General features: G+C 39.1%; 2 protein-coding genes across 3 annotated transcripts; one reads left to right on the top strand and one right to left on the bottom strand.

The window, feature by feature from the left end:
• Positions 1-41505: 41505 nt before the first annotated feature.
• On the top strand, positions 41506-44305 carry LOC122655378 (subtilisin-like protease SBT1.3). The gene is made up of 2 exons (XM_043849580.1): positions 41506-41701; positions 42873-44305. Exons 1-2 carry the CDS (start codon positions 41506-41508, stop codon positions 44231-44233), a joined length of 1557 nt encoding a protein of 518 aa, XP_043705515.1. The 3' UTR covers positions 44234-44305.
• A 46-nt stretch (positions 44306-44351) lies between these two features.
• LOC122669629 (copper chaperone for superoxide dismutase, chloroplastic-like) lies at positions 44352-67818 on the bottom strand. Of its 2 annotated transcripts, none has more exons than XM_043866432.1 (6): positions 67549-67818; positions 67422-67448; positions 67260-67332; positions 67018-67152; positions 63135-63358; positions 44352-44746 (listed from the first exon to the last, which is right to left on the bottom strand). In XM_043866432.1, the coding sequence occupies exons 1-6, from the start codon at positions 67801-67803 to the stop codon at positions 44483-44485; spliced, it is 978 nt and encodes a 325-aa protein (XP_043722367.1). In that variant the 5' UTR covers positions 67804-67818; the 3' UTR covers positions 44352-44482. The 2 variants fall into 2 exon arrangements, with proteins under 2 accessions (XP_043722367.1, XP_043722376.1); XM_043866441.1 differs by having other exon boundaries at positions 67422-67445.
• Between the last annotated feature and the right edge of the window lie 4271 nt (positions 67819-72089).

The following is a 72089-nucleotide window of genomic DNA, read 5'->3' as shown; positions in this document are numbered from 1 at the left end:
GGCTTATGAGGTCACCATAGGTGAGGGTTTGATAGGGTATTTCCCCATTGTTTTCTCTCTCTCTAATTTTTGTTTAAGTTTTTCGAAAATAAACTGGGTAACCCAAGAAGGAATTTTTCTTTCCAACAGGGGAGATTTGCATCTTCCCTAGTTAGAACCTTGGTCATGAATGTGTCTTTATACCACTTGAAATCGTGTAATTTTTTACATTTGAGGTTTGATAATTGTTCGTAAGACCTATCCTTGAGTCTTGTGGGATCTCCTAAAAAATACTTTGTTATACTAAAGATTAAAGTGTTTACGCATCTTCAACTCGGTTGGTCTTCTATCATAATTGGTAGTCCTTGTTCATTAATTTGAATGGCATTTAGTATGGATTCCTTTTCGCTTGGACCGAGAACATTATCCCACCAACCTTGTTGACTCGTGAACCTTAAATGATTATTTCTCGCTATGGCTTGATCAGTATGTTCTTGATCCGATGAGCATTGCTCACCATGGTCATTTCTTGGAGTTTGTTAGCCAGATTATAATCCGACATACCATCTATGTTCCATTCATATATGGTACCACTTTGGTAATTTGCTTGGGAAAATTCCCTTCTTTGTTCAATTTGAAGGTCTGGGTAAGTAGGTCTTGGATAATAATTATTGTTCATATATGGGCTAGTAATAGCATTTACTTGTTCTTGCTCCTCCTCATCACTGGATGATTCAGAGGAATCCATTTGTTGGATGTTCGCCACATTGGAAGCAGAGCTTCCTTGTGTTTCCTTTTGAGGTGTATCAGGGACAATCAAATTTTGCAATCTTGTGGAAATTTGGCTTACTAGATCTCTGTTTTCTTGAGTATTTAAGTTTTTTAAACTCTTGTTCGAAATCGTGAAAGGTTTGAACAGAGTTGTTGTTGTTGTTGAGGAAGTACTAGCTTGATTTAGAGACGTTGGTTCAATAGGAGTGTCTCTTTTGAACTAAGTTCTCTATTCTAATTAGTTGACTTCCTATGGTTTGTAAATACCGGTTTGTGTAATTTGTTTGTTCAATAATTTTCTTGGACCCATCGTAAACACCTTCAATGGATCTAAAAGGTGTTGCCAAGATTTCCGTGTTGTTAATTTTTAATTTAACATTTGAACCAGGAGGGTGTATTGTCTCTATGGTCTTGTCATCACCAATTTTCGTGTGTGGTACACCTTCTTCCGGGCATTGATGTTTGAAAAGGGATAAGGAATGTTGTTATTACTTGTATAGATGTCTAAATATGTAAAGAACATAACATCTACTTGATGGTTCTCATTTTGTCATACCGTGAGGTTCTTGATTTCTTGTTGTTTTTCTTTCGAGAAGTAGCTAAAAAACCATTCTCTTTTTCATTGCCTCGGGTGAATTGAAATCTATTCTCGAGTTTGGGTTTGTCTATCTCATAGTCTTCATCATATGACATGACAAAGAACTCTTGCTTCGTGTTGCATGTCGTTTGAGTTGGTGAAGCTGGTTCATTTGAAGGAGAAGACTTGTTAGACTCGCTGTTCATAAATTCCTTGGGTGACATTACTGTTAATTTGAGTTTGTAATCCTAGAATATGTAAGGACCTTATTTGTTCTTGTAACCTTTGATTTTCTAAGTGGAGACTTGTTAGAGAACTAGAGGTTGAAGCTCTACTTGGGACTTGGCCGAGTTTTTCAAACTCTTCAGATTTGGTTTTATTTGTTTATCTTTCCTCCTGGAATGTTATAGTAACCATTCCGTCCCCGATCTTGGTTTATAGATTCAACGTCACCGTTGGGTTCAACAAGTGACTTCGGGCAAGGTGCCTGGAGACACCATTTTGTCGAAACTTAATGTCTTTCCACCACTGCTTTAGGGTGAATCGTTTTTGAATGGACAAAGTCCGCTTTCTATGAACGTGGTTTGTCCTTTTGATAGTTCTTCTTAGAGCCTTGGGTCTTAAAGTTCTCATGGCCTTGTACTGGATTCTATGGATTATAGCAATTGGTATAGAACCTTGTTTCATCTTGTAACCACTTGTAAGGATGTTAACTTTTAAGGTATCCGTAAGATTTGCATCATTTAAGGATAAGTTTATGTCTGGTAACAATTGAAATAAACTCGGCCTTTGTGAAGACTTGTTTCTATCATCCCTAGAAGGGAATCATCAAATTGCAGAACCTTTGATCCCCGAGAGCAAGCAGAGGGCTACGTTGAGCCCTTCCCCGTGTGGGGTTTGATGGCTACTTGTATAAGTCCTATATGGATATAATTAAAATCCTTTTTAACTTGTTAAGATTTGAAGGGTCTAAGAGTTGGATCTCTTCCATATCTGGAGAGTAATTGATAGTTTGTTCTACGGTCTTGATAGTTTCAGTGAAACTATACCATTCTTGTTTGTAAACTTCTTTGGTTGGGACCTTAGGTAAGGTCCAGTTTTGAAGGGACTGATCAAGGTCACTTGTTAGAACTTCATTACTAATTATTTGACTTGGCGAACTGAAGTCGCCGACTAGTCTCGAAGACATGGTTCTACTAAGTCTACTCATAGTTATCGGAACATATCCCCCTAACTAAGGTATACTTCCATCCACCAAAGGGTGAAGGAGATCTTAGTTGCTAATTAACCGCAAACTGGGTCTTACCTCTTGCCCAACGGCCCTAAAAGCCAACTAATACTCGCAACGCAACTCCCAGAGGACTGCCGGAAAGTAAAATAGAAAAGGAGAGAAGATCTTAGAACTAAGGGTAGCCTAAATAGAGTTAGGCTCTGATACCAGTAGGTTTCTCAGGATACCAAATAAAATATGCAGTAATGAAATAAATATGCAAGTTCAAACTTGAAAGAGGTCATGGAAATAAAACTTGTGTGTGCTTAGCAAAGTGCCGCATGCCCTTAATTTGGGCCGGTCGTGGCACTCCTGAGGGGTAACCTCGGCGGTCTACCGCTTTGCAGTAGCCTCTGTGCTTGAAGGCGGCCGAGCCGCCAATATTTGAAGATAAAAGATAAAATCTTGAATTTTATATTACTTGGAGAATTTGAATTACACTCTTGATATACGGACTCTTGAAGAAAGCTTGAAGATAACTATTCACTTACGGGTTTACTTGAAGGAAACTTGAAGCCTGAGATAAAGGCTTAAACTTGCGCGACTAAGACTTGACGAACACTTGATGAAACTTAGTTACAATTGAAGAACACTTGATGAAATAAACTTGGAGTTACACTTGAAGAAATAAAATTAAAAATACTTGAAGTAACTTGGTGTAAGAACTTTGAAGAGCCGAGCTACCAGTAGTCGCGTGCTTTCTTTTTCTCTTCGTAGATTCTCCTCCTTCTCTATGGAGAAGAAGAGGGGTCTTATAGAGCTTTGAGGCTTTGATCGCTTACTTTTCCACCGAAAGCAAACCTTATCTTGAAGGCATCTTTGGTAGAGCGTAGAAGCATGTGGGCGTGGGCCCGAGTCTTGACTTTGGAGGCAGAGGCGCCAAAGCGCTTTGGTCCGTAGTGCTACAAGAAAAAGTCAATTTTACTATTCACCACTTTGTTGGTAGAACTTGGAATCTTTGAAAAGCTTCAAAAACCGCACCGAGGCATTCCACGTGTCGAAACACCGTTTTCCTCATTGGTTTGGTTTAGATGGTTCACCGTATTTGAATGGGCCCAGTGGCTTGACTATCTAGGACCGTAGATAGTGACGGGACACGACTTTTGATACAGCCACGTGTCATTTGCTGAGCCATTTTTATGATGTCGCCATGGCGACGATTCTCCAATATCGTGGTTTGGAGACTAACCCATGGGCTTAAAGGCCCACTCTTTTGATGTTTGGCTTACTGACCTTCGTGGACCTTGTTGAAGAGAACTGCGATGAGGTCCAGCCCATCATTTGGATCTTGGGCATATTGACCTTCATGGAGGTGGGGGTCAATGGACCCAACACTTGAACTGGTTTCTTCTTTTTCTTCTTCAAGATCGAGGGCAGCCACCGGGCCTCGATCTCGCCTTGTTTGGCTTTTAGCTTGAGGCGTTCATCAGCATCGGATTTGTCCGATCCTTCAGCTGAGGGCCGCTTGAGTTTTGGCTTTTGTGAGGGATTGAGTAAGGGCCTCAGGGGTACACCTTCTCGATCACACTTGTCCCACCACTTGACTCAAGTTTCTTTGTAGAAAAGGGGTAGAGCAATCGGGGCCTTCGGATTGTCCAATTGCATACTCCCAATAAACGATCCAAGCCGGACGGCAATGGATGAAGAACCTCGTGAGATCCGGTTGTTCGTGAATTTGTTCGGTGTCCGGGCAATAAATGCTTAAAGCATCGAACACTTGATCTGGCAAAATGTCACTAATTGGCCCAAAGGCGGCCCACCAACGAGGGAACCAATTTGGAATTGGGCTGGAGAACTTGAAGTCGAAACAAAAGAACCAGGAATGTTGGTTCTTGCTATTTTGAAACAGGAAAGCATGGTGCCAAGCATCCATGTAGTCAAAATAGTGGTATTCCTGGGGCCGGTAGTTTTGAGAGAACCTCTTTGTAGAGAGGGGATGTGTACCCCAATCTTTTGAACTCGATAATTTGTAAAATGGTTACCAAGTATGGGTAACCGACTAGGATCAATTTTGTCGAATTTTGTTTGATACGTATAGAACTGTATCAACTAGGATGAACTCATAGAATTCTTGACTTTTTGAACTATTTGGGGAATAGAAATCCCAACCTTGGAAAAAGCCCTTCTTGCTACTTCCACAAAGCGTGTTGCGTGCCTTTTAGTGAACTGGTCATCAAGGGCAAAAATGTCTTGATGGGCTTGTTTGAGGATATATCGACTCTTGGGTAAGTTTTGGGAAGAAACTGGTTTGGACACTGTGTGGAGGAGCTTGGTCTAGAGAGTCATTGAGATGACCTTGTGTTAGGAACTATTTGAGTGGACTCGACTAGCCACGACTTGGGTGAAGGGAACACTTTCAACTACTGCTTTGGAAGGGGACATTTTGATTAGTTGATTTGAAGAAGTAGGTTTGGCATAGGAACCCTTTGATTTTATGCTTGGTTTGGGGGCTCTTTGGAGCCATGATAATAGAAATCGCTTTAGGACCCTGCAAGAATTCACGGTCAAGAAATCAGAATAGAATTCATTTCTCCTTTTATGTAAGTTATGTCAAAATCAAAACTCGATAAAAGGGCTTGCCATCTTGCAAAAATCTGCTTTGAAGCAATATTTTGAACATCATTTTTCAAAACTTGTTTTGCGCACCGCAATCAACTCTTACTAAAAATTTCTTGTTTAGAAGATCGCTTGAAATTTTTGGATGCAAAGAACTACTCGAAAGGATTTCTTTTAATGGTACTATAATTTTGTCTTGGGGTTCCAAACTCCTGAAGCAAATCGACTAATTGTTCTTTATCATCTTGACTTGTTTAAGGATACCTCCGCACCCAAGTTCGTAGGCATCAGCCTCAACTATCTTGAAAAGTGCAGATCTCGCAAGTTTTAGACAAGGGATTTCCTTGACTAATTTTTTAATATCTTGAACTCGCTTTTGTATGGTTTGAAGTCCATGGGCTTGGTTTTTTCTTGAGCCTAGAGTAAAGATCTTTACATAATTGGCTAATTTGAGGGATGAAATCTCCCGACGTAATTTAGGCTTCCTAGGAACCTCTCGTAATTGTTTTTTGTCTAGGATTTGATCAGGGAATTTATCTCGCAAAAGCTATAGATCTTTCTATAGGGATGACTTGGTTTTGGTAAATGTAATGCCCTAAGAATCTAACCTTGGTTTGGAATAACTCCATCTTTTTCTGGGAAAGAACTAAACCACTGTTTTTCATGGTGTGGAAGAAACTCCTAAGATGTTTGAAGTGTTGTTCAATGGATTTGGAAAAGACTAGAACATCATCAATATAGACTATTATGAACTGGCCGTATGGGTTTAGGATGTCGCTCATAATGTTTTGGAATTCACTAGGGCATTTTTTAAACCAAAGGGCATTACGCTCCATTCATAATGCCCAAATGGTGTGGTGAAAGCCGTTTTGTAACGGTCTTCTTTGTGGATTTGGATTTGCCAATATCCGCATTTGAGGTCAAACTTTGAGAAGATTGTGGCTTGGTAAAGTCTTTGAAGTAATTCTTTTTTATTTGGTATAGGATATCTAATCCATTGTAATGCTTCATTTAGAGGTTTGTAGTTTATGACAAGTCTGGGTGTTCCTCTTTCTATTTCAGCGCTTATTAACGTAGAAAGCCGCACAGCCTCCAAGGTGACTTGCTTTTACCGATTAGATTTTTATTAAGGAGGTCTTGAATTTCTTTTTACAAACTTCTTGTAGTTCTTGGGTCATTTGAATAGGTCCGGCTTTTGTAGGGATATCCTTATCTCGAAAAGCTTGGTTCATAGGGAAGATGAACAATGTGCCTATGTCTGTGCAAAAGGCATCAGAAACTCAACAGAGTTCCTTCTCAATTTGGGCCTTGGTATTAGAAATTTGTTTTTGAACCGTTCTTTCTTGGAGTTTTTGTTCAATAGTCCTATGGTTGACTTCTTGTTTTAGATATTGTAGATGTTTTTGTTTACTTTGAATTTGACTTATAGTTGTCTCGCTTCCGAAATGGCTACTGCTTTGAGCAGTCTATTTCTTTTGTTCGCTTGTTCAAAGAACTGAAATGGACTTGTTTACCTAGGATAGTTGTTGTAATTCCTTGATCCGAAAACAGTGAAAGGTTTTATGAGTTCTAGGAAAGGTTGTCCTAGAATAACTTCAGTGTTAAGGTCTTTTACTAATATGAAAACTTGTTTTAAGCAAACTCCTTGGTTGCGTATGTGAACGCTGATAATTTATAATTTACGCTTAGTCTTGAGCCATTTGCTCCTGTTAATTTTTGAGTTGTCTTTTCAAAATATTGGGTTGGGACTAACCCTTCTTGTATGCGCTTCATTTGTGCTCCCGAGTCAACCAGGGCTATAGTGTCGATCTTATGGGCTGATGATATGACAATAGTAATATTGACATACCACTGTTGGCATTTGACTTTGTTAATAATATCAACAAAATCTTCATTACTGTTTGGTAAAGTTTGTATACTGTTGTCTTCTTCTTCTTCTAATTCGATTTTTTGCTGAAACTTCTTTAAACTTGCTATGTCTGCTTTTATATTTTTTATTTCAGTCTTTAGATCATTTGTAGTAGCTTCTAAACTGGCAATTTTAACTTGATCCGGATTTTGAGAAGAAGTAGGAGTTTTGTCAAACTTCTTATAAATATTCTTTATGTTATAAGGGGTTGCCTTAGTTTGGGGTTTTGTTGATGAGACCTGTTGTAAGAGTTCTTGGGCATGTTGGAGGTATAAAGTCTTGGTATGTTTATCTTTGATTTGATCAACAAAGTTGAGAAATTCTTCCTGTTTGTTAAAGGTTTTAAGTCCCGAACTTGATTGTATCATGTTTATAGATTTTGATGATTCTCAATCATCACAATTTTTGCAAAAACTCCTTGGCTACAATTACAAGGAGAAGCCTTCATCACTATCAATGCTTGACTCAATTTGGTTTAACTCATTTTCTTGGGTTTCGTTTCACTCTCGAACTGCTTTGACCCAAATCGGCTAAGAGTTGGATTTTGGTATCATCGGCATTATGAGTGAGTTGATCTTTTTGCTAGTCTACAGATTTGGCTATGTGGCCTGGTTTACCACAGCTTGTAACAACCAGTCTTGGTGTTTTGAGTTGGTCTTGATTTTTGGAAAGTTCTTTTGTAAGGTCTCTGCTTTTTTGGGCTAGATTTATTTTCTAAATTTTTATCCTGGTTCTTTTCTTGTCTTGTACTTACTTGAATATCTATTTTTCCTGTTATGCCTATGGCTTTTATGTTTCTTTTGAGCAGGATTTTTGAATCGAAACCAAACTGCTCACGTAATCCCCTAATTCTTGTTTGTAGGATTTTGATTCTTTTCTAATTTGTTTTCTAAGTTTGATATCCGTACATAAGGCTAATCCTTCCTTGTGTACTAGGCTTATGAGATCACCATAGGTGAGGGTTTGATAGGGTATTTCCCATTGTTTTCTTCTCTTAATTTTTGTTTGAGTTTTTCAAAATAAACTGGGTAACCCAAGAAGGAATTTTTCTTTCCAACAGGGGAGATTTGCATCTTCCCTAGTCGACCTTGGTCATGAATGTGTCTTTATACCATTTGAAATCGTGTAATTTTTACATTTGAGGTTTGATAATTGTTCGTAAGACCTATCCTTGAGTCTTGTGGGATCTCCTAAAAATACTTGGTTATACTAAAAATTAGAGTGTTTACAAGATCTTCAATCGGTTGGTCTCCTATCATAATTGGTAGACCTTGTTCATTAGTTTGAATGGCATTTAGTATGGATTCTTTTTCGCTTGGGCTGAGAACATTATCCCACCAACCTTTAAGTTGACTCAGTAAACCCGAAATGATTATTTCGCTATGGCTTGATCGGTATGTTCTTGATCCGATGAGCATTGCTCACCATGGTCATTTCTTGGAGTTTGTTAGCCGATTATAATCCGACATACCATCTATGTTCCATTCATATATGGTACCACTTTGGTAATTTGCTTGGGAAAATTCCTTCTTTGTTCAATTTGAAGAGTCCGGGTAAGTAGGTCTTGGATAATAATTATTGTTCATATATGGGCTAGTAATAGCATTTACTTGTTCTTGCTCCTCCTCATCACTGGATGATTCAGAGGAATCCATTTGTTGGATGTTCGCCACATTGGAAGCGAGCTTCCTTGTGTTTCCTTTTGAGGTGTATCGGGGACAATCAAATTTTGCAATCTTGTGGAAATTTGGCTTACTAGATCTCTGCTTTCTTGAGTATTTAAGTTTTTTAAACTCTTGTTCGAAATCGTGAAAGGTTTGAACAGAGTTGTTGTTGTTGTTGAGGAAGTACTAGCTTGATTTAGAGACGTTGGTTCAATAGGAGTGTCTTTTTGAACTAAGTTCTCTATTCTAATTAGTTGACTTCCTATGGTTTGTAAATACTGGTTTGTGTAATTTGTTTGTTCAATAATTTTCTTGGACCCATCGAAACACCTTCAATGGATCTAAAAGGTGTTGCCAAGATTTCTGTGTTGTTAATTTTTAATTTAACATTTGAACCAGGAGGGTGTATTGTCTCTATGGTCTTGTCATCAGCCAATTTCCGTGTGGTACACCTTCTTGTCGGCATTGATGTTTGAAAAGGGATAAGGAATGTTGTTATTACTTGTATAGATGTCTAAATATGTAAAGAACATAACATCTACCTTGATGGTTCTCATTTTGTCATACCAGAGGTTCTTGATTTCTTGTTGTTTTTCTTTCGAGAAGTAGCTAAAAAACCATTCTCTTTTTTCAGCGTTCCTCGGGTGAATTGAAATCTATTCTGAGTTTGGGTTTGTCTATCTCATAGTCTTCATCATTATGACAAAGAAACTCTTGCTTCGTGTTGCATGTCGGTTGAGTTGGTGAAGCTGGTTCATTTGAAGGAGAAGACTTGTTAGATCGCTGTTCATAAATTCCTTGGGTGACATTACTGTTAATTTGAGTTTGTAATCCTAGAATATGTAAGGACCTTATTTGTTCTTGTAACCTTTGATTTTCTAAGTGGAGACTTGTTAGAGAACTAGAGGTTGAAGCTCTACTTGGGACTTGGCTGAGTTTTTCAAACTCTTCGAGATTTGGTTTTATTTGTTTATCTTTCCTCCGGAATGTTATAGTAACCATTCCGTCCTCGATCTTGGTTTATAGATTCAACGTCATCGTTGGGTTCAACAAGTGACTTCGGCAAGGTGCCTGGAGACACCATTTTGTTGGAAACTTAATGTCTTTCCAGCTCACTTTGTTTTAGGGTGAACTGTTCTTGAATGGACAAAGTCCGTTTCTATGAACGTGGTTTGTCCTTTGATAGTTCTTCTTAGAGCCTTGGGTCTTAAAGTTCTCATGGCCTTGTACTGGATTCTATGGATTATAGCAATTGGTATAGAACCTTGTTTCATCTTGTAACCACTTGTAAGGATGTTAACTTTTAAGGTATCCAGAAGATTTGCATCATTTAAGGATAAGTTTATGTCTGGGTAACAATTGAAATAAACTGGGCCTTTGTGAAGACTTGTTTCTATCATCCCTAGAAGGGAATCATCAAATTGCAGGAACCTTTGATCCCGAGAGCAAGCGGGAGGGCTACGTTGAGCCCTTCCCCGTGCGGGGGTTTGATGGCTACTTGTATAAGTCCTATATGGATATAATTAAAATCCTTTTTAACTTGTTAAGATTTGAAGGGTCTAAGAGTTGGATCTCTTCCATATCTGGAGAGTAATTGATAGTTTGTTCTACGGTCTTGATAGTTTCAAGGAAACTATACCATTCTTGTTTGTAAACTTCTTTGGTTGGGACCTTAGGTAAGGTCCAGTTTTGAAGGGACTGATCAAGGTCACTTGTTAGAACTTCATTACTAATTATTTGACTTGGCGAACTGAAGTCGCCGACTAGTCTCGAAGACATGGTTCTACTAAGTCTACTCATAGTTATCGGAACATATCCCCCTAACTAAGGTATACTTCCATCCACCAAAGGGTGAAGGAGATCTTAGTTGCTAATTAACGCAACGGTCTTACCTCTTGCCCAACGGCCCTAAAGCCAACTAATACTTTCAACGCAACTCCCGGAGGACTGCTGGAAAGTAAAATAGAAAAGGAGAGAAGATCTTAGAACTAAGGGTAGCCTAAATAGAGTTAGGCTGAAGGAACACTTTCAACCTACGCAGCCTCAACTCTATTTAGGCTACCCTTAGTTCTAAGATCTTCTCTCCTTTTCTATTTTACTTTCCGCATCCTCCGGGAGTTGCGTTGCAGTATTAGTTGGCTTTAGGGCCGTTGGGCAAGAGGTAAGACCCGAGTTATGCGATTAATTAGCAACTAAGATCTCCTTCACCCTTTGGTGGATGGAAGTATACCTTAGTTAGGGGATATGTTCGATAACTATGAGTAGACTTAGTAGAACCATGTCTTCGAGACTAGTCGGCGACTTCAGTTCGCCAAGTCAAATAATTAGTAATGAAGTTCTAACAAGTGACCTTGATCAGTCCTTCAAAACTGGACCTTACCTAAGGTCCCAACCAAAGAAGTTTACAAACAAGAATGGTATAGTTTCACCGAAACTATCAAGACCGTAGAACAAACTATCAATTACTCTCGATATGGAAGAGATCCAACTCTTAGACCCTTCAAATCTTAACAAGTTAAAAAAGGATTTTAATTATATCCATATAGGACTTATACAAGTAGCCATCAAACCCTCGCACAGGAAGGGCTCAACGTAGCCCTCCCGCTGCTCTCGTGATCAAAGGTTCTCGCAATTTGATGATTCCCTTCTAGGGATGATAGAAACAAGTCTTCACAAAGGCCCAGTTTATTTCAATTGTTACCTGCATAAACTTATCCTTAAATGATGCAAATCTTCCTGATACCTTAAAAGTTAACATCCTTACAAGTGGTTACAAGATGAAACAAGGTTCTATACCAATTGCTATAATCCATAGAATCCAAGATAAGGCCATGAGAACTTTAAGACCCAAGGCTCTAAGAAGAACTATCAAAGGACAAACCACGTTCATAGAAACGGACTTTGTCCATTCAAGAACAAGTCACCCTAAAACAAGGAGCTGGAAAGACATTAAGTTTCCGACAAAATGGTGTCTCCAGGCACTTGCCCGAGTCACTTGTTGAACCCAACAGACGTTGAATCTATAAACCAAGATCGAGGACGGAATGGTTACTATAACATTCCGGAGGAAAGATAAACAAATAAAACCAAATCCTCAAGAGTTTGAAAACTCACCAAGTCCCAAGTAGAGCTTCAACCTCTAGTTCTCTAACAAGTCTCCACTTAGAAAATCAAAGGTTACAAGAACAAATAAGGTCCTTACATATTCTAGGATTACAAACTCAAATTAAAGAATGTCACCCAAGGAATTTATGAACAAGAGTCTAACAAGTCTTCTCCTTCAAATGAACCACTTCACTAACTCAACCGACATGCAACACGAAGCAAGAGTTGTCATCATAACAAGAAGAAGACTATGAGATAGACAAACCCAAACTCAAAATAGATTTCAATTCACCCAGAACGCTGAAAAAGAGAATGGTTTTTTAGCTACTTCTCGAAAGAAAAACAACAAGAAATCAAGAACCTCCGGTATGACAAAATGAGAACCATCAAGGTAGATGTTATGTTCTTTACATATTTAGACATCTATACAAGTAATAACAACATTCCTTATCCCTTTTCAAACATCAATGCAAGAAGAAGGTGTACCACACACGAAATTGGCTGATGACAAGACCATAGAGACAATACACCCTCCTGGTTCAAATGTTAAATTAAAAATTAACAACACGAAATCTTGGCAACACCTTTTAGATCCATTGAAGGTGTTTCCGATGGGTCCAAGAAAATTATTGAACAAACAAATTACACAAACCAAATTTACAAACCATAGGAAGTCAACTAATTAGAATAGAGAACTTAGTTCAAAAAGACACTCCTATTGAACCAACGTCTCTAAATCAAGCTAGTACTTCCTCAACAACAACAACAACTCTGTTCAAACCTTTCACGATTTCGAACAAGAGTTTAAAAACTTAAATACTCAAGAAAACAGAGATCTAGTAAGCCAAATTTCCACAAGATTGCAAAATTTGATTGTCCCCGATACACCTCAAAAGGAAACACAAGGAAGCTCGCTTCCAATGTGGCAACATCCAACAAATGGATTCCTCTCAATCATCCAAAGGATGAGGAGGAGCAGAACAAGTAAATGCTATTACTAGCCCATATATGAACAATAATTATTATCCAAGACCTACTTACCCGCACCTTCAAATTGAACAAAGAAGGGAATTTTCCAAGCAAATTACCAAAGTGGTACCATATATGAATGGAACATAGATGGTATGTCGGATTATAATCAGCTAACAAACTCCAAGAAATGACCATGGTGAGCAATGCTCATCGGATCAAGAACATACCTGATCAAGCCATAGCGTAAATAATCATTTCTGGTTTACAGTCAACTTAAAGGTTGGTGGGATAATGTTCTCACCAACCGAAAAGAATCCATACTAAATGCCATTCAAACTAATGAACAAGGTCTACCAATTATGATAGGAGACCAACCATTGAAGATGCTGTAAACACTCTAATTTTTAGTATAACCAAGTATTTTTTAGGAGATCCCACAAGACTCAAGGATAGGTCTTCTGAACAATTATCAAACCTCAAATGTAAAAAATTACACGATTTCAAATGGTATAAAGACACATTCATGACCAAGGTCCTGACTAGGGAAGATGCAAATCTCCCCTGTTGGAAAGAAAAATTCCTTACTGGGTTACCCAGTTTATTTTCGGAAAAACTCAAACAAAAATTAAGAGAAGAAAACAATGGGGAAATACCCTATCAAACCCTCACCTATGGTGATCTCATAAGCCTAGTACACAAGGAAGGATTAGCCTTATGTACAGATATCAAACTTAGAAAACAAATTAGAAAAGAATCAAAATCCTACAAACAAGAATTAGGGGGATTCTGTGAACAGTTTGGTTTCGATTCAAAAATCACTGCTCAAAAGAAACATAAAAGCCATAGGCATAACAGGAAAAATAGATATTCAAGTAAGTACAAGACAAGAAAAGAACCAGATAAAAATTTAGAAAATAAATCTAGCCCAAAGAAACAGAGACCTTACAAAAGAACTTTCCAAAAATCAAGACCAACTCAAAACACCAAGACTGGTTGTTACAATCGTGGTAAACCAGGCCACATAGCCAAATATGTAGACTAGCAAAAAGATCAACTCACTCATAATGCCTGATGATACCAAAATCCAACTCTTAGCCGATTTGGGTCAAATTCAGTCGAGAGTGAAACAGAAACCCAAGAAAATGAGTTAAACCAAATTGAGTCAAACAGTGATAGTGATGAAAAGGCTTCTCCTTGTAATTGTAGCCAAGGAGTTTTCTGCAAAAATTGTGATGATTCAGAATCATCAAAATCTATAAACATGATACAATCAAGTTCAGGACTTAAAACCTTTAACAAACCAGAAGAATTTCTCAACTTTGTTGATCAAATCAAAGATAAACATACCAAGACTTTATACCTCCAACATGCCCAAGAACTCTTACAACAGGTCTCATCAACAAAACCCCAAACTAAGGCAACCCCTTATAACATAAAGAATATTTATAAGAAGTTTGACAAAACTCCTACTTCTTCCCAAAATCCGGATCAAGTTAAAATTGCCAGTTTAGAAGCTACTACAAATGATCTAAAGACTGAAATAAAAAATATAAAAGCAGACATAGCAAGTTTAAAGAAGTTTCAGCAAAAAATCGAATTAGAAGAAGAAGAAGACAACAGTATACAAACTTTACCAAACAGTAATGAAGATTTTGTTGATATTATTAACAAAGTCAAATGCCAACAGTGGTATGTCAATATTACTATTGTCATATCATCAGCCCATAAGATCAGCACTATAGCCCTGGTTGACTCAGGAGCACAAATGAACTGCATACAAGAAGGGTTAGTCCCAACCCAATATTTTGAAAAGACAACTCAAAAATTAACAGGAGCAAATGGCTCAAGACTAAACGTAAATTATAAATTATCAGACGTTCACATCTGCAACCAAGGAGTTTGCTTAAAACAAGTTTTCATATTAGTAAAAGACCTTAACACTGAAGTTATTCTAGGACAACCTTTCCTAGAACTCATAAAACCTTTCACTGTTTCGGATCAAGGAATTACAACAACTATCCTAGGTAAACAAGTCCATTTCCAGTTCTTTGAACAAGCCAGAACAAAAGAAATAGACCTGCTCAAAACAGTAGCCATTTCAGAGCAGACAACTATAAGTCAAATTCAAAGTAAACAAAAACATCTACAATATCTAAAACAAGAAGTCAACCATAGGACTATTGAACAAAAACTCCAAGAAAGAACGGTTCAAAAACAAATTTCTAATACCAAGGCCCAAATTGAGAAGGAACTCGTTCGAGTTTCCTGATGCCTTTGGCAGACATAGGCACATTGTTCATCTTCCCTATGAACCAAGCTTTTCAGATAAGGATATCCCTACAAAAGCCAGACCTATTCAAATGACCCAAGAACTACAAGAAGTTTGTAAAAAAGAAATTCAAGACCTCCTTAATAAAAATCTAATCAGTAAAAGCAAGTCACCTTGGAGCTGTGCGGCTTTCTACGTTAATAAAAACGCTGAAATAGAAAGAGGAACACCCAGACTTGTCATAAACTACAAACCTCTAAATGAAGCATTACAATGGATTAGATATCCTATACCAAATAAAAAGAATTACTTCAAAGACTTTACCAAGCCACAATCTTCTCAAAGTTTGACCTCAAATCCGGATATTGGCAAATCCAAATCCACAAAGAAGACCGTTACAAAACGGCTTTCACCACACCATTTGGGCATTATGAATGGAACGTAATGCCTTTTGGTTTAAAAAATGCCCCTAGTGAATTCCAAAACATTATGAACGACATCCTAAACCCATACGGCCAGTTCATAATAGTCTATATTGATGATGTTCTAGTCTTTTCCAAATCCATTGAACAACACTTCAAACATCTTAGGAGTTTCTTCCACACCATGAAAAACAAGTGGTTTAGTTCTTTCCCAGAAAAGATGGAGTTATTCCAAACCAAGGTTAGATTCTTAGGGCATTACATTTACCAAAACCAAGTCATCCCTATAGAAAGATCTATAGCTTTTGCAGATAAATTCCCTGATCAAATCCTAGACAAAAACAATTACAGAGGTTCCTAGGAAGCCTAAATTACGTCGAGATTTCATCCCTCAAATTAGCCAATTATGTAAAGATCTTTACTCTAGGCTCAAGAAAAAACCAAGCCCATGGACTTCAAACCATACAAAAGCAGTTCAAGATATTAAAAAATTAGTCAAGGAAATCCCTTGTCTAAAACTTGCAGATCCTGCACTTTTCAAGATAGTTGAGACTGATGCCTCTGAACTTGGATACGGAGGTATCCTTAAACAAGTCCAAGATGATAAAGAACAATTAGTCCAGTTTGCTTCAGGAGTTTGGAACCCAGCCCAGCAAAATTATAGTACCATTAAAAAAGAAATCCTTTCAGTAGTTCTTTGCATCCAAAAATTTCAAAGCGATCTTCTAAACAAGAAATTTTTAGTAAGAGTTGATTGCGTCAAAAAAACAAGTTTTGAAAAATGATGTTCAAAATATTGCTTCAAAACAGATTTTTGCAAGATGGCAAGCCCTTTTATCGAGTTTTGATTTTGACATAACTTACATAAAAGGAGAAATGAATTCTATTCCTGATTTCTTGACCCGTGAATTCTTGCAGGGTCCTAAAACAGTTTCTATTATCATGGCTCCAAAGGAGCCCCCCAAACCAAGCATAAAATCAAAGGGTTCCTATGCCAAACCTACTTCTTCAAATCAACTAATCAAAATGTCCCCTTCCAAAACAGTAGTTGAAAGTGTTCCCTTCACCCAAGTCGTGGCTAGTCAGTCCACTCAAATAGTTCCTAACACAAGGTCATCTCAACGACTCTCTAGACCAAGCTCCTCCACAACAGTGTCCAAACCAGCTTTCTTCCCAAAACTTACCCAAGAGTCGATATATCCTCAAACAAGCCCATCAAGACATTTTTGCCCTTGATGACCAGTTCACTAAAGGCTGCAACACGCCTGTGGAAGTAGCAAGAAGGGCTTTTTTCCAAGGTTGGGATTTCTATTCCCCAAATAGTTCAAAAAGTCAAGAATTCTATGAGTTCATCCTAGTTGATACGGATTCTATACGTATCAAACAAAATTTCGACAAAATTGATCCTAGTCTGGTTACCCATACTTCAGTAACCATTTTACAAATTATCAGTTCAAAAGATTGGGGTACACATCCCCTCTCTACAAAGAGGTTCTCTCAAAACTACCAGCCCCAGGAATACCACTATTTTGACTACATGGATGCTTGGCACCATGCTTTCCTGTTTCAAAATAGCAAGAACCAACATTCCTGGTTCTTTTGTTTCGACTTCAAGTTCTCCAGCCCAATTCCAAATTGGTTCCCTCGTTGGTGGGCCGCCTTTGGGCCAATTAGTGACATTTTGCCAGATCAAGTGTTCGATGCTTTAAGCATTTATTGCCAGCACACCGAACAAATTCCTGAACAACCAGATCTCCTGAGGTTCTTCATCCATTGCCGTCTGGCTTGGATCGTTTATTGGGAGTATGCAATTGGACAATCCGAAGGCCCCGATTGCTCTACCCCTTTTCTACAAAGAAACTTCGTAGTCAAGTGGTGGGACAAGTGTGATCTCGAGAAGGTGTACCCCGAGGCCCTTACTCAATCCCTCACAAAAGCCAAAACTCAAGCGGCCCTCATCAAGGATCGGACAAATCCAAGTGAGAGACGCTCAAGCTAAAAGCCAAACAAGCCGAGATCGAGGCCCATGGCTGCCCTCGACATCAAGAAGAAAAAGAAGAAACGGTTCAAGTGTTGGGTCCATTGACCCCCACCTCCATGAAGGTCAATATGCCCAAGATCCAAATGATGGGCTGGACCTCATCAGCCAACAGTTCTCTTCAACAAGGTCCACCAGAAGGTCCGTAAGCCAAACATCAAAAAGAGTGGGCCTTTAAGCCCATGGGTTAGTCTCCAAACCCTGATATTGGAGAATCGTCAGCCATGACGACATCATAAAAATGGCTCAGCAAATGACACGTGGCTGTATCAAAAGTCGTGTCCCAGTCACTATCTCTGGTCCTAGATAGTCAAGCCACCACTGGGCCCATTCAAATACAGTGAACCATCTAAACCAAACCAATGAGGAAAACAGTGTTTCGACACGTGGAATGCCTCGGTGCGGTTTTTGAAGTTTTTTTTCAAAGATTCCAAGTTCTACCAACAAAGTGGTGAATAGTAAAATTGACTTTTTACTGTAGCACTACGGACCAAAACTGCTTTCGGCGCCTCTGCCTCCAAAGTCAAGACTCTGGGCCCACGCCCACATGCTTCTACGCTCTACCAAAGATGCCTTCAAGATAAGGTTTGCTTTCGGTGGAAAAGTAAAGCGATCAAAGCCTCCAAAGCTCTATAAGACCCCTCTTCTTCTCCATAGAGAAGGAGGAGAATCTCTGAAGAGAAAAAAGAAAGCACGCAGCACTGCTGTAGCTCAGCTCTTCAAAGTTCTTACACCAAGTTACTTCAAGTATTTTTAATTTTATTTCTTCAAGTGTAACTCCAAGTTTATTTCATCAAGTGTTCTTCAAGCTGTAACTAAGTTTCATCAAGTGTTCGTCAAGTCTCAGAATCGCAAGTTTAAGCCTTTATCTCGGCTTCAAGTTTCCTTCAAGTAAACCCGTAAGTGAATAGTTATCTTCAAGCTTTCTTCAAGAGTCCTGTATATCAAGAGTGTAATTCAAATTCTCCAAGTAATATAAAATTCAAGATTTTATCTTTTATCTTCAAATATTGGCGGCTCAGCCTTCAAGCACGCAATGACTACTGCAAAACGGTAGACCGCCGAGGTTACCCCTCCGAGTGCCACGACCGGCCCAAATTAAGGGCATGCAGACTGCTAAGCACACACAAGTTTTATTTCCACGACCTCTTTCAAGTTTTCACTTGCATATTTATTTCATTATCTGCATATTTTATTTGGTATCCCGAGAAACCTATCGGTATCGAGCCTAACTCTATTTAGGCTACCCTTAGTTCTAAGATCTTCTCTCCTTTTCTATTTTACTTTCCACGTCCTCCGGGAGTTGCGTTGCAGTATTAGTTGGCTTTTAGGGCCGTTGGGCAAGAGGTAAGACCCGCTTATGGTTAATTAGCAACTAAGATCTCCTTCACCCTTTGGTGGATGGAAGTATACCTTAGTTAGGGGGATATGTTCCGATAACTATGAGTAGACTTAGTAGAACCATGTCTTCGAGACTAGTCGGCGACTTCAGTTCGCCAAGTCAAATAATTAGTAATGAAGTTCTAACAAGTGACCTTGATCAGTCCCTTCAAAACTGGACCTTACCTAAGGTCCCAACCAAAGAAGTTTACAAACAAGAATGGTATAGTTTCACTGAAACTATCAAGACCGTAGAACAAACTATCAATTACTCTCCAGATATGGAAGAGATCCAACTCTTAGACCCTTCAAATCTTAACAAGTTAAAAAAGGATTTTAATTATATCCATATAGGACTTATACAAGTAGCCATCAAACCCCTGCACAGGGAAGGGCTCAACGTAGCCCTCCTGCTTGCTCTCAGGGATCAAAGGTTCCTGCAATTTGATGATTCCCTTCTAGGGATGATAGAAACAAGTCTTCACAAAGGCCCAGTTTATTTCAATTGTTACCCAGACATAAACTTATCCTTAAATGATGCAAATCTTCTGGATACCTTAAAAGTTAACATCCTTACAAGTGGTTACAAGATGAAACAAGGTTCTATACCAATTGCTATAATCCATAGAATCCAGTACAAGGCCATGAGAACTTTAAGACCCAAGGCTCTAAGAAGAACTATCAAAGGACAAACCACGTTCATAGAAACGGACTTTGTCCATTCAAGAACAGTTCACCCTAAAACAGTGAGCTGGAAAGACATTAAGTTTCCGACAAAATGGTGTCTCCAGGCACCTTGCCCAGAGTCACTTGTTGAACCCAACAGTGACGTTGAATCTATAAACCAAGATCAGGACGGAATGGTTACTATAACATTCCAGAGGAAAGATAAACAAATAAAACCAAATCCTGAAGAGTTTGAAAAACTCAGCCAAGTCCCAAGTAGAGCTTCAACCTCTAGTTCTCTAACAAGTCTCCACTTAGAAAATCAAAGGTTACAAGAACAAATAAGGTCCTTACATATTCTAGGATTACAAACTCAAATTAACAATAATGTCACCCAAGGAATTTATGAACAAGATCTAACAAGTCTTCTCCTTCAAATGAACCACTTCACCAACTCAAACCGACATGCAACACGAAGCAAGAGTTCTTGTCATAACAAGAGAAGACTATGAGATAGACAAACCCAAACTCAAAATAGATTTCAATTCACCCAGGAACGCTGAAAAAAGAGAATGGTTTTTTAGCTACTTCTCGAAAGAAAAACAACAAGAAATCAAGAACCTCTGGTATGACAAAATGAGAACCATCAAGGTAGATGTTATGTTCTTTACATATTTAGACATCTATACAAGTAATAACAACATTCCTTATCCCTTTTCAAACATCAATGCCGCAGAAGAAGGTGTACCACACCGAAATTGGCGATGACAAGACCATAGAGACAATACACCCTCCTGGTTCAAATGTTAAATTAAAAATTAACAACACGAAATCTTGGCAACACCTTTTAGATCCATTGAAGGTGTTTCGATGGGTCCAAGAAAATTATTGAACAAACAAATTACACAAACCAAGATTTACAAACCATAGGAAGTCAACTAATTAGAATAGAGAACTTAGTTCAAAAAGACACTCCTATTGAACCAACGTCTCTAAATCAAGCTAGTACTTCCTCAACAACAACAACAACTCTGTTCAAACCTTTCACGATTTCGAACAAGAGTTTAAAAAACTTAAATACTCAAGAAAATAGAGATCTAGTAAGCCAAATTTCCACAAGATTGCAAAATTTGATTGTCCCCGATACACCTCAAAAGGAAACACAAGGAAGCTCTGCTTCCAATGTGGCGAACATCCAACAAATGGATTCCTCCGAATCATCCAAGTGATGAGGAGGAGCAGAACAAGTAAATGCTATTACTAGCCCATATATGAACAATAATTATTATCCTAGACCTACTTACCCGACCTTCAAATTGAACAAAGAAGGGAATTTTCCCAAGCAAATTACCAAAGTGGTACCATATATGAATGGAACATAGATGGTATGTCGGATTATAATCTGGCTAACAAACTCCAAGAAATGACCATGGTGAGCAATGCTCATCGGATCAAGAACATACCTGATCAAGCCATAGCAGAAATAATCATTTCGGGTTTACGAGTCAACTTAAAGGTTGGTGGGATAATGTTCTCACCAACCGAAAAAGAATCCATACTAAATGCCATTCAAACTAATGAACAAGGTCTACCAATTATGATAGGAGACCAACCAGATTGAAGATGCTGTAAACACTCTAATTTTTAGTATAACCAAGTATTTTTTAGGAGATCCCACAAGACTCAAGGATAGGTCTTCTGAACAATTATCAAACCTCAAATGTAAAAATTACACGATTTCAAATGGTATAAAGACACATTCATGACCAAGGTCCGACTAGGGAAGATGCAAATCTCCCCTGTTGGAAAGAAAAATTCCTTCTTGGGTTACCCAGTTTATTTTCGAAAAACTCAAACAAAAATTAAGAGAAGAAAACAATGGGGAAATACCCTATCAAACCCTCACCTATGGTGATCTCATAAGCCTAGTACACAAGGAAGGATTAGCCTTATGTACAGATATCAAACTTAGAAAACAAATTAGAAAAGAATCAAAATCCTACAAACAAGAATTAGGGGGATTCTGTGAACAGTTTGGTTTCGATTCAAAAATCACTGCTCAAAAGAAACATAAAAGCCATAGGCATAACAGGAAAAATAGATATTCAAGTAAGTACAAGACAAGAAAAGAACCGAGATAAAAATTTAGAAAATAAATCTAGCCCAAAGAAACAGAGACCTTACAAAAGAACTTTCCAAAAATCAAGACCAACTCAAAACACCAAGATGTTGTTACAATGTGGTAAACCAGGCCACATAGCCAAATCTGTAGACTAGCAAAAAGATCAACTCACTCATAATGCCGATGATACCAAAATCCAACTCTTAGCCGATTTGGGTCAAAACAGCTCGAGAGTGAAACAAACCCAAGAAAATGAGTTAAACCAAATTGAGTCAAACAGTGATAGTGATGAACAGCTTCTCCTTGTAATTGTAGCCAAGGAGTTTTTCAAAAATTGTGATGATTCGAATCATCAAAATCTATAAACATGATACAATCAAGTTCAGGACTTAAAACCTTTAACAAACCAGAAGAATTTCTCAACTTTGTTGATCAAATCAAAGATAAACATACCAAGACTTTATACCTCCAACATGCCCAAGAACTCTTACAACAGGTCTCATCAACAAAACCCCAAACTAAGGCAACCCCTTATAACATAAAGAATATTTATAAGAAGTTTGACAAAACTCCTACTTCTTCCCAAAATCCGGATCAAGTTAAAATTGCCAGTTTAGAAGCTACTACAAATGATCTAAAGACTGAAATAAAAAATATAAAAGCAGACATAGCAAGTTTAAAGAAGTTTCAGCAAAAAATCGAATTAGAAGAAGAAGAAGACAACAGTATACAAACTTTACCAAACAGTAATGAAGATTTTGTTGATATTATTAACAAAGTCAAATGCCAACAATGGTATGTCAATATTACTATTGTCATATCATCAGCCCATAAGATCGAACTATAGCCCTGGTTGACTCGGGAGCACAAATGAACTGCATACAAGAAGGGTTAGTCCCAACCCAATATTTTGAAAAGACAACTCAAAAATTAACAGGAGCAAATGGCTCAAGACTAAACGTAAATTATAAATTATCAGACGTTCACATCTGCAACCAAGGAGTTTGCTTAAAACAAGTTTTCATATTAGTAAAAGACCTTAACACTCAAGTTATTCTAGGACAACCTTTCCTAGAACTCATAAAACCTTTCACCTTTTTCGGATCAAGGAATTACAACAACTATCCTAGGTAAACAAGTCCATTTCCAGTTCTTTGAACAAGCCGAACAAAAGAAATAGACCTGCTCAAAACAGAGCCATTTCGAAGCGGACAACTATAAGTCAAATTCAAAGTAAACAAAAACATCTACAATATCTAAAACAAGAAGTCAACCATAGGACTATTGAACAAAAACTCCAAGAAAGAACGGTTCAAAAACAAATTTCTAATACCAAGGCCCAAATTGAGAAGGAACTCGTTCGAGTTTCCTGATGCCTTTGCACAGACATAGGCACATTGTTCATCTTCCTATGAACCAAGCTTTTCGGATAAGGATATCCCTACAAAAGCCGACCTATTCAAATGACCCAAGAACTACAAGAAGTTTGTAAAAAGAAATTCAAGACCTCCTTAATAAAAATCTAATCGTAAAAGCAAGTCACCTTGGAGTCATGCGGCTTTCTACGTTAATAAAAACGCTGAAATAGAAAGAGGAACACCGACTTGTCATAAACTACAAACCTCTAAATGAAGCATTACAATGGATTAGATATCCTATACCAAATAAAAAAGAATTACTTCAAAGACTTTACCAAGCCACAATCTTCTCAAAGTTTGACCTCAAATCCGGATATTGGCAAATCCAAATCCACAAAGAAGACCGTTACAAAACGGCTTTCACCACACCATTTGGGCATTATGAATGGAACGTAATGCCTTTTGGTTTAAAAAATGCCCCTAGTGAATTCCAAAACATTATGAACGACATCCTAAACCCATACGGCCAGTTCATAATAGTCTATATTGATGATGTTCTAGTCTTTTCCAAATCCATTGAACAACACTTCAAACATCTTAGGAGTTTCTTCCACACCATGAAAAACAGTGGTTTAGTTCTTTCCCGAGAAAAGATGGAGTTATTCCAAACCAAGGTTAGATTCTTAGGGCATTACATTTACCAAAACCAAGTCATCCCTATAGAAAGATCTATAGCTTTTGCAGATAAATTCCCTGATCAAATCCTAGACAAAAAACAATTACAGAGGTTCCTAGGAAGCCTAAATTACGTCAGAGATTTCATCCCTCAAATTAGCCAATTATGTAAAGATCTTTACTCTAGGCTCAAGAAAAAACCAAGCCCATGGACTTCAAACCATACAAAAGCAGTTCAAGATATTAAAAAATTAGTCAAGGAAATCCCTTGTCTAAAACTTGCAGATCCTGCACTTTTCAAGATAGTTGAGACTGATGCCTCTGAACTTGGGTACGGAGGTATCCTTAAACAAGTCCAAGATGATAAAGAACAATTAGTCCAGTTTGCTTCAGGAGTTTGGAACCCACCAAAAAATTATAGTACCATTAAAAAGAAATCCTTTCGGTAGTTCTTTGCATCCAAAAATTTCAAAGCGATCTTCTAAACAAGAAATTTTTAGTAAGAGTTGATTGCGGCGAGCAAAACAAGTTTTGAAAAATGATGTTCAAAATATTGCTTCAAAACAGATTTTTGCAAGATGGCAAGCCCTTTTATCGAGTTTTGATTTTGACATAACTTACATAAAAGGAGAAATGAATTCTATTCCTGATTTCTTGACCCGTGAATTCTTGCAGGGTCCTAAAACAGTTTCTATTATCATGGCTCCAAAGGAGCCCCCCAAACCAAGCATAAAATCAAAGGGTTCCTATGCCAAACCTACTTCTTCAAATCAACTAATCAAAATGTCCCCTTCCAAAACAGTAGTTGAAAGTGTTCCCTTCACCCAAGTCGTGGCTAGTCAGTCCACTCAAATAGTTCCTAACACAAGGTCATCTCAACAGCTCTCTAGACCAAGCTCCTCCACAACAGTGTCCAAACCAGTTTCTTCCCAAAACTTACCCAAGAGTCAGTATATCCTCAAACAAGCCCATCAAGACATTTTTGCCCTTGATGACCAGTTCACTAAAGGCTGCAACACGCCTGTGGAAGTAGCAAGAAGGGCTTTTTTCCAAGGTTGGGATTTCTATTCCCCAAATAGTTCAAAAAGTCAAGAATTCTATGAGTTCATCCTAGTTGATACGGATTCTATACGTATCAAACAAAATTTCGACAAAATTGATCCTAGTCCGGTTACCCATACTTGAGAACCATTTTACAAATTATCGATTCAAAAGATTGGGGTACACATCCCCTCTCTACAAAGAGGTTCTCTCAAAACTACCGCCAGGAATACCACTATTTTGACTACATGGATGCTTGGCACCATGCTTTCTGTTTCAAAATAGCAAGAACCAACATTCCTGGTTCTTTTGTTTCGAACTTCAAGTTCTCCAGCCCAATTCCAAATTGGTTCCCTCGTTGGTGGGCCGCCTTTGGGCCAATTAGTGACATTTTGCCAGATCAAGTGTTCGATGCTTTAAGCATTTATTGCCAGCACACCGAACAAATTCCTGAACAACCAGATCTCCTGAGGTTCTTCATCCATTGCCGTCTGGCTTGGATCGTTTATTGGGAGTATGCAATTGGACAATCCGAAGGCCCCGATTGCTCTACCCCTTTTCTACAAAGAAACTTCAGAGTCAAGTGGTGGGACAAGTGTGATCTGAGAAGGTGTACCCCTGAGGCCCTTACTCAATCCCTCACAAAAGCCAAAACTCAAGCGGCCCTCACTGAAGGATCGGACAAATCCAGTAACAGTAGACGCCTCAAGCTAAAAGCCAAACAAGCTGAGATCGAGGCCCAGCTGGCTGCCCTCGATACTGAAGAAGAAAAAGAAGAAACCAGTTCAAGTGTTGGGTCCATTGACCCCCACCTCCATGAAGGTCAATATGCCCAAGATCCAAATGATGGGCTGGACCTCATCACCAACATTCTCTTCAACAAGGTCCACCGGAAGGTCCGTAAGCCAAACATCAAAAAGAGTGGGCCTTTAAGCCCATGGGTTAGTCTCCAAACCCTGATATTGGAGAATCGTCAGCCATGACGACATCATAAAAATGGCTCAGCAAATGACACGTGGCTGTATCAAAAGTCGTGTCCCAGTCACTATCTCTGGTCCTAGATAGTCAAGCCACCACTGGGCCCATTCAAATACAGTGAACCATCTAAACCAAACCAATGAGGAAAACAGTGTTTCGACACGTGGAATGCCTCGGTGCGGTTTTTGAAGCTTTTTTCAAAGATTCCAAGTTCTACCAACAAAGTGGTGAATAGTAAAATTGACTTTTTACTGTAGCACTACGGACCAAAACTGCTTTCGGCGCCTCTGCCTCCAAAGTCAAGACTCTGGGCCCACGCCCACATGCTTCTACGCTCTACCAAAGATGCCTTCAAGATAAGGTTTGCTTTCGGTGGAAAAGTAAAGCGATCAAAGCCTCCAAAGCTCTATAAGACCCCTCTTCTTCTCCATAGAGAAGGAGGAGAATCTCTGAAGAGAAAAATAGAAAGCACGCAGCACTGCTGTAGCTCAGCTCTTCAAGTTCTTACACCAAGTTACTTCAAGTATTTTTAATTTTATTTCTTCAAGTGTAACTCAAGTTTATTTCATCAAGTGTTCTTCAAGTGTAACTAAGTTTCATCAAGTGTTCGTCAAGTCTGTAACTGCAAGTTTAAGCCTTTATCTCAGGCTTCAAGTTTCCTTCAAGTAAACCCGTAAGTGAATAGTTATCTTCAAGCTTTCTTCAAGAGTCCTGTATATCAAGAGTGTAATTCAAATTCTCCAAGTAATATAAAATTCAAGATTTTATCTTTTATCTTCAAATATTGGCGGCTCAGCCTTCAAGCCAAATGAGAGCTACCTGCAAAACGGTAGACCGCCGAGGTTACCCCTCCGAGTGCCACGACCGGCCCAAATTAAGGGCATGCAGACTGCTAAGCACACACAAGTTTTATTTCCGGACCTCTTTCAAGTTTTCACTTGCATATTTATTTCATTACTGCATATTTTATTTGGTATCCTGAGAAACCTACTGGTATCAGAGCCTAACTCTATTTAGGCTACCCTTAGTTCTAAGATCTTCTCTCCTTTTCTATTTTACTTTCCGGCAGTCCTCTGGGAGTTGCGTTGCGAGTATTAGTTGGCTTTTAGGGCCGTTGGGCAAGAGGTAAGACCCAGTTGCGGTTAATTAGCAACTAAGATCTCCTTCACCCTTTGGTGGATGGAAGTATACCTTAGTTAGGGGGATATGTTCCGATAACTATGAGTAGACTTAGTAGAACCATGTCTTCGAGACTAGTCGGCGACTTCAGTTCGCCAAGTCAAATAATTAGTAATGAAGTTCTAACAAGTGACCTTGATCAGTCCCTTCAAAACTGGACCTTACCTAAGGTCCCAACCAAAGAAGTTTACAAACAAGAATGGTATAGTTTCACTGAAACTATCAAGACCGTAGAACAAACTATCAATTACTCTCCAGATATGGAAGAGATCCAACTCTTAGACCCTTCAAATCTTAACAAGTTAAAAAAGGATTTTAATTATATCCATATAGGACTTATACAAGTAGCCATCAAACCCCCGCACAGGGAAGGGCTCAACGTAGCCCTCCGCTTGCTCTCGGGGATCAAAGGTTCCTGCAATTTGATGATTCCCTTCTAGGGATGATAGAAACAAGTCTTCACAAAGGCCCAGTTTATTTCAATTGTTACCCGGACATAAACTTATCCTTAAATGATGCAAATCTTCTGGATACCTTAAAAGTTAACATCCTTACAAGTGGTTACAAGATGAAACAAGGTTCTATACCAATTGCTATAATCCATAGAATCCAGTACAAGGCCATGAGAACTTTAAGACCCAAGGCTCTAAGAAGAACTATCAAAGGACAAACCACGTTCATAGAAACGGACTTTGTCCATTCAAGAACAGTTCACCCTAAAACAGTGAGCTGGAAAGACATTAAGTTTCCGACAAAATGGTGTCTCCAGGCACCTTGCCCAGAGTCACTTGTTGAACCCAACAGTGACGTTGAATCTATAAACCAAGATCAGGACGGAATGGTTACTATAACATTCCAGAGGAAAGATAAACAAATAAAACCAAATCCTGAAGAGTTTGAAAAACTCAGCCAAGTCCCAAGTAGAGCTTCAACCTCTAGTTCTCTAACAAGTCTCCACTTAGAAAATCAAAGGTTACAAGAACAAATAAGGTCCTTACATATTCTAGGATTACAAACTCAAATTAACATAATGTCACCCAAGGAATTTATGAACAATGATCTAACAAGTCTTCTCCTTCAAATGAACCAGCTTCACCAACTCAAACTGACATGCAACACGAAGCAAGAGTTGCTGTCATAACAGTAGAAGACTATGAGATAGACAAACCCAAACTCAAAATAGATTTCAATTCACCCAGGAACGCTGAAAAAAGAGAATGGTTTTTTAGCTACTTCTCGAAAGAAAAACAACAAGAAATCAAGAACCTCCGGTATGACAAAATGAGAACCATCAAGGTAGATGTTATGTTCTTTACATATTTAGACATCTATACAAGTAATAACAACATTCCTTATCCCTTTTCAAACATCAATGCCAGCAAGAAGGTGTACCACACCTGGAAATTGGCTGATGACAAGACCATAGAGACAATACACCCTCCTGGTTCAAATGTTAAATTAAAAATTAACAACACAGAAATCTTGGCAACACCTTTTAGATCCATTGAAGGTGTTTCTGATGGGTCCAAGAAAATTATTGAACAAACAAATTACACAAACCAGTATTTACAAACCATAGGAAGTCAACTAATTAGAATAGAGAACTTAGTTCAAAAAGACACTCCTATTGAACCAACGTCTCTAAATCAAGCTAGTACTTCCTCAACAACAACAACAACTCTGTTCAAACCTTTCACGATTTCGAACAAGAGTTTAAAAAACTTAAATACTCAAGAAAATAGAGATCTAGTAAGCCAAATTTCCACAAGATTGCAAAATTTGATTGTCCCTGATACACCTCAAAAGGAAACACAAGGAAGCTCTGCTTCCAATGTGGCGAACATCCAACAAATGGATTCCTCTGAATCATCCAGTGATGAGGAGGAGCAGGAACAAGTAAATGCTATTACTAGCCCATATATGAACAATAATTATTATCCTAGACCTACTTACCCAGACCTTCAAATTGAACAAAGAAGGGAATTTTCCCAAGCAAATTACCAAAGTGGTACCATATATGAATGGAACATAGATGGTATGTCGGATTATAATCTGGCTAACAAACTCCAAGAAATGACCATGGTGAGCAATGCTCATCGGATCAAGAACATACCTGATCAAGCCATAGCAGAAATAATCATTTCTGGGTTTACAGGTCAACTTAAAGGTTGGTGGGATAATGTTCTCAGCCCAACTGAAAAAGAATCCATACTAAATGCCATTCAAACTAATGAACAAGGTCTACCAATTATGATAGGAGACCAACCAGTTGAAGATGCTGTAAACACTCTAATTTTTAGTATAACCAAGTATTTTTTAGGAGATCCCACAAGACTCAAGGATAGGTCTTCTGAACAATTATCAAACCTCAAATGTAAAAAATTACACGATTTCAAATGGTATAAAGACACATTCATGACCAAGGTCCTGACTAGGGAAGATGCAAATCTCCCCTGTTGGAAAGAAAAATTCCTTACTGGGTTACCCAGTTTATTTTCGGAAAAACTCAAACAAAAATTAAGAGAAGAAAACAATGGGGAAATACCCTATCAAACCCTCACCTATGGTGATCTCATAAGCCTAGTACACAAGGAAGGATTAGCCTTATGTACAGATATCAAACTTAGAAAACAAATTAGAAAAGAATCAAAATCCTACAAACAAGAATTAGGGGGATTCTGTGAACAGTTTGGTTTCGATTCAAAAATCACTGCTCAAAAGAAACATAAAAGCCATAGGCATAACAGGAAAAATAGATATTCAAGTAAGTACAAGACAAGAAAAGAACCAGATAAAAATTTAGAAAATAAATCTAGCCCAAAGAAACAGAGACCTTACAAAAGAACTTTCCAAAAATCAAGACCAACTCAAAACACCAAGACTGGTTGTTACAACTGTGGTAAACCAGGCCACATAGCCAAATACTGTAGACTAGCAAAAAAGATCAACTCACTCATAATGCCTGATGATACCAAAATCCAACTCTTAGCCGATTTGGGTCAAAACAGTTCCGAGAGTGAAACAGAAACCCAAGAAAATGAGTTAAACCAAATTGAGTCAAACAGTGATAGTGATGAACAGGCTTCTCCTTGTAATTGTAGCCAAGGAGTTTTCTGCAAAAAAAATTGTGATGATTCAGAATCATCAAAATCTATAAACATGATACAATCAAGTTCAGGACTTAAAACCTTTAACAAACCAGAAGAATTTCTCAACTTTGTTGATCAAATCAAAGATAAACATACCAAGACTTTATACCTCCAACATGCCCAAGAACTCTTACAACAGGTCTCATCAACAAAACCCCAAACTAAGGCAACCCCTTATAACATAAAGAATATTTATAAGAAGTTTGACAAAACTCCTACTTCTTCTCAAAATCCGGATCAAGTTAAAATTGCCAGTTTAGAAGCTACTACAAATGATCTAAAGACTGAAATAAAAAATATAAAAGCAGACATAGCAAGTTTAAAGAAGTTTCAGCAAAAAATCGAATTAGAAGAAGAAGAAGACAACAGTATACAAACTTTACCAAACAGTAATGAAGATTTTGTTGATATTATTAACAAAGTCAAATGCCAACAGTGGTATGTCAATATTACTATTGTCATATCATCAGCCCATAAGATCAGCACTATAGCCCTGGTTGACTCAGGAGCACAAATGAACTGCATACAAGAAGGGTTAGTCCCAACCCAATATTTTGAAAAGACAACTCAAAAATTAACAGGAGCAAATGGCTCAAGACTAAACGTAAATTATAAATTATCAGACGTTCACATCTGCAACCAAGGAGTTTGCTTAAAACAAGTTTTCATATTAGTAAAAGACCTTAACACTGAAGTTATTCTAGGACAACCTTTCCTAGAACTCATAAAACCTTTCACTGTTTCGGATCAAGGAATTACAACAACTATCCTAGGTAAACAAGTCCATTTCCAGTTCTTTGAACAAGCCAGAACAAAAGAAATAGACCTGCTCAAAACAGTAGCCATTTCAGAGCAGACAACTATAAGTCAAATTCAAAGTAAACAAAAACATCTACAATATCTAAAACAAGAAGTCAACCATAGGACTATTGAACAAAAACTCCAAGAAAGAACGGTTCAAAAACAAATTTCTAATACCAAGGCCCAAATTGAGAAGGAACTCTGTTCAGAGTTTCCTGATGCCTTTTGGCACAGACATAGGCACATTGTTCATCTTCCCTATGAACCAAGCTTTTCAGATAAGGATATCCCTACAAAAGCCAGACCTATTCAAATGACCCAAGAACTACAAGAAGTTTGTAAAAAAGAAATTCAAGACCTCCTTAATAAAAATCTAATCAGTAAAAGCAAGTCACCTTGGAGCTGTGCGGCTTTCTACGTTAATAAAAACGCTGAAATAGAAAGAGGAACACCCAGACTTGTCATAAACTACAAACCTCTAAATGAAGCATTACAATGGATTAGATATCCTATACCAAATAAAAAAGAATTACTTCAAAGACTTTACCAAGCCACAATCTTCTCAAAGTTTGACCTCAAATCTGGATATTGGCAAATCCAAATCCACAAAGAAGACCGTTACAAAACGGCTTTCACCACACCATTTGGGCATTATGAATGGAACGTAATGCCCTTTGGTTTAAAAAATGCCCCTAGTGAATTCCAAAACATTATGAACGACATCCTAAACCCATACGGCCAGTTCATAATAGTCTATATTGATGATGTTCTAGTCTTTTCCAAATCCATTGAACAACACTTCAAACATCTTAGGAGTTTCTTCCACACCATGAAAAACAGTGGTTTAGTTCTTTCCCAGAAAAAGATGGAGTTATTCCAAACCAAGGTTAGATTCTTAGGGCATTACATTTACCAAAACCAAGTCATCCCTATAGAAAGATCTATAGCTTTTGCAGATAAATTCCCTGATCAAATCCTAGACAAAAAACAATTACAGAGGTTCCTAGGAAGCCTAAATTACGTCAGAGATTTCATCCCTCAAATTAGCCAATTATGTAAAGATCTTTACTCTAGGCTCAAGAAAAAACCAAGCCCATGGACTTCAAACCATACAAAAGCAGTTCAAGATATTAAAAAATTAGTCAAGGAAATCCCTTGTCTAAAACTTGCAGATCCTGCACTTTTCAAGATAGTTGAGACTGATACCTCCGAACTTGGGTACGGAGGTATCCTTAAACAAGTCCAAGATGATAAAGAACAATTAGTCGTTTGCTTAGGAGTTTGGAACCCATTGACAAAATTATAGTACCATTAAAAAGAAATCCTTTCGTAGTTCTTTGCATCCAAAAATTTCAAAGCGATCTTCTAAACAAGAAATTTTTAGTAAGAGTTGATTAGTCGACAAAACAAGTTTTGAAAAATGATGTTCAAAATATTGCTTCAAAACAGATTTTTGCAAGATGGCAAGCCCTTTTATCGAGTTTTGATTTTGACATAACTTACATAAAAGGAGAAATGAATTCTATTCTGATTTCTTGACCCGTGAATTCTTGCGGGGTCCTAAAACGATTTCTATTATCATGGCTCCAAAGGAGCCCCCCAAACCAAGCATAAAATCAAAGGGTTCCTATGCCAAACCTACTTCTTCAAATCAACTAATCAAAATGTCCCCTTCCAAAACAATAGTTGAAAGTGTTCCCTTCACCCAAGTCGTGGCTAGTCAGTCCACTCAAATAGTTCCTAACACAAGGTCATCTCAACGACTCTCTAGACCAAGCTCCTCCACAACAGTGTCCAAACCAGTTTCTTCCCAAAACTTACCCAAGAGTCGATATATCCTCAAACAAGCCCATCAAGACATTTTTGCCCTTGATGACCAGTTCACTAAAGGCTGCAACACGCTGTGGAAGTAGCAAGAAGGGCTTTTTTCCAAGGTTGGGATTTCTATTCCCCAAATAGTTCAAAAAGTCAAGAATTCTATGAGTTCATCCTAGTTGATACGGATTCTATACGTATCAAACAAAATTTCGACAAAATTGATCCTAGTCTGGTTACCCATACTTCAGTAACCATTTTACAAATTATCAGTTCAAAAGATTGGGGTACACATCCCCTCTCTACAAAGAGGTTCTCTCAAAACTACCAGCCCCAGGAATACCACTATTTTGACTACATGGATGCTTGGCACCATGCTTTCCTGTTTCAAAATAGCAAGAACCAACATTCCTGGTTCTTTTGTTTCGACTTCAAGTTCTCGCCCAATTCCAAATTGGTTCCCTCGTTGGTGGGCCGCCTTTGGGCCAATTAGTGACATTTTGCCGGATCAAGTGTTCGATGCTTTAAGCATTTATTGCCAGACACCGAACAAATTCTGAACAACCGATCTCGAGGTTCTTCATCCATTGCCGTCTGGCTTGGATCGTTTATTGGGAGTATGCAATTGGACAATCCGAAGGCCCCGATTGCTCTACCCCTTTTCTACAAAGAAACTTCAGAGTCAAGTGGTGGGACAAGTGTGATCTGAGAAGGTGTACCCCTGAGGCCCTTACTCAATCCCTCACAAAAGCCAAAACTCAAGCGGCCCTCACTGAAGGATCGGACAAATCCAGTAACAGTAGACGCCTCAAGCTAAAAGCCAAACAAGCTGAGATCGAGGCCCAGCTGGCTGCCCTCGATACTGAAGAAGAAAAAGAAGAAACCAGTTCAAGTGTTGGGTCCATTGACCCCCACCTCCATGAAGGTCAATATGCCCAAGATCCAAATGATGGGCTGGACCTCATCAGCCAACAGTTCTCTTCAACAAGGTCCACCAGAAGGTCCGTAAGCCAAACATCAAAAAGAGTGGGCCTTTAAGCCCATGGGTTAGTCTCCAAACCCTGATATTGGAGAATCGTCAGCCATGACGACATCATAAAAATGGCTCAGCAAATGACACGTGGCTGTATCAAAAGTCGTGTCCCAGTCACTATCTCTGGTCCTAGATAGTCAAGCCACCACTGGGCCCATTCAAATACAGTGAACCATCTAAACCAAACCAATGAGGAAAACAGTGTTTCGACACGTGGAATGCCTCGGTGCGGTTTTTGAAGCTTTTTTCAAAGATTCCAAGTTCTACCAACAAAGTGGTGAATAGTAAAATTGACTTTTTACTGTAGCACTACGGACCAAAACTGCTTTCGGCGCCTCTGCCTCCAAAGTCAAGACTCTGGGCCCACGCCCACATGCTTCTACGCTCTACCAAAGATGCCTTCAAGATAAGGTTTGCTTTCGGTGGAAAAGTAAAGCGATCAAAGCCTCCAAAGCTCTATAAGACCCCTCTTCTTCTCCATAGAGAAGGAGGAGAATCTCTGAAGAGAAAAATAGAAAGCACGCAGACACTGCTTGTAGCTCGACTCTTCAAGTTCTTACACCAAGTTACTTCAAGTATTTTTAATTTTATTTCTTCAAGTGTAACTCCAAGTTTATTTCATCAAGTGTTCTTCAAGCTGTAACTAAGTTTCATCAAGTGTTCGTCAAGTCTCAGCTCAAGTTTAAGCCTTTATCTCGAGCTTCAAGTTTCCTTCAAGTAAACCGTAAGTGAATAGTTATCTTCAAGCTTTCTTCAAGAGTCCTGTATATCAAGAGTGTAATTCAAATTCTCCAAGTAATATAAAATTCAAGATTTTATCTTTTATCTTCAAATATTGGCGGCTCAGCCCTTCAAGCAATGAGAGGCTACCTGCAAAGCGGTAGACGCCGAGGTTACCCCTCAGAGTGCCACGACGGCCCAAATTAAGGGCATGCGACCTGCTAAGCACACACAAGTTTTATTTCCGTGACCTCTTTCAAGTTTTCACTTGCATATTTATTTCATTCTTGCATATTTTATTTGGTATCCTGAGAAACCTACTGGTATCAGAGCCTAACTCTATTTAGGCTACCCTTAGTTCTAAGATCTTCTCTCCTTTTCTATTTTACTTTCCGGCAGTCCTCTGGGAGTTGCGTTGCGAGTATTAGTTGGCTTTTAGGGCCGTTGGGCAAGAGGTAAGACCCAGTTTGCGGTTAATTAGCAACTAAGATCTCCTTCACCCTTTGGTGGATGGAAGTATACCTTAGTTAGGGGGATATGTTCCGATAACTATGAGTAGACTTAGTAGAACCATGTCTTCGAGACTAGTCGGCGACTTCAGTTCGCCAAGTCAAATAATTAGTAATGAAGTTCTAACAAGTGACCTTGATCAGTCCCTTCAAAACTGGACCTTACCTAAGGTCCCAACCAAAGAAGTTTACAAACAAGAATGGTATAGTTTCACGAAACTATCAAGACCGTAGAACAAACTATCAATTACTCTCCGGATATGGAAGAGATCCAACTCTTAGACCCTTCAAATCTTAACAAGTTAAAAAGGATTTTAATTATATCCATATAGGACTTATACAAGTAGCCATCAAACCCCTGCACAGGGAAGGGCTCAACGTAGCCCTCTGCTTGCTCTCGGGGATCAAAGGTTCTGCAATTTGATGATTCCCTTCTAGGGATGATAGAAACAAGTCTTCACAAAGGCCCGATTTATTTCAATTGTTACCCAGACATAAACTTATCCTTAAATGATGCAAATCTTACGGATACCTTAAAAGTTAACATCCTTACAAGTGGTTACAAGATGAAACAAGGTTCTATACCAATTGCTATAATCCATAGAATCCAGTACAAGGCCATGAGAACTTTAAGACCCAAGGCTCTAAGAAGAACTATCAAAGGACAAACCACGTTCATAGAAACGGACTTTGTCCATTCAAGAACAATTCACCCTAAAACAGTGAGCTGGAAAGACATTAAGTTTCCGACAAAATGGTGTCTCCAGGCACCTTGCCCGAAGTCACTTGTTGAACCCAACGGTGGCGTTGAATCTATAAACCAAGATCGGGGCGGAATGGTTACTATAACATTCCGGAGGAAAGATAAACAAATAAAACCAAATCCTGAAGAGTTTGAAAAACTCGGCCAAGTCCCAAGTAGAGCTTCAACCTCTAGTTCTCTAACAAGTCTCCACTTAGAAAATCAAAGGTTACAAGAACAAATAAGGTCCTTACATATTCTAGGATTACAAACTCAAATTAACGATAATGTCACCCAAGGAATTTATGAACAACGATCTAACAAGTCTTCTCCTTCAAATGAACCAGCTTCACCAACTCAATGACATGCAACACGAAGCAAGAGTTCTTTGTCATACGATGAAGACTATGAGATAGACAAACCCAAACTCAAAATAGATTTCAATTCACCCAGGAACGCTGAAAAAAGAGAATGGTTTTTTTAGCTACTTCTCGAAAGAAAAACAACAAGAAATCAAGAACCTCTGGTATGACAAAATGAGAACCATCAAGGTAGATGTTATGTTCTTTACATATTTAGACATCTATACAAGTAATAACAACATTCCTTATCCCTTTTCAAACATCAATGCCAGCAAGAAGGTGTACCACACCTGGAAATTGGCTGATGACAAGACCATAGAGACAATACACCCTCCTGGTTCAAATGTTAAATTAAAAATTAACAACACGAAAATCTTGGCAACACCTTTTAGATCCATTGAAGGTGTTTCTGATGGGTCCAAGAAAATTATTGAACAAACAAATTACACAAACCAGTATTTACAAACCATAGGAAGTCAACTAATTAGAATAGAGAACTTAGTTCAAAAAGACACTCCTATTGAACCAACGTCTCTAAATCAAGCTAGTACTTCCTCAACAACAACAACAACTCTGTTCAAACCTTTCACGATTTCGAACAAGAGTTTAAAAAACTTAAATACTCAAGAAAACAGAGATCTAGTAAGCCAAATTTCCACAAGATTGCAAAATTTGATTGTCCCTGATACACCTCAAAAGGAAACACAAGGAAGCTCTGCTTCCAATGTGGCGAACATCCAACAAATGGATTCCTCTGAATCATCCAGTGATGAGGAGGAGCAGGAACAAGTAAATGCTATTACTAGCCCATATATGAACAATAATTATTATCCTAGACCTACTTACCCAGACCTTCAAATTGAACAAAGAAGGGAATTTTCCCAAGCAAATTACCAAAGTGGTACCATATATGAATGGAACATAGATGGTATGTCGGATTATAATCTGGCTAACAAACTCCAAGAAATGACCATGGTGAGCAATGCTCATCGGATCAAGAACATACCTGATCAAGCCATAGCAGAAATAATCATTTCTGGGTTTACAGGTCAACTTAAAGGTTGGTGGGATAATGTTCTCAGCCCAACTGAAAAAGAATCCATACTAAATGCCATTCAAACTAATGAACAAGGTCTACCAATTATGATAGGAGACCAACCAGTTGAAGATGCTGTAAACACTCTAATTTTTAGTATAACCAAGTATTTTTTAGGAGATCCCACAAGACTCAAGGATAGGTCTTCTGAACAATTATCAAACCTCAAATGTAAAAAATTACACGATTTCAAATGGTATAAAGACACATTCATGACCAAGGTCTGACTAGGGAAGATGCAAATCTCCCCTGTTGGAAAGAAAAATTCCTTCTTGGGTTACCCGAGTTTATTTTCGGAAAAACTCAAACAAAAATTAAGAGAAGAAAACAATGGGGAAATACCTATCAAACCCTCACCTATGGTGATCTCATAAGCCTAGTACACAAGGAAGGATTAGCCTTATGTACAGATATCAAACTTAGAAAACAAATTAGAAAAGAATCAAAATCCTACAAACAAGAATTAGGGGGATTCTGTGAACAGTTTGGTTTCGATTCAAAAATCACTGCTCAAAAGAAACATAAAAGCCATAGGCATAACAGGAAAAATAGATATTCAAGTAAGTACAAGACAAGAAAAGAACCAGATAAAAATTTAGAAAATAAATCTAGCCCAAAGAAACAGAGACCTTACAAAAGAACTTTCCAAAAATCAAGACCAACTCAAAACACCAAGACTGGTTGTTACAACTGTGGTAAACCAGGCCACATAGCCAAATACTGTAGACTAGCAAAAAAGATCAACTCACTCATAATGCCTGATGATACCAAAATCCAACTCTTAGCCGATTTGGGTCAAAACAGTTCCGAGAGTGAAACAGAAACCCAAGAAAATGAGTTAAACCAAATTGAGTCAAACAGTGATAGTGATGAACAGGCTTCTCCTTGTAATTGTAGCCAAGGAGTTTTCTGCAAAAATTGTGATGATTCAGAATCATCAAAATCTATAAACATGATACAATCAAGTTCAGGACTTAAAACCTTTAACAAACCAGAAGAATTTCTCAACTTTGTTGATCAAATCAAAGATAAACATACCAAGACTTTATACCTCCAACATGCCCAAGAACTCTTACAACAGGTCTCATCAACAAAACCCCAAACTAAGGCAACCCCTTATAACATAAAGAATATTTATAAGAAGTTTGACAAAACTCCTACTTCTTCTCAAAATCCGGATCAAGTTAAAATTGCCAGTTTAGAAGCTACTACAAATGATCTAAAGTGAAATAAAAAATATAAACGGACATAGCAAGTTTAAAGAAGTTTCGAAAAAAATCGAATTAGAAGAAGAAGAAGACAACGATACAAACTTTACCAAACGATAATGAAGATTTTGTTGATATTATTAACAAAGTCAAATGCCAACGATGGTATGTCAATATTACTATTGTCATATCATCAGCCCATAAGATCGACACTATAGCCCTGGTTGACTCGGGAGCACAAATGAAGCGCATACAAGAAGGGTTAGTCCCAACCCAATATTTTGAAAAGACAACTCAAAAATTAACGGAGCAAATGGCTCAAGACTAACGTAAATTATAAATTATCGAGCGTTCACATCGCAGCCAAGGAGTTTGCTTAAAACAAGTTTTCATATTAGTAAAAGACCTTAACACTGAAGTTATTCTAGGACAACCTTTCCTAGAACTCATAAAACCTTTCACTTTTTTCGGATCAAGGAATTACAACAACTATCCTAGGTAAACAAGTCCATTTCCAGTTCTTTGAACAAGCGAGAACAAAGAAATAGACCTGCTCAAAACAGTAGCCATTTCGGAAGCGGACAACTATAAGTCAAATTCAAAGTAAACAAAAACATCTACAATATCTAAAACAAGAAGTCAACCATAGGACTATTGAACAAAAACTCCAAGAAAGAACGGTTCAAAAACAAATTTCTAATACCAAGGCCCAAATTGAGAAGGAACTCTGTTCAGAGTTTCCTGATGCCTTTTGGCACAGACATAGGCACATTGTTCATCTTCCCTATGAACCAAGCTTTTCAGATAAGGATATCCCTACAAAAGCCAGACCTATTCAAATGACCCAAGAACTACAAGAAGTTTGTAAAAAAGAAATTCAAGACCTCCTTAATAAAAATCTAATCAGTAAAAGCAAGTCACCTTGGAGCTGTGCGGCTTTCTACGTTAATAAAAACGCTGAAATAGAAAGAGGAACACCCAGACTTGTCATAAACTACAAACCTCTAAATGAAGCATTACAATGGATTAGATATCCTATACCAAATAAAAAAAGAATTACTTCAAAGACTTTACCAAGCCACAATCTTCTCAAAGTTTGACCTCAAATCTGGATATTGGCAAATCCAAATCCACAAAGAAGACCGTTACAAAACGGCTTTCACCACACCATTTGGGCATTATGAATGGAACGTAATGCCCTTTGGTTTAAAAAATGCCCCTAGTGAATTCCAAAACATTATGAACGACATCCTAAACCCATACGGCCAGTTCATAATAGTCTATATTGATGATGTTCTAGTCTTTTCCAAATCCATTGAACAACACTTCAAACATCTTAGGAGTTTCTTCCACACCATGAAAAACAGTGGTTTAGTTCTTTCCCAGAAAAAGATGGAGTTATTCCAAACCAAGGTTAGATTCTTAGGGCATTACATTTACCAAAACCAAGTCATCCCTATAGAAAGATCTATAGCTTTTGCAGATAAATTCCCTGATCAAATCCTAGACAAAAAACAATTACAGAGGTTCCTAGGAAGCCTAAATTACGTCAGAGATTTCATCCCTCAAATTAGCCAATTATGTAAAGATCTTTACTCTAGGCTCAAGAAAAAACCAAGCCCATGGACTTCAAACCATACAAAAGCAGTTCAAGATATTAAAAAATTAGTCAAGGAAATCCCTTGTCTAAAACTTGCAGATCCTGCACTTTTCAAGATAGTTGAGACTGATGCCTCTGAACTTGGGTACGGAGGTATCCTTAAACAAGTCCAAGATGATAAAGAACAATTAGTCCAGTTTGCTTCAGGAGTTTGGAACCCAGCCCAGCAAAATTATAGTACCATTAAAAAAGAAATCCTTTCAGTAGTTCTTTGCATCCAAAAATTTCAAAGCGATCTTCTAAACAAGAAATTTTTAGTAAGAGTTGATTGCGGTCTGACAAAACAAGTTTTGAAAAATGATGTTCAAAATATTGCTTCAAAACAGATTTTTGCAAGATGGCAAGCCCTTTTATCGAGTTTTGATTTTGACATAACTTACATAAAAGGAGAAATGAATTCTATTCCTGATTTCTTGACCCGTGAATTCTTGCAGGGTCCTAAAACAGTTTCTATTATCATGGCTCCAAAGGAGCCCCCCCAAACCAAGCATAAAATCAAAGGGTTCCTATGCCAAACCTACTTCTTCAAATCAACTAATCAAAATGTCCCCTTCCAAAACAGTAGTTGAAAGTGTTCCCTTCACCCAAGTCGTGGCTAGTCAGTCCACTCAAATAGTTCCTAACACAAGGTCATCTCAACAGCTCTCTAGACCAAGCTCCTCCACAACAGTGTCCAAACCAGTTTCTTCCCAAAACTTACCCAAGAGTCAGTATATCCTCAAACAAGCCCATCAAGACATTTTTGCCCTTGATGACCGATTCACTAAAGTACACAACACGCTGTGGAAGTAGCAAGAAGGGCTTTTTCCAAGGTTGGGATTTCTATTCCCCAAATAGTTCAAAAAGTCAAGAATTCTATGAGTTCATCCTAGTTGATACGGATTCTATACGTATCAAACAAAATTCGACAAAATTGATCCTAGTCCAGTTACCCATACTTGATAACCATTTTACAAATTATCGAGTTCAAAAGATTGGGGTACACATCCCCTCTCTACAAAGAGGTTCTCTCAAAACTACCAGCCCCAGGAATACCACTATTTTGACTACATGGATGCTTGGCACCATGCTTTCCTGTTTCAAAATAGCAAGAACCAACATTCCTGGTTCTTTTGTTTCGACTTCAAGTTCTCAAATTCCAAATTGGTTCCCTCGTTGGTGGGCCGCCTTTGGGCCAATTAGTGACATTTTGCCGATCAAGTGTTCGATGCTTTAAGCATTTATTGCCGACACGAACAAATTCTGAACAACGGATCTCCGAGGTTCTTCATCCATTGCCGTCGGCTTGGATCGTTTATTGGGAGTATGCAATTGGACAATCCGAAGGCCCGATTGCTCTACCCCTTTTCTACAAAAGAAACTTGAGTCAAGTGGTGGGACAAGTGTGATCGAGAAGGTGTACCCCGAGGCCCTTACTCAATCCCTCACAAAAGCCAAAACTCAAGCGGCCCTCATGAAGGATCGGACAAATCCGATGTGATGAGACGCCTCAAGCTAAAAGCCAAACAAGGCGAGATCGAGGCCAGTGGTGCCCTCGATCTTGAAGAAGAAAAAGAAGAAACCGTTCAAGTGTTGGGTCCATTGACCCCCACCTCCATGAAGGTCAATATGCCCAAGATCCAAATGATGGGTGGACCTCATCGATATGATTCTCTTCAACAAGGTCCACCGAAAGGTCAGTAAGCCAAACATCAAAAAGAGTGGGCCTTTAAGCCCATGGGTTAGTCTCCAAACCACGATATTGGAGAATCGTCGACCATGACGACATCATAAAAATGGCTCGACAAATGACACGTGGCTGTATCAAAAAGTCGTGTCCCAGTCACTATCTCGGTCCTAGATAGTCAAGCCACCACCGGGCCCATTCAAATACGGTGAACCATCTAAACCAAACCAATGAGGAAAACGAGTGTTTCGACACGTGGAATGCCTCGGTGCGGTTTTTGAAGCTTTTTTCAAAGATTCCAAGTTCTACCAACAAAGTGGTGAATAGTAAAATTGACTTTTTACTGTAGCACTACGGACCAAAACTGCTTTCGGCGCCTCTGCCTCCAAAGTCAAGACTCTGGGCCCACGCCCACATGCTTCTACGCTCTACCAAAGATGCCTTCAAGATAAGGTTTGCTTTCGGTGGAAAAGTAAAGCGATCAAAGCCTCCAAAGCTCTATAAGACCCCTCTTCTTCTCCATAGAGAAGGAGGAGAATCTCTGAAGAGAAAAATAGAAAGCACGCGACTGCTTGTAGCTCGACTCTTCAAGTTCTTACACCAAGTTACTTCAAGTATTTTTAATTTTATTTCTTCAAGTGTAACTTCAAGTTTATTTCATCAAGTGTTCTTCAATGTAACTAAGTTTCATCAAGTGTTCGTCAAGTCTGTAACTGCAAGTTTAAGCCTTTATCTCAGGCTTCAAGTTTCCTTCAAGTAAACCCGTAAGTGAATAGTTATCTTCAAGCTTTCTTCAAGAGTCCTGTATATCAAGAGTGTAATTCAAATTCTCCAAGTAATATAAAATTCAAGATTTTATCTTTTATCTTCAAATATTGGCCGGCTCAGCCGCCTTCAAGCAAAGAGAAGGACTACACCGCAAAGCGGTAGACCGCCGAGGTTACCCCTCAGGAGTGCCACGGCCGGCCCAAATTAAGGGCATGCGGCTTTTGCTAAGCACACACAAGTTTTATTTCATTGACCTCTTTCAAGTTTTCACTTGCATATTTATTTCATTCTTTGCATATTTTATTTGGTATCACGAGAAACCCTTATTTTGGGAATTGGAGAACAGACCTCCATTGTCCACATCCTGAGTATGTCCTGTTTCAATGTACCAAGTCACATTACAATTCGGCAGCATTTAATGAAGGTGTGCTTAGGAAGATCCAATCAAATGTGTCTCCATGGATCACCACCGTTGGAGCCAGCACCATGGACAGGGATTTCCCGGCCGCTGTGAAGCTGGGGAATGGTAAATTTCTATCTGGTGTCTCACTCTACAAAGGTCGGAGAAACCTTTCGACCAATAAACAATACTCACTTGTTTACATGGGCGGCAACTCGAGCAGTCCTGATCCGACGTCATTATGTTTGGAGGGTACTTTAGATCCACATACTGTGGCTGGAAAGATTGTGATTTGTGACCGAGGCATCAGCCCAAGAGTGCAAAAAGGTATGGTGGTGAAAGATGCAGGTGGCGTGGGCATGATCATTGCAAACACTGCTGTAAATGGGGAAGAGCTGGTTGCAGACAGCCACCTTATTCCGACGGTTGCCGTTGGAGAAAAATCTGGAAACTCAATCAAGCACTACACACTGACTAACCCACATCCCACTGCCACTCTAGCTTTTCTTGGAACCAAGGTAGGAATCAGGCCTTCCCCTGTAGTTGCGGCATTCTCATCAAGGGGACCCAATTTGCTCACACTAGAAATTCTTAAGCCAGATGTGGTGGCTCCAGGAGTGAACATTCTTGCAGCATGGACAGGGGATGTAGGACCATCGAGTTTATCGACGGATCGCCGGAGAGTGAAGTTTAACATCTTGTCTGGGACATCAATGTCTTGCCCGCATGTTAGTGGAGTTGCTGCTCTGCTCAAGGCCAAACACCCAGATTGGAGTCCGGCTGCAATCAAATCAGCTCTCATGACCACTGCTTATGTTCATGACAACACACGCTACCCAATCATAGATGCATCAACTGGTGCACCTTCAAACTCCTTCGACCACGGAGCTGGCCATATTAATCCCTCAAGAGCTCTCGACCCCGGCCTGATTTACGACATGGGCGTGCAGGATTACTTCGAATTCCTGTGCACACAGAAGCTGACGCCGATGCAGCTCAAAGTCTTCACCAAGTCCTCTAATCGTTCCTGCCGACACATTCTTGCAAACCCAGGGGATCTGAACTACCCAGCCATCTCTGCAGTGCTCCCAGATCAGCCCGCTAATACTGTGTTGACCCTTCACAGGACCGTCACCAATGTTGGGACTCCCGTTTCAACATACCATGCTAAGGTTTCCCGGTTCACTGGTGCTTCTGTCACAGTAGAGCCAAATACCCTCCACTTCACAAGGAAAAACCAGAAACTGTCTTTCAAGATCACATTCACCACAAAATCCCAGCAATCAAAGACAAATTTTGGAGGTTTGACATGGACTGATGGCATTCACAAGGTCAGAAGCACAATTGTAATCACATGGCTGCCAAAAATATAAACCATTCAACAGTTATTTTGGAGCAAGTATAGTTGGTTTCTCAATAAACAAATGTATCACGAGTTTGATCCCAAAAAAAAAACATGTAACCTACAGTCTTGGGGTTCTTTCGCTTTCATTACATAGAATATTGTTTCTACACCTTTAATTACCCCAAACATGTACAATGAATAAAAATTCTAAGATACAACCTAAAATACAAACACCCCCAATGACCCATCCACAATTGGAAACGTGTTCACATTCATATTAGACTTGGCCGACAGTAAAACTATTGTTACTCGCTTCCCATATTGTGGTGCCATCGCATGCACAGGTTCTTTTATAGTTCTCACCAACTCCTGCACTTCTAGCTATGACTGCAGCTGCAATGCCTGGGTCTGATTTATCTTCAGTTTCGTTCACCACGATGGATCGACCAATGAGATCAGCAACTCTAAGCATCTGTTTTACGCCAGTGAATAAGGCCTCACCAGTATCTTGAGCATCTAATGTTCCCAAATCACCGAGAGGCTAAACAAAATCGAGCAAGTTCACTTAGGAAAAAACTCAATAATGCCATCAAAATAAGATTGCCAGCCAATATTGCATGAAAGAAAAACGAGAACCATGGCATTGCAGGATCTGTGCTAAACTAAGAATTGGAATATCAAACAAATATACTTAATTTCAACCACATGACTATTGCAAAGGCTAAAATTTTACAGGCAGTTGTCGCCATCCAATGCAGAATGCAATTAATGCCGTTCTCCTTCATAAATCACGCTGCATTTCAGGTTTAAATGACATCAAACACCAACTTTTGGTTAGCAAAACAACCTCAAGGCAGTGGCACCAAATGGCAGATTCCCATTTTCTCTCATGTTTTGTGACATCGTTTCTTGGACCTACTTAATCGATCATCGGATCATCAATCAATCACTTCTGATCTGGTGGCATTCAAGCAAAAAGCATGAAATTGGTTTTCTTAGTTTATCACAGATCAATTGTTCCCAAGTTGACAATAAGAGGAGGGTGAATCATGGTCAATAAAAATCTTTCCAAATATTCACAGCACTCTTCCCAACAAACCCTTGGAGTTCCCAATTGACTAACACTGCCCGCACTGATTGTAGGCACTCCCAATCACTCCCGGACTGCTCTTACACAGATGGCACTCTCTACTGGCACACCTCAACATACACACTGCTGTCCAGAGCTGATGTATTCAAAGCTGCCAAGAGCTGATACTTGCACTGTCCACAACTACCACTCATAGACTGGCAGGTGCAATCCCAAGTTTAACAATCTCTCCACACAAGCTGTCCTCGTACACACCTCTCAACCACAGACAGACATACAAATCCAGTGGCAAGGTCTACCTGGTGTGCACACCTATACTGCAGACAGGTACTCCAATGTACAACATACAATAATCACATCCACACAGGCACAAGATATTCTGCTTCAACCTTTGATACTCAAAGGCAAGGACAAACTACCCTTGTGATATTTCAGTCCCAGCTGTGACTCAAGAGACCTTGTCTACTTCAACTCCTGTTATGGCAAGGAACAAGGGTGTTACCCCCAAAAGGTACCCAGCACCAACAGGTTATCCAAATGCAGATTGGGCTTATAACATTACCCTACAATGAAACCCCTTCTAGTCTAGGTATTTAACAGTCAACAACCTAGAACTAGCATATGAAAATGAATACAGAAATACAAATGACAAGGTCAAATGATAGAGATGTTCACAACCATGCATTGTCTCTAATTTCTGGTATCCGGAGAAGTTAAGTGACCAGGAGCTTCACAAGAGATGCCCTGGCAGTGGGGACCTCCTCTTCTTCTTCCTTCTTCTTTCACCAGCTTGTAAAAGCTCTCAAAGTCCCTAACAATGGCACACACACATCCCCCTCTTCTCTTTTACTTTTCTTCTTCTTCCCCTTTCTCCCTTCTTCTTTCTTCCTCTTTCCATTCCTTTCCTTTCTCCCTTCTTCATCCCCTTTCTTTTTCCCTTCTTTTATGCCATAACCCTTACTAAATCAGCAAAAGAACCTAACCTGTGCTAATAACTTCAATGGAGCCTAAATATGCAAACAAACATGTAGAGGTTGGAGGATTAATGCACACACAATGAAGGGAGAAGGGTTTTCTGCAATTTCTGTGCCCTGCAACCTAACTTCTTTCTGTTTTTTTTTCCTTCCAGAGGATAGAGCTCGTGGAGAGGGGAAAAACCCAACTTGAATCACCCGGGGTAGAAGATGAGTCTGTACTGGTTGTGAGTTACAGTTCTCAAGATGTTTTTGGGAAATTCTAGCAAGAAATTTTTATAGCGCTGGTATTGTTCTTCTTCACAATGACGTTGTATCATTGGAAATATTTCCCGGGGGAGGATTTCTTTAGCTTTTAAATATAAGCAGATTTTGTAAGTTTTATGGAAGAGCGCATCTTTTAAATGGTCTTCAATACGATCTGCAATCCGAAGAAAGCTGTGTACTTTCTCGGGGGAAGTAACATCGTCCCAATCAGTTTGTCTAATTGAGTCGAGTACAATAGACTAAAGGCTGAGCTGCTTGGAATAGAAAATACCAAGAGCCTTTGAGAAGGCGGTAAGAGCAGTACGAAACGGCTTTTTCTGGCAGGCAACCTGCGTCTTCCACAAGGTGTTTATCTGATGGTACCAGTTGGTAGGTATGCCATCATGATGAAAGAAATCAGTGGTGTTTGTCACCGACTGACCAAAAACCGAAGGCGGAATATTTACAGCTGATTGTTTTTGTACAATCTGGGAGTAGCTGGCTGGGGTCATATTCCACAAATAAAAGGGGTCCTGACTGTCCTGTTCTTTACTATTCTCGGGGAGGAAATAAAGACTAAAAGGCTGAGAATGAGAAGGAGAAAATTCCGCTGTTGTGGCAGGAACTCGAATGAAACCAGATGGCGATCCTTGGGTGGGTATCGCAGTTGTTTCCTGGGGTTCTCTTATGAGAATACCACCTCGGGGGGTAGGGAGTAAGCCAAGAGAAGAGGCTTTTTTCTTGCTCTTGCGATATGGTGTCGTGTGAGCTTTACCTTTACCTTTATCAGGAGGATGCCGGGGATTCATAGTGGCCTGCTAAGATAATCAACCAAGAAATTGTTAGTACCTTTAATATGGACAATTTCATATTGATATTGATTAATAAAATTGGCCCAATTAATCCGGCGAGAATTAGTTTCTTTATTTTTGGTTTTCAAAAAATCACGTACCGCTTGGTTATCAGTACGAATCAGAAACTTCTCAGGTAAAAGAAAAATTCTAAATCGTTGAATAGCATTAACAATGGCTAGAATCTCTTTCTCATAAATATTATAATTCTGTTGAGCAGGGGTGAATTTTCCGGAGTTATATCCGCAAATTTGCTCGTCAGAAGGGTTTTTTAGGGGACGTGCTTTCAGGACACTGCCCCAATGTTCATTGCTAGCATCTGTTTCCAGAATTAGAAGATCACCAGCAAGAGAGAAATAAACCAAGGGACAGGATTGTGCAATCTCGGCTTGGATATCGAGGACTGTCTGTGTGTCAGACTTGGTCCAAGTGAAGTCAACATCTTTTTTCAATTTTAATAAAAGACTTTGTTCTTTTGAAGAGAGGTCTTTTATGTAAGTTCGTCCATAATTCAGAATTCCGAGGAATTGCTGGAGATGTTGTTTGTCGCGTAAGACAGAAGGAAAGTCCTTGATTTTAATCAAGATGTGATCTTGGAGTTGAAGTCCATGATCGGTTAGGATGAGACCAAGAAATTCGATTCGAGTTTTTTCGAGTTCGATTTTCTTCGGGGAAAGGATTATTCCATGCTTGAGGAATAAATTACCGATGATACGAAGGTGTTTCGTATGTTCAGTGGGAGAAGAAGAGAAGACAAGAATGTCGTCAATATACGCCACACAAAAAGGAAGATCACCAAAGATGGAATCAATCCAACGTTGGAAAATTTGAGGGGCAGTACAAAGTCCGAAGGGCATAACCGTCCATTGGTAATGGCGATTAAAAGGAGTGGAGAAAGCTGTGAGAGGTTTGGAATCCTCAGTTAGCTTGATCTGCCAGAAGCCAGATTTTAAGTCAAATTTACTATAAATCTTAGCCTGTTTGGCACGGTGGATGAGAACGTCTTTTCGAGGAATGAAGTATCCGTCGAAGACAATGTTCTGGTTTAAACGTTTGTAGTTTATAACCATACGGGCTTTGCCACGTTTTATTTCCGCATGATTGCGAACCATAAAAGCTGGGCAAGAATGAGGACTTGTTGAAGGTTCAATAAGTCGGAGTGCCAATAATTCAGAAATTTGAGTGTCAAATTCTTCAATATCGGCTTTGAGGTAGAGGATAGGTTTAACTCGAATGATCTTGTTGGGAGCATTGAGTTGGATGGAGCACCAACGAGGGCTCTTCTCCCACCACAGAAGGGGTTCTTCACTGAAATTTGGGGTCAATAAGTCAAGAAGCCAATGGAGAACGGTAGTTTTGACAGAAATTGGCCAAATAACGGATTGTGTAATTTGTTGAATTACAGAGGTTGTAATCCGTTGAGGAGTGAAGGCTGAATCATCACAGATAGATTTGTGAGACTTCAGTAAAGGAAGAGAAATATCACCAGTTGGATGGTGAAGCTGAACAGAGGAGGAATGCAAAATGAAAGGCAAATACTTATGGAGGAAGTTAGTGCCTATGATGAAATCACCATGCATATTGGGGAAACAAGTAATTTTGGGAATCAAAAATTCCTTGTTAGCAAAGAAGATTGGGATATTATGAGCTCTATACTCAAGGGTCATTGTTGGACCAAAAACGCCACTAATGTAAGTAGGCTGTTCCATTTTTTCCCAAAGATAACCAGGAATTGCAGTCGTCTTACAAATGCATCCGGTAGCCCCGGTATCCAGAAGGACATCGAGGGTATAAGGTTGAAATCCAGGGAAGTCAAAACGTCCTTTAACATAGGTGTAGTTTTTAGGGTTTTGATTGGATTGGAAAAAGATATCGTTGTCTTGAGTGACATAACAATGGAAGATGTTAATGACAGCAGTAGAATCTGTGTCATCAAAATCTCGTGCTAGGGGAGCTTTGAATGCTCTAGCAAAGGGAGGTATCCACTTGGGGTTTGTTCCAGAGAGATTTCGAGGAACATAAGAGGAAAATCGAGAAGAAGATCCAGCGGCAGAGGAGCCTGCTGAGGCAGTTCTAATCGAAGGGGTGCTGGCAGTCCGAGTTAAAGAAGGACTAGGACCAGTAGAACGTCTTCTGAAGTAAAGGTTGTTACCAGAAGCTTGTAGTTCAAAGGTAGGAGGAGGAGGTGCAGTGATATTCTGAGGGGTATCAAGAATATCGGATAGCATCCATTCCGTAGGGAGTTGGATATCATGCCAATCGAGTAATCGAGGTTGGATCTCGTGTTCGAAAAGACGTGGTTCGAAAAGTTCGACGAACCGTTTATCCGGAAGAGGCAATAGTTTAGTAGAGGTAACATTGGTTAACTCATGTAAACATTTCCAACTAACAGCAAGATTATGGCTGTCAGCTTTCATGCCAGTCCATTGGGTCTTAATTTTAAGAACCACGGAATCACAAAGATTGGGATCCTGGACAGAGAGAAAGAAATTGGGTCGCAGTTTAAACCAAACTGAACCATGAATGAGGTTTGACTCAATTCCACCGATTAAGGCATTAATTGGATCGGCAAGGAATCTTTTGTCAAAGATGGCAATGACAACAGGAGTGTCTATGCCTTGGCGAAAGAGCGCCGTGAGTTCAATCTGAATGAGACCAATGTGAATGTATCTCAATCGAGGGTGTTTGGCTACTAATCGTTGGATTTGAGCCGGATTGAACAAAGAGATTTCAAGGGTAGCGTCATCTGTAGACTGAGCAGTGGTATTGCCACAAGCTTGGTCAAAGAAACGCCTAGACCAGAGGTTAAGCTTGGAAAGCTTATAGACCTCATCGTGCTTAATTGATTTAAGCTTGGTGAAGAGGTTAGGGTCAAAAGAGACATCTTCACGGAGGAGATTTCGCAGAGAAACCGAGTCACATTCAGGTGAGGGAATCGGTTGGATTTCAATGGGAGATGGAGTCGAATCGGTTGTAGACTCGTGTTCCATAAAGATGAAATCGGATGAGTCGTCATCAGAATCAGAAAAATCCGAGTCAAAGAAGACTTCATAGAGAAGTTCTGTGGGATCAGAAATTTCAGAGAAGAAAAGAATCTCGTAGTTGCATTCGTCGAGGTAACGAATCATTTTACGGGCATTCTTAGACTTGTTTGGGCATTCATTGGCAAAATGGCCCTTTTCATTACAGAGGTAGCAGGTACATTGAGATTTATCCTTTTTACCAGTGTAAGGGGTACGTTTGGAAACAAAGTGTTTGTTGGCAAAACGTTTCGGAGGTGTATTGAAGAAGTTATTCAATTTTGAAGTTCGGACAACCAAAGAAGCCTAAATGGAATCTTTTGTGTGGTGTACGTACATGCATGGAACACCATATCAGTGCTCAATTCTATGCTTTGCTGGTGCATGGGCGCACTCAACAAAACAAATCGAAAGAGTCTCGCAGCACGGGGAAAATCCAGTGTGTCGGATCGTGCAATATATGGAACGTCTGATCCATATCGTGTAACAAAACGAGTCGTAGCGACTCCGTACGACAGGCCACGTTTCGACCTGTGATTGGGCCATCAGGTACGGATGCATCTAAGACATCCAAACAGTAGAAAGTGGGAACACTCAATAGGCGTCGAATCAAAATCTATTCTGTCACTCGAACACGGAGACAACGAGAGCCAAACAAGTGGAATTGTTTATGTGGCATACAGTACTCTTGCGATATATCGTAACGCAGATCATAAGGGTTTACAGACAGCAGCAAATTAAGCATCCAATCTAGATTTCAAAAACACGGGGCAAAATCGGATCGTAGGATCGGCGTCATTGCATCAACCGAATGCTGAAAGATCGTAAGCCACCAATTCAGAATCTCCTAGGGTGTACAGTACAACGGAACACCAGAGCATTCACATATGCAGCCATGATTCTATGTATCACGGTCTATCAAAATCGATACACCAAACCAATAGAAACAAACCTGCAGGAATCTTCAACGTCAAACAAGCGAGTGCCTACGCATGTTTTGAAATAACCCGCCGATTTCGAATCTCATGGCGTGGCCATCATCCAGCTGTCCATCCTGTGTTCTAATACAGCTGATCCTACTATATCAACATGCCCTCAGCCTCTAGAAAGATCATAAATGGTACCTAACTCATCTCTTCTTCATTTGGACGAATTTTTGAGCATGGTTTGCGGCACCATGCTCGTGACGAGGACAACCTTAACTCCACATATCTAATTGCAGGAAAAAAATCCAGAATGCTACTGTGGAATCCAAAAACCTTCCCATTTAGCTTCTTTACTGCGGAACGATACAAGAATTGCAATAACTTCTTCGTCCGATATCAAAACGACATACTTCCAATGGCGTAGGAAAGATGACTCGATGTTCTACATTTCTCCATTACATGTCATCTTCCAATTCTGCCATTTGGCATTGCAAAAATGCCCTCAAACATACTGCCTTCACCTAAATCTATGAAATCAACATTTCGGAAGTATGTAGCCTTCACTCGAAGTTGTCGCTGCCAAACATTGTATAATGCTGAAATGAAGTGTCCATGCTGCCACATAGGCCTAGATGCTCCTGTATCACTGCCAACTTGCCACATCACTTCCAAATCAGTGTTTGACCATACCGACTCCTCTAACATGTTGTCTGACCATACCAATCACTGTCTGATACATGTAAACACTGCAACATAACTCCCTGACACATTTGGCACTGACACATCACTCGCTAACACTATGCCACCCCTCACCAGTACACTCCCAGCAGTGTCACACCACCTGTGAACACATGTATCACTGCCCACTTGCCACATCGCTGCCAAATCACTGTTTGACCATACCAATCACTGTCTGATACATGTAAACACTGCAACAAAACTCCCCGACACATTTGGCACTGCCACATCACTCACTAACATTGTACCACATCCATAGTTCGAGATCTCGCTGAGTTTCTTGGTTTTTGGAAAAGCCGAGACGAGACTGCCTGCGAGTCTCAAAAGTGCAATATCTCGGCAAGATCTCGGATCTCGGTTTCGACCCATTTTTTTAACCCACCTACCCAATCCTACCACTTAAATACCTTACCTAACTCGACAAAACTCGATATATCTCGGCGAGATCTCAGATCTCAGGTCCAGATCTCGGGTTGACCCAAAGTTGAGGCTTTGAGTTGGAAGGAAAAAAAATGCACCAACTCGACGAGATCTCGACTCATCTCGGTTTTTCCAAGAGCCGAGTTGGTACCGAGACCCGAGTTTTAGTACCTTGACCACATCACCAGTATACTCCCAGCACTGCCACATCACCTGAACACTATGCTATATACGCACATGTCAAATCATGACCCTAGTACTGAGTGGGCACATCATGCCAAACTACGAAGGATGTTGCCATTCATAATGCCAACTCACCATGAGTCTGGCAGATCACGTTGTACCCTCATCAGCCATTTGTCACAACCCTATCTTGCAGCCACATGTCGCAGCACTGTCTGACCACAATTGCTGATTGTACACTGTACCATACACTGTCACATGAATCCTGAACGCTCTAAATACATGCCATACTGTAATATATCCTGTGGCTGAACTCACTACCCCTGCACTGTCTGAACTACCAAGTGGCTCTCTATCCCTATCAGCTCTGCTAGAACACCTGACTGCACTGTGATGCACTGTGTTGACAATATTGACAACACCATACATGCACTGTGTGAACAACACTCTTAATTCAGCTCATATCGAACCTCTCAAGAGACTCCATTGATTTGTATGACAATCCAATAACCTTAACCCTACTTTCTGGGATCTAAAACTTTACCATCAAGATTCTCATAGGCTCATGCTTTTTCAACTGAAAATGAAAATTTTCTGAAAAACTAGATTTTATTTATAAATTTGTCTCTTGACTTTTTTTTTCCCATCTTGATTGTACAAGACAAGGAAGTGTAGTGGAGCATGGTGAGTGAGGAATGGAATCCAGCCGCTTGACATGGGTGGTGCCCTTCATAGGTGACAATCGTATTATTAACTAAGTTACCACTAGCTCTTTTGGAAAACAATGTTATTGTTAGAGTGTGTTGTATATCGTGATAGTCTTAGTTAAGTAATGTAGAAAACCTAGGACCTGTAACCAATAACTTGAGAGAGAAGAGAAGAGAGAAATAGAGAGAAAATAATAGCTTAGAATTCTATCATTGATAGGTAAGCCCCTCTATTTATAATAGAGGGGAAATTACAAAGAGACTAAACTAGGCGATGTGGGACTAAAACCCACATAGCCGACTGTACCTAATAACATAATAAATAAACTTGAGAGAGAAGAGAAGAGAGAAATAGAGAGAAAATAATAGCTTAGAATTCTATCATTGATAGGTAAGCCCCTCTATTTATAATAGAGGGGAAATTACAAAGAGACTAAACTAGGCGATGTGGGACTAAAACCCACATAGCCGACTGTACCTAATAACATAATAAATAAACTAACCCCAAAGGGACCAGAATACCCCCACGGTATTCTGGATTACATATTCCAACACGTATGATCCCTCATACGTCCTCCACGGAACCAGCCAGAATGACATCTTTACCCATCGCGATGACGATGACACTACCAAAGCAGCTTGGTTGGGCTTCCCCTCAAGCTGGATTATACAAATAAGTAAAGTAAGAAGATCCAGCTTGAACTAAAGAAAAAAGAACTCCTAATAATGCTAACACTCCCCCTCAAGTTGGCGCATACAAGGTACTAATGCCCAACTTGAACAAAATGGAAAAAAAACTAAGGTGCAGCAGAATCCAGCTTGACAGATGAATGCAGCTCCCAAATAAACCTTCAAGAACTTGAAAAAATAGATCTTCAAAACTTGGACAGACATGATCAGCAAACCGGGACTGAAATGTCTTCCAAAAAAGGCAGCTTTCAACGATCTTCAATAGCTATCCAGTGATGAATCTCAGATTGTCATAGTGACATAGAATCTTGAAGTGAAATAACTAGATCAGCAAGCAACGAAAACAAACTGAATCAAGCAGCAGAAAAAAACTGTATCAACCCAACTGAAGTCCTTAAATAGGCAACAACCAAATATCTTCAATACTCTTCAATACTTCAATCTCCCCCTTACGGCAAACTCAACCTAATAACGAAGGATACCCAATGGCAATGGTGGAGAAAACTGATCTTCTATGTTTTGCACCAATGTTCCAGCAAGTTCTGCGTTCTGCAATGTCTGTAGGTGTATTGTACATAATCCCCCCCTCACGTGTAATACACGTGGACATAACAGAGATGATGTAAAAGATAGGGCAAAAACATAATATTCCATAATTTTCCAAGAGGTGCTAAGGGTAATGGAAAAGGAAGAAATGGCAAATTAGAAAATACCATGAACTTCCAAAGGGGTTATGGGTGCCAAAGGTATGGGATATGAAGGGAATTAGAATTATTGAAAGGGAACGGTGTTGGAAAAAAAGATGGCATGGCTGTAATTAGGTGGAAATCCACTTTTAAATACAATCCAAGCCAAAGGGCAAACTGGTAATAAATCAGAATTTTCAAGGGTCAATTGGGTAGTCAAATAGGGGAATGTATGAAAAAGTAATGGCAGTTCCTTAAATAACCAGAATTATGCAAGGGGCCAATGGTAAATAAAGAAGTAATGGGACATGAAGAATTAATATTGTTGTATGGGGACAAATTAGGCAATGATGTGAAATATGGATATGAGCTAAATTAAGCATAAAACCAAGGGTTTTTATGGAAAATGACAAATTATGGGATTGGCATGGGATATGGTGACATAAGTGACATTGGGACATGGATGACATAGGGAACATGGGAGACATGGGGTAATAAAGGACAAAAGAATAAAATACTTAAAATAGGTAATGTGACTATCCTTTTTTTTCTTGACAGTCACGTAACCAGCAAAAGAACCCAAAACTCACGTTAACTATAGAAATCATGTTCTACCTCCAGCCGAAAACGAAAGCAACACTTTTGACAAAAATCAAGGAACAAGAGCTGCAATGACACTGTTTACAAGGATAGGGCCTCAACAGACACCATGGTCGTCTTCAACCTTTGCAAAACCAATACTAATCGAAACACAACCAGCAACCAGAGGCGGAAGCCCAGTCTTCGTTAGTACCAGGATTCAAACAGAGATTCAGATTCAACAGTATGCCCTCGTCACCTTTGAAGGACCTGCAACTAACAAAACCAGTGGGGAAAAGAGTGCGACCCATCGACCAAGAGATCATGCCGAGAAACAAGCAAATCAGGAAGAACCAGCAACAAACCCATCAAGAACCTAGGGCTCGAGTAACGGTTCACCAACCTCCAACATGAACCAGAGGGGAAAGATAATGAATCAAAACAGAAGACTGGCGGTAACCAAGCACATATCACAGGTGCAATCGAGGCAGAAAACCAATAGCAGCATATCACAGGTGCAATTGATACCCAGATCAAAAGTAGTAGCACGCCAAGAACCCATAGCAGTAAATCGAACGAACTAAACGGTAAGCAGAAACCCTTAGCGTGAACCAGAAACCGAGAAATCCGGGAAATAAAACAAAGAAAGTACCGGACGAAACTTGCAACCGAGAAATCCAGAAGAAAAAAACGTCTTCAACCTTGCAACCAAGAAACCTGGTAAAGAAGGAGGCGGCAAAGCAAACAGAATAACAGATTCAATGATTTAGTATATTAGTAAACATCAATCTTCAACAAAACTTATAGGAAACCCTAGTTCTTTTTCATTTATGAACAAGGGTTTCTCCATAAATCGGAGAACTTTGAAACTACTCTCAAAACTGCAAATCTTGGAGAGAATCAGTCACTGGTTGCCTAGCTCTGATACCATGTAGAAAACCTAGGACCTGTAACCAGTAACTTGAGAGAGAAGAGAAGAGAGAAATAGAGAGAAAATAATAGCTTAGAATTCTATCATTGATAGGTAAGCCCTCTATTTATAATAGAGGGGAAATTACAAAGAGACTAAACTAGGCGATGTGGGACTAAAACCCACATAGCCGACTGTACCTAATAACATAATAAATAAACTAACCCCAAAGGGACCAGAATACCCCCACGGTATTCTGGATTACATATTCCAACAAGTAAATTGGGATTTAATTTAATTTGTATATTGTTTCTCTTTCCTAGTATAGTTATGTTTCAGTTTCCTACTGTAATTAGGTTCTAGGCTTATCTAGGTAAGAGCTGTTAGAGTCGTATTCTCTTTGTAACTCTCTTATTTGGTTTCTATATATAAAGACGTAAGGCTGGTATGATAGACTAACCTCTCTCCGGTTCTCTAAATTGCTGATACACTTGCATGGTATCAGAGCTCCTTTGATAACCTAACCAACACAAGACACTGGCTTTCAAGGTCTTTAAAGCTCTCGGTTGTTGCAGCAACTTATACTGCTTTATAATTTGTTTTAGGCCCTAGTGTTTGTGATATGATGATATACACTAGTGTTCCTATTATCAACTTATTGGTCTCTATGGCACGATTAATCAATTGGTGCAAATATATTGAAGTTTCTCACTGGAGACAGATTCTGATTCTCTTTTTTGATGGCTGATGAGAATCCTAATTACTTCCAATCACATAGGGAGATGGTGCTCAAGTTTTTGAGGGTTTGTTAAGGTACTCTGGAGGTATATTCGATCCATAGACTAGATATATTCGATCCATAGTTGAAGGTATTCTGATATTTCTATTGTTCTCTATTTGATCTACCAAAACAGAGTAGGCAGTACTCAGTTTTTCTTCTTCTTTTTTTCTGTGGATCGATACTTGCTGTCGTTCCTGATCTGATCAGTAGATCAGCCTTATAGTTTGGGGACTAGTACCCCTATCTGAAGCCCACTCGTTACTGGTTTCAGGTCAATCTGACTTCTCGATTTTGGATTATCAATTATCACCCCAGATCTGACTTTTTCAGTTCAGAATTGCAGTTTCTTGACGTGCGGATTATATCAGGTCTTCTTATATCAGTTCCAACTTGTGGGGTTTTATCTCTTATTGCTGTTCTTGCATATCTCCAGCATTGGATAATTATTGCAATTGATTTAGTCTCTCAATTGCTTCATACGGTCCATTATGGCAGATCCAAAACCTACATCGGAAACTGAATGTCCAGAATACAACTATCAAGCTCTCTGGATTCTCCAATTATTTGTTTTGGGCTTAGGCAATTAAAGTTTATATTAATGCTATGGGTAAATTGAAATACCTCCAATCTGACCCCCCCCCCCATCTGCAGATCCAAAGACCCTACTGAGATAAAGGCATACCAGGAGTGGATACATGAGAATGATACCCTCATTATATGGTTGTGGAATAAAATGGATCAGGCTGTTGCCGCGAATGTAATGTTTCAGTCTACTACCAAAGGGGTGTGGGATGACTTGAAACGTACATACTCCCAATAAAAAAATATCTCTCGTGTATATGAATTATATGATAATTTGTTCACTTTCAAACAAGGGGACAAATTATCGAATGAATACTTCAACACTTTTACAGGCATCCGAGAGGAGCTTAATATTCATTAGCCCCTTACCACTAATCTGGAACAGTTACAGCTTCAGCATGAGGAATTTGTCATGGCAAAGTTTATGGCTGGTTTAAATTCTGATTTTCAATCTGTTAAAGAGTCAATTGCTTGCTGGGGAGAAGGTACCTACTCTTAATGAATCATTTGCACGTCTTCAGCGTATCGTTACACCTTCCCACCATGATCCCTCTCCCAAAGACAATTCTGCTTTTATTGTGGGCCGTGGCCGAGGTTCTAATTTCTATGGGATAGGGCGTGGCTCATGGGGAGGATGTGGCCATGATGGTCACAGTACAGGTGGACAGCAGAATGACCGACCCTTTCTCCAGTGTTCCTTTGTGGAAAGTTGAATCATACTATTGATACCTGTTGAACAAAACATGGTAAACCAGACTAGGCCCCCTAAGCCGCCAACACAGCTACATCTAACGGTAATCTTGAGATGGTGCCTTCTGGTGACACAAACATTGCATCCTCATCCGTAGCTCCACCATCCGGTTCTGGACCTCGCGATGATTACAATCAACTACTTAAGCTTCTCCAGAACCTTCAACATACCTCTGGTGCATCTTCCTCCACTATCACCCTGGCTCACACAGGTACATCCACCTTCTCTACCACCGCTGCTCCCTGAATAATTGATTCAAGGGCCTTTACCACATGATTGGTAAGTCCCACATTCTCTCTTCACCTTAGAAGATTGCACATCCTTCTATAGTTGTCCTTGCCAATGGCTCATCTAGTCACGTATCTGCATCTGGGTCTGTCTCCTTACCTTCCTTACCTCCTTTAACTTATGTTCTTCATGTCCCTGCTTTACCTTGATATCTCATGTCCGTTAGTCAATCGACAAAGTCCTTAAATTGTTCGGTAACTTTTTATCCTACCTGTTGTGTTTTTTAGGATCTCCAGACAAGGAAGACGATTGGTGGAGGACGTGAGAAAGATGGCTTCTACTATTTTGATGACTCCACTCAATTGTTCGGTAACTTTTTATCCTACCTGTTGTGTTTTTTAGGATCTACAGACAAGGAAGACGGTTGGTGGAGGGCGTGAGAAAGATGGCTTCTACTATTTTGATGACTCCACTCCTATGGCTGCTTTTACTACCTCTCCTACTACGTCTCCACTTCATTGGCATTACCGGTTAGGCCACCTTTCTATTTCCAAGCTTCAATAGATGGTTCCCAGTTGCAAGAAAAGTACTCATCTTGAGTGGGAAGCCTATGACCTTGGAAAGCATCACCATATCTCATTCCCAGCTCATGATGCCCCTCGTAGTTCTTTATTTTCTTTAGTTCACTCTGATGTGTGGGGTCCTTGTCGTGACAAGAGTCAGTTAGGTTTTGTTTACCTACACCTGTTGACGATCACTCTCGTATGACATGGTTATAGTTGTTAAAGGATTGTTTTGAACTCCCATCTATTTTTAAGCAATTTTTTTTAAAACTAAAACTCAGTTGTTTTTTTTTTGGTAAGAAAAACTCAGTTTGTATGTTCATTAAAATATTTCGTTCAGCTAATGCCTTAAGAGTATATCCAATGTGTCACATCTGATTTTTGTTCTGCACATGGAATGATACATCAAACTAGTTTCTTGTATACTCCTCAATAGAATGGTGTTGCTGTAAGGAAAAATAGGCACTATTAGAGGTTGCCCATTCATCGATGTTTCACATGCATATTCCAATTTATTTGTGGAGTGATGCTGTTCTTACTACCTGCTATTTAATAAACCACATGCCTTTTGTTGTTCTTGGTGATCAATCTCCATTCTCTCGTCTTTCCTAGAGTACACCTTTTTGGACCCATAGTTGTCACAGCGTCTAGGTGAACCAAGGCGGTAGAGAGGGTTCAAATTTCAAAAGCAAGGCGTCCAAGGCGCCCGCCTGGGTGACCAAGTCGATCAAGGGGCTTGGACACCTTGACAACTATGTTTTGGACTGCCTCCTCAGGAGTTTGGTTATGTTTGCTTTGTTTATAACTTTCGCCCTGGACTAGATAAATTATCCCCACGTGCTACCAAGTACTTATTTCCCGGATATGCTCGTACTCAAAAAGGTTACAAGTGTTATGATCCCATTCACCGTCAATACTTTATCAGTGTTGATGTTACCTAATTTGAGTCTACACCATACTTTTCTGATGAGAGTAGTCAAACGATTGATTCTATTCTAATGCCTCCACCGCTTCCGGTTCTTGTCCCTTTTACTAACTCCACCCTTGAGAATGCTTCTAACAAGCAAGTGCAGGTCTACAAGTACCATCCAAAGTCCACTTCCACAGTTCAAACTACTCCTTCGCAACTGCCCTCTACTTTGTGAAGGTATTCGTTCTTGTACTCAACAGTCTCAAATTGCTTACCCAATATCTCAATTTGTTATTGTATCTTATCTACCACCTTTTTTGCCTTGGCTTTATCCATTGTGTTTGTCCCTACTAAGTATCAGGAAGCCTTATTGCACCCTAGATGGAAACTTGTTATGGATGTTGAAATGGATGCTCTATTGGATTGTCGGACTTGGTCCCTTACTGACTTACCTCCCGGAAAGGAGATTGTGAGATGTCTCTGGGTGTACACAGTTAAATATCTTCTTGATGGTTCTATTGAACGTCTCAAAGCTCAGTTGGTTACCAAAGGCTTTACTTAGACTCATGGTGTTGATTACTTTGAGACTTTCTCTCCTGTGGCTCGACTTTACTTTGTATGGGTTCTTATTTCCTTAGCAGTCAATCTCGATTGGCCTCTATTTCAGCTCGATATCAAAAAAGTTTTTTTTATGGGGATCTTGATGAAGAGGTTTATATGGAGCAACCTCTAGGGTATGTTGCTCAGGAGGAGAATGCATCCAAGGTTTGTCGTCTTCACAAAGAATATATGGGCTGAAACAGTCCCTATGCGCCTGGTTCATCAAGTTTAGTAACGTTATTGGTAGATATGGGTTCACTTAGTGCTTCTCTGATTACTTTGTGTTCGTTAGCCGCCAGGGGGACAAAGTTGTGATCCTTATTGTGTACGTTGACGATATCATAATTTCAGGTAATGACTCTTCCCATATTGAAGAGGTTAAGGCATATCTCCATCAGCATTTTCAAATGAAAGACCTAAGAGTACTCAAGTATTTTCTAGGTATTATGGTTGTTCATTGCAAAAAGGGCATCAGTTTATCACAGAGGAAATACGTTCTAAACCTTTCTATCTCACACAAGTATGTTAGGCTGCAAGCCTGTTGACAACCCTATGGATCCGAATTTGAAACTTGGAGTGAGTGATGGAAAAGACTTTGAGAATAAATATCAGTACAAAAGGCTCATTAGGAAACTTATTTATCTGACTGTCACTCGCCTGGATATTTCCTTTGTTATTGGAGCAATTAGCCAATTTATAGAAAGCCCTAAACATGCTCATGGGGATGCTGATTGTTGTACTTTGAGGTATCTTAAAGGTGATCTTGGAAAAGGTCTTGTTTATCGTTGACATAATCACATCAAGGTTCAAAAACTCGTCTCGACCAGGTCGAGACATTCGAGATCTCGGCGAGACTGTGATATAGGTCCAAGCATCCGCAAGAAGAAGAAGCAGCCCCAAGATTAGGGTCAAGTATTAGGAGCCTTAGTTTAATTTTTATGTTTGTACACTTAATTTATTTTTCAGTCTAATTGTAAACTTAAACTGAACCGGCTCAGACCATGGTCAATTTAAGTGACTTATTTCTATTGGTTGTTAGGGAATCTTGTAAGTTATTTAGCTTTTAATTAAGTTGTCCCACCCCTCCACAATTTTTGTAATAGGAATCAGCTTTAGGATTCAAATTCCTAAGCTGACTAGGTGTTAGGCCATTGGCCTCCAAATTATAAATAATACAATCGTGGGAAGGCTCCCCCACAATTCAAATTTTCAAAACTCAGTTTCTGTTTGCTGCTATTGTTGCTGCTGCCTTGCTCCATTGCGAGTGTTGCGTTGTGGATTCTATCAAGGTGAAGGGATTGGTGGATCTCCAATCGACTCCTTGCATCTTGTAGATCACGACCACCTAATTCTAATCTTCAAGCTACTGCCATTGAAGATCTGCTATTCCAAGTAAGTAGTTTACAGTGTTAGCAATCAACCTTCTTCTTCTAATCCTCTAAACCTAGCCCCATCAATCCCCAATATCACCCCCTCCATTAGTCCCAATCGATTCACTAAACCCTAGCTCATCTTCATTCTGTCCAGCCTTATTCCACCATTAGAATTTATTCAAATTTCAATCACAACATCCCCACAATAACCCCTACACTTGATCCTAGCTTCTGCCCTAAACCCATCATCAAAACCCTAATTCCCCTTTACTTCCATTAAAACCCTAAGACCCTAAATCCTACCTGAACCAATCCAGCCATCAAAAACCTTCCACATTACACTCGAACCACCCCCTCACTATCCCTTGCATTCGATCCAAGGCCCATCCTAAAACTCCCATCCTAAACCTTAATTTCATCTATTTTCCTATTTCCCAAAACCCGAAACCTTGATTTTCTATTTTTGAATTTCTTATTCAAACTTCACTAAACCTAGCTTGTTAGACTCCTATAAACCTGCCTAGCTTTACCATATAAGACTCACCCCCACTAAACCTAACCCTAAATTTGACCTAAATCCTCAAACCTACCCAATCGGTCAGCCGTTCGAAAGGTCCTGGTTACATGGCTCCTAGTAGATCCCTTGTCTATCTAGGACTACATTAGACTGTATGTTTTCTTTTTATTCAGTTTGATGTTTCGGTGGGCAAAATGGCTATGGTTGGCTCCAAAATTCTAACGGAAGCTTGTTTTCACACGGAGTTCATTATTTCTGTCATTAAAATTTTATGGAATATATTTTTTTTCCTTGATTAAATATTTGAAACCTTGATAGAGAAATGGTCATATAACTCAGAGCTAGGATGGTCCATTACTACTACAAGTAAATTTAGAAAGATGGTATTCTGACATTTAATATTTTGTTCTAGGCTTCTTAAGGAAGAAAATTAATGAATCTTGACGTAAAGTTAAAACAGTGAACTGATTCAAAATCCCCCTTGATATATACCATTCAGTTCAACTTTCACGATGCTGTCCACACCTACTAACAATGGCTTTAGACAGAACTATAGAACAAGTGAACAACTAAAACCAATAAGGAAAGTGCTGCAGAATCATACCTTTTCTGTTACAACATGATTTGTTGGGTTGAATACTTTCCCAGTGCTTGCTGCTCCTTTTGTCAGATCTCCAAACTCATTAATGGACCAACCATGTTTTCCAGGTGTCAGACCACTAAAACTGGCTTCAATTCTTGCCAATTCCATATTCACCTGGGCCAAGCGAACGACACCAAAAAGTTTGGGACCTTTAAACTCAGCAACAGCGGCTGAAATTAAAAAATCTGCAGAAATTTTAAATTTGATTATTAGCCTGGAATTATAGCTAGAAAGTTGTTCAAGAACCTGCATAGATAAATATGAAAGAGCTTTCACTTGCTAAATGTTCAGTTGCAGATCAAACTGCAAAGATGACAATGATACAACTAAATATTAAACTTGGGTCCATTAAGATACTCCAGAAAAATAATGGAGCATTATATTCATATCTTCACTAACTGAAACTTTTGAGCATTTGCTCTATCAGATGCATCTCAGCCAGCATCTACTAAACCAAAGTTTGGGTAAACCAAAAAACGTGGAATTTTTTTCCCCCAAGCAATACTTTTTTAACCTACTTGATCTAGTGCCAAGAATTTTTCTGACTCAGCAGTCCACTTCTAGTTTTCACTTTCCACACAACTTAGACCAATTTAATCACACCATGTAAGTTCTTCAAGAGCCTGAATGAAGATTTCTGCATGTGGATTGGTACTTTGTTTGAAACAAGATGAATTTAAATCAAAAAAGAACCGATTGATTCCTAATTCTCAACATTCAAAATATCAGATTAATTTTATTGGGTTCCTAAATAAAGAGTGGCTTCAAACATCACCATAATATACCAACCTACAGTGATGCTGAAGATTCACAATGCATTACATATGCATTGTGACAGCATGAATTTGTTTAATAGTGAGAAGGAAAGAGAACATTTAGTTTGGTTCTACTAGGTTGCACCTAACGGAACGCAAGAATCAAGGAGGATTTCAGATAACTTTACTGGCTACATCCTGGTTGTACTTTCTGGTTCAATAAAACAGGCAGGAAACAACTTCTATTTGCCCCATAAGAAAATAAGCAGTGTTTTGTCAAATTTTGTGGTTTAGTTCTATCTTTGCACTATTACCCTGTGTAGTTTCATCGAGAATAGACCTCTTTTTCTCAACCTTTTGCTCCAACGATGCTTGTTAAATTCTGCCTTGAATATGCTGATAACTCTGGTCAACTTAAACAAAAAAGTGGGTTAAAGGGCCCACTTCAGGTAGTTCTTGGTTTGCTGAATTGACCTCTAATCAGATACTGTTTGCACCTCATGAAAGCAAGTTGAAGCAACATTCTATAAATTTGCTACTCTGATGCATATTTATTCAGTAGACTAAGTTACATTCAGAACTCATCTTATCACTAGGAAAGAACTATTGAAAACCATTCCTCATATTTTTCTCTTTTGATGAATAAGTACCGATTTTTATATGAACAAGGATAAACTAAAAAAATAAAATAAGAATAATTGGTATGAATAGATCATTGAGAACAGCAGTAAGGAGTGATATGATACAGACTATAGGAGTTAAAGAATGAACTGTAGACCAAAGTGACATGGGAAGTAGTGGGAAAAAATACAAATAGCCTAGGATTGACACCTAACAAAATCTCCAAAAAGAGTTGAGTGCGAAATAGATTCCATGTAGCCGACCCCAATTAGTTGGGAAAGGCTTACTGAGTCATGTTGAGAATAAGGAATGATCCTTGGCTACCTACAGTGCTAAAAAAGGTTGGATCTGCTTATTACAAGAACCCAATGCTGGAATATTCTCCTCCCTGGTTCTTGATGTAGATCCAAGCCTCCTCGAGTTGAAGAAACCACCCTAGGCATAGGGTCATAGTAGGAGCCTTAGATTAGTTCTATACTTAGTTTTATTTTTAAGTTTTTAATTGAATCGGTTCAAATTGGTTGCATCCAATTGGTTCAATTTAAGTTGGTCTAATTTAAGTGATTTAATTAAGTGTCTTTTATTTTAAGTTATTAAGGGTAGATAGGTCTTTTAACCCTTTTAAAACTTTACGTTGTTTTAATTAGGTCCACCCCTCCACGATTTAGTGAGGGAGGGTTTTGTTTAGATTAGGATTTGGCCTATGGCCCTCTATTATTAATATTGAAATCGTGGGAGGCTCCCCCACAGTTTAGTTTTGAGAAAAATATTTGTTTTGCTGCTGCCATTGCTGCTGCTGTTGAGCTCTACATGAGTTGGCCGTGCGAGTAACATCAAGGTTGCCTTGTGAGTAACATCAAGGTGAAGAGCTGGTGGATCTCCAGTGACTCTTTGCATCTTGTAGATCGGGAGATCCTCTCTTATTTCTTCTCAAGCTGCTGTTGCTGCAGATCTGCAAATCAGTAAGTTATTTACTGTTTCAGCATTCCCTTCTTCTTCTTAATCCTCCAACCCAAGCCTCACCTGCCCTAATCGATCCATATTATCTTCCTCCATTAAATATCCATCGATTCCCATAAACCCTAACTTCCATAAGTCTGTCCAGCCTTATCCCTCCATCCAATTTCATTCTAATTTCAACCACAGGTCCTTTAGTCCTCCTCCATTCGACCTTTAATTGCATTTCCTTCCTAACACCTAAACCCTAATTCCCCTTACCTCCATTAAAACCCCAAAACCCTAAAATCAGTCTAGATCAATCTAGCCATCCAAAACCCTCCAAATTACAACCGAATCTCCCTCTCACCCTTCCTAACACTCGATCCAAAGCCCTGCCCCAAAATCCCATTTTAAACCCTAGTTTTGGCTGTCTTCCTATTATCCACAACTCGAAACCCTAACCCTAGTTTTCTGAATTTTAATTTTTTAGTTAAACCTCATTCAAACCTACATATTTAGCTTCCCCTAAACCTGCCTATTAATATCATATAAGACCCATCTCCAAATTCATAAACCTAACCCTAGATTTGACCTAAAATACCCCAATCTGCCCCAATCGATCAGCACCTTTGTGAGGGTTTGGTCTACCTGGCTAGTAGTAGGTCTTCTACCTATCTAGGACTACATTAGTTCCCTACAGAGTCTATTGCACAGATTAGTAGCCCTAGGCCCCTTTGCCCTAGATTGCATCATTATAGTCCATGTTAGTGCCACAGAAGAATTGTGAATTCAGGTGTGTAATTGGCTTACAAATGTTAATGCCCTCATTACCTGGGTCCTCAACATTGACTCATAAAATGGTCATGGATACTGGAAGTACGAATTTCATTCAAATATCAGATTTTCTGATGTAAGTGTTGTGGAATATGGTACCAACAATAGATTGCAGACAAATGCTTCATTCCCTTCATGCCAGTGGAATTCACTCCAGCATGAAAGGGAAACTCTTACTTACTATAACATTCTTTTGCCCAAAATATTTGGTTCCGCACAGTGCCTTGATGGGTAATCGACCTGATCAGATCCCAGCATTTCTACTTCCGCAATGACTCTCAGGCTGTGACTTGTGAGTACATAATCCTCTCAAAGGGTGAACTGGGACCTACTTGGTAAAATGTCTAAATCTCTTAATATACAACACAAACGCAGGCCATAACATTCACTGTTTTCATGAGTACAGATACAATCCACAGGAGGTGCACAATGGGACGAGTACCAAAATTTTCAATTCCTTCAACATGACAGTTATCAGTAAAATGCAAAAATCTGAGTGTTCCATCCACCAAGTACAGTAGCCATCTAAAATTTTAACATTTTGAGAGCTCAATAAAGAGACGAATAGCAATATCGATTTTAAAGGATCTCCATCAAGGTCACCTCAAGTAAATGCATTCTGAAAGGGAATGACAAGGAGAGAGAATATACAGAGCAAGAAATATGTGGGGGTAATGGATCACAGAAAAACCAACCTCCAGGATTTCCCTGGCCAATTAAACGAGATTTTCGACCCGTCTGTTCCAAAGCATCGAGCATTGTCTTCACAGATGAAGAGCCAATAACCCTGACAACTTGGTTACTCAATTCGGCCTCAACTCCTTTAACCCCTGAAACGACAAACTCGTTCTGTGAGAGTGGGGGAAAAGTTTTGAGCGTGAGTAACAAAAACTAATAATACTGCTATATATGTTGTGAACTTCATCGGAGAACTCACCATCGAGAGTCATTAACTTATTCTTGACAGCACTCACACAGCCATCGCACGTCATGTCCACCATGAATTCTGTCTGCCATCAAACCAACACCCGACTTCCCAAATATATCAAATTGCTCATCAATTAAAATTTGAGGAATTTCTTTTAGTAATCAAACTCACCATCAGCTCCGGTAGAACTCCGTCGTTCTGCAAATCGAATTTAAAAAGAAAAGTTAACCAAGAATAAAAATGAAGATGCAATTCAAACAAATCTATATTAGATTGAAAGGAAAAGGAATGTGCAAACCTGCCGAGAAGGCGCCTGCTCCGAAGTGGTCGAGTCCATGCGAACAGCGGAGTGAAGAGGACTAAGGTTTCTTGTAAGGCTCAGACCCGAACGGTCAGAGCTGAGGATCGAGGTGGAGAGGAAGGGAAGGTTCGGTGACTTGGAGAAAAATGGGTTACAAGTGCGGCCGTCGGATGAAGACCAAACAGTTGCAACCACGACCGCTGCAGGAAGAACTGAGGCTGCTGAGGTCGTTAATGTCCTGAAAAATGCCATCTCTCTCCTTGCCTGGGCACTATTATTAATTGAGGCAAAATTACCACCCAAAAAAAAAGGACATAAGGCAAATTTGGGAAAAATTCGGAGAAGAAACTAGAAGGCGAAAGAAAGATGGGACTCTCTCTTCGCTGGCTTTGGTTTTCTTTTAATAGATTGCTGTCTGGTCGTGTAGCTCCTACATCAGGTGCACGGAGTGTATGCTCTAATTTAGAGAGGGTAGATGGTAATTTCATATATTTTAGTGTCTGGTCTGCGTGATTAAGCAGCATTCTATTTTTTTTTTTGGTGATACGAAAAGAAAATATATTAGAAGACAAAAGGAATGTACATAGCCATAGCTTAAAGAACTTTACTGGGCATAGAGTGTGTGATGTTAAAGTTAAGTAATAGATACCTATTCTAGAAAAGTTCATGGAGTGGTCAAGTAAGTCACAATAAACACCAATCGAAATCCAAGGGATGGAGATAGAGAAAGGAGCTTTAAGGAGATCATAAAGACTTTCATTGGTAATCCAAATGCTCTGCAGCGTTCTATTTTTTCCCCCTCTTTTTTTAAGTCAACTCTATAGACGTACTATAGCCTATAGGTTAACTTGGACCTTGGTTTTATGAAATTCTTGTCCAAATCATAGTTGGAAAACTGGGTTTCGATTGGCGCAAGCCGAGTTGACTCAAAATTTTAGAAAACCTGGTCATGAGTTTGTGTAGACTAGGTTAAGGTTAAAAAAAAGGTGAGACTGGGTCATAAATTGTCCGAGTCAAATAAGACTTGATTTTTACCCGAGTCATAACAAACTCGAGGAGTATAATCATTTTTTTTTTTAAATCATAAAGTCAATTTATTTAGAAATTGAGTTGAGTAAAATAGTAAATCCATATTCTAAAACAATAGGAAACTCTCAACTCCTCGACTCCCTTCTCTTGTTCAATGGTATGAACTCAAAATGCAATGGTCTTTGATTCCGTGATATATTGGTTTCCTGGTTTTTTCATATTTTTTCTGAATTTTTTACTAATTTCTACTTATTTATTGCATTAAAAAATAAAAAATGTAATTCATTTTGATTAGGTTGAGTCACCAGGTTTTTCTAAAAGGCGTGCTGCTGAGTTAATTTAATAGTAAATCCATATTCTAAAACAATAAGAAACCCTCAACAATAAAATACTCCATTGGAATGTGCCATTAGTTATTTCAAGTTTTCTCCTTTCTAGGTTCAAGCAAGCATTGGACTCCTCTGTAGCGCGATAGGGAGTGTAGCGCACATCCAACGGTCCACAATGCTTGGGCACGCAACCCAACACCCAGCCTGTGTGTTCGACTGCATGCCCGAGCACTGCGGGCAGTCAGATGGTGCGCTACAAGCCATGTCGTGCTACAGAGGACCCAAATCCTCCAAGCAATGCTTTGTCTTCCCTTTAATTAGATGGGGGTAGAAAGCACTTCAACCATCAAACTTTGTAGGCAGTCAAACTTTAGCATAGCAGGGAACCCTAGTCCTTCATCATAATACGATTAGGGTTCAGGCAATATAAGGCAGCATATGGTTGTTGTGGACCATGATAAGAGAGAACACAGGGAATCCTTCACAACCGCAAAAAGGGGGAAGATCGTGGATCAAAATTGATGCTCTGATACCATGAAACAATGTAGACCTATGAGTGTATTCAATAGAGAAGAAGAGGGGAGAAGATGGAGAGGGAGAAGGGAAGAAGAAGAAGAAGAGGAGAGATCGATTGGGAGTGCCAAGGAACCTCCGTCATGATTCTAATTAATTGAATCGTGACGAGAGGCAATATTATTTATAATAAATTGACCAAGTTACAAGGGTAAATACCCAAATTGACCTTAGTATAGGAAATAAACTAGAAAGATAACTAAGATATAAGGAGACTACTAACTCTAATCGACATTCTTAACAGACTTATTTTTTTCCTACCAAGACTAGTTGTTACACTTTCATAGGGAAAAAGGTTTTGTACAACTCAATTTCAAAAATAAAATTTCACACCCACTCATATATCATTGATCATATGAGGGGATGATATGACATAAAAGTGCCTGCTTCTTTTGTTAGATTCCAAAAAAGGTTCCTTTATTCACCCAAAACTGCACTCAACAGGCAGTGTAGGAAACAATCTCCCAAGGATTTATTATAAAAGTATTTAGCATGCAATAAAGAAGACCATAGATTGTCTTTTTCAGTCAATAGTCTCCATGCTAGTTTAAGCAACAAGGCTTTATTATGGGTCTCTAAGTCGCGAAGTCCAAGTCCTCAATATTTCTTTGGTTTACTGGGTCGTCTATTAGATCGACTATATAATGAGCTTCAAATTTAGATGTGTTACCTCCCCAAAAGAATCTATCACAAATTGAATCTAGTTTGGCATATGTAGTCATAGAGAAGTAAAACGATTCATTCATTAACTAGTAGTAGTAGTTAATACAGATTGAATCATAACTATTATTCCAACAAAAGTTAGAAAATGAGATTTCCATCGGTCTAATTTCTTTTTCACCCTATCAACAATTGATTTCAATCTTTTGATTCTGGATCTTGGATATATAGAAGAGCTTAGTACCAAAATACTCAGCTTCAGATGACGTGACCTTAACTCTTAATAGGTCACTCATATATTTCATATTTTCCAATGAGACGTTAGTGCTAAAATGGACCTCACATTTATTGAAATTAATATTTATCGACCAGACAAATCAAAGAACAATTCAAGAATGACCTTAATTGTCAAAACATCTTCTTTAGTTCTTGACAAAATAAAAAATGTTTCATGTACAAACAACAAATTAATGAGTTACCTTGGGAGCATTCCTTGAAATTTTAACCCCTTGAATAGATAAGATCTTTATACACTCCCAAAAGTCTTGAAAGGACCTCCATAGCAACTATAAACAAAAAGGGGTTTAATGGCAACCTTGTCTAAAACCTCTCGATGCCTCTATATTCTCAAAAGAACTTCAATGTAACTTAATAGAATATGACACTGATGACAACAAATATCCTACGAGATTACACCACTTAGAATCAATCTCCAAAAAAATTCAAATACTGCCCAAATCAGGCCCCACTCAAGGCTACCATAGGCTTTCGACGTGTGCAATTTGATTGTCATGTATCCACCCTTTCCTTTTTTATTTTTAAAGTAAGGAAAAAGTTCTTGAGCAATAATTATGTTGTCAACAATTTGCCTTCTAAAAAACAAAGGCAATTTGAAGGGAGAAACAACAAGATCTAGAGAGGCCCTCAATCTCCTAGCTAACATTTTAGCAATTATTTTATAAGAAACATTACACAAATTGATCGAGCGAAATTCATCCACAGAGGTTAGGTTTCTTAGGGATCATGATTAGGAGAGTGTGGTTATACCCAAATGGATAGACTTGGGAAAATGAAACCCTTTACAAAGTTACAAACATTGATTTTAAGAAGATACAACATTGATGATAAAAACAAGCTTAAAATCGATCAAACCCAGGAGCTTCATCAGCTCTGATGTTAAACACTGCCTGTTTAATCTCATTTTCATCTGATCATATACCGAGAGACATTAATTATGTTGGTAATAACTGGAAGAAATAGAGATTCAACAAAGGAGGGGTATAGGGGATTAGTCGTAGTGTACACTCCTTAAATAATTAGCAAAAGATTCTAGAAGATTCACCAATTTATTACCATCGTTGATCATCTATAAATCAATTCGGTGATGCCTAGTTTTATGTTTAGTGACAACATGATAATATTGAGTGTAACAATCACTTTCCTTGATATAATTTTGTCTAGAAGACTTTCGCATCCAAAATAATCCTCTACATCAAGAATCCAACCAACTATTTTCTCATTTTCAACAAAGTTATTAAAAAATGATGACAAAACCAGGCTGCTTAAAAGTTGAATTGTTTTTCATAAGATATATATTTAGTCAAGGTATGAAGAATCATTGGACTATAATCAAAACCAATAGATCCAAGCTTTTCTAGAGAAACCAAATTAAGGATAAATATGCAACCACAAATGTGAGGCAAAGCCCCTATTAAGGCGATTTTTTTCGAGATTAGGGGGCTTTTGTCTATGGCTCCAAGTGTAATGAGAATATGAGATCTAGGTAATTTAATTTATTCAAGATAAAAATAAGAAATGATGTGTTTTAGACCCTGAATTGCTGAGGAATCTTGAGCTATTGGTTTCCCTCCCAACTTATCAGATTATTGATCCAAGATTTCATTAAAATCTCGATATAACAATAAAGGGAAAAGAAAAAAGAATTGA

The sequence above is a fragment of the Telopea speciosissima genome, chromosome 1 (assembly GCF_018873765.1).
Source record: "Telopea speciosissima isolate NSW1024214 ecotype Mountain lineage chromosome 1, Tspe_v1, whole genome shotgun sequence".
In the NCBI taxonomy this organism is placed as follows: Eukaryota; Viridiplantae; Streptophyta; class Magnoliopsida; order Proteales; family Proteaceae; genus Telopea; species Telopea speciosissima.
Note: the sequence above shows the minus strand (reverse complement) of the source record. Positions and strands in the feature narration are given on the sequence as shown.

Bases quoted from the DNA above. Each gene is read 5' to 3' on its own strand.
- LOC122655378 (XM_043849580.1), top strand. From the start codon at position 41,506: ATGAGACGCCTCAAGCTAAAAGCCAAACAAGGCGAGATCGAGGCCAGT. The intron at 41,702-42,872 runs GTCAGTAAGCCA...ACAATTCGGCAG, and splicing joins TCAACAAGGTCCACCGAAAG to CATTTAATGAAGGTGTGCTT.
- LOC122669629 (XM_043866432.1), bottom strand. From the start codon at position 67,803: ATGGCATTTTTCAGGACATTAACGACCTCAGCAGCCTCAGTTCTTCCT. The intron at 67,449-67,548 runs GTTTGCACATTC...TTCGATTTGCAG, and splicing joins AGCAGGCGCCTTCTCGGCAG to AACGACGGAGTTCTACCGGA. The intron at 44,747-63,134 runs GTATGATTCTGC...GATTTTGTTTAG, and splicing joins ATCATGTTGTAACAGAAAAG to CCTCTCGGTGATTTGGGAAC.